General features: G+C 36.7%; 1 protein-coding gene, 2 long non-coding RNA genes and 1 pseudogene across 4 annotated transcripts; 2 read left to right on the forward strand and 2 right to left on the reverse strand.

Moving 5' to 3' along the window:
- The first annotated feature begins 33,164 nt into the window (after positions 1 to 33,164).
- LOC113358188 (probable serine/threonine-protein kinase kinX) lies at positions 33,165 to 36,720 on the forward strand. The gene is made up of 3 exons (XM_026601719.1): positions 33,165 to 34,984; positions 35,190 to 36,121; positions 36,260 to 36,720. Exons 1-2 carry the CDS (start codon positions 33,380 to 33,382, stop codon positions 36,072 to 36,074), a joined length of 2,490 nt encoding a protein of 829 aa, XP_026457504.1. The 5' UTR covers positions 33,165 to 33,379; the 3' UTR covers positions 36,075 to 36,121; positions 36,260 to 36,720.
- Positions 36,721 to 39,376: 2,656 nt separating this feature from the next.
- Positions 39,377 to 42,803, reverse strand: LOC113358189. Of its 2 annotated transcripts, XR_003364249.1 has the most exons (6): positions 42,421 to 42,803; positions 42,123 to 42,272; positions 40,809 to 41,098; positions 40,108 to 40,235; positions 39,810 to 39,954; positions 39,377 to 39,659 (listed from the first exon to the last, which is right to left on the reverse strand). It is a non-coding gene; the product is annotated as an uncharacterized LOC113358189 (long non-coding RNA). The 2 variants fall into 2 exon arrangements; XR_003364248.1 differs by having other exon boundaries at positions 40,809 to 42,272.
- A 266-nt stretch (positions 42,804 to 43,069) lies between these two features.
- LOC113361940 lies at positions 43,070 to 45,934 on the forward strand. Its single transcript, XR_003365424.1, has 4 exons — positions 43,070 to 43,361; positions 44,922 to 44,995; positions 45,198 to 45,536; positions 45,889 to 45,934. It is a non-coding gene; the product is annotated as an uncharacterized LOC113361940 (long non-coding RNA).
- Positions 45,935 to 47,390: 1,456 nt separating this feature from the next.
- On the reverse strand, positions 47,391 to 48,713 carry LOC113360396 (annotated as a pseudogene).
- Between the last annotated feature and the right edge of the window lie 23,376 nt (positions 48,714 to 72,089).

The raw sequence follows: 72,089 nt of genomic DNA on the forward strand, positions 1-72,089 counted from the left end.
TGGAAAATTGATATGCACTCTTTTATTCAAGCGCGAGATTTCCAATCATGGGTTCGTATTGTTAATGGATATAATCCTCCATTAGTTACAGTAGACGGTGTAATTGTTGCAAAGGATATTGGTGATTACGATGATCTTGAGATTCTTGCTGCAAAGCAAAATTCTGATGGATTAAATGCTATCATCCATGCCATTACCCCAGATCTTCAGCACCACATGACTAGTGTAATAAGTCTAAAGATGCTTGGGATATCTTAGAAACCGTATTCGAAGGGAATGCCACAGAGAAAGAAGCAAGACTTCAAAATCTAGCTTCTAACTGGGAAAAACTTCGCATGCCTGATGACGAAACCTTTGATGAGTTTAATCACAAAGTGTCTGAAATTGTTAATGCACCTTTTGCATTGGGTAAGACTATTCGTAAGAAGGACATTGTGATGAAAATTCTCAGGTCTCTACCATCAAGATACGAGTCTAAGAAACATACCATTGAAGAAGCAAACGATATTTCTACACTCTCCATAAATACTCTTGTTGGAAAGTTAAAGATCTTTGACAATGAACACACATATAGAAAAGAAGTGATTTCTCATAAAGCTGCAAACAATTCTGAATCCTCTAAGGATAAATCTGGTTCGCCAGATACTAAGGATGTTACTCCACGACAATTTAGAAAATTCTTGAGAGATAGGAAAAAGAGTTTTTCTAAAGTTACAACATATCCTAACGATGATGTACAATGCTATAACTGTCGTGGTTTCGGGCATTTGTCTTCAGTATGTCCTAGGTGGAGACGTAGACAATCGACATATGCAACAGCTTTGCCTACTGATTAAAGTTTTTAATTGTGATTGTAGTAAATAGGACTCGTTTCAGACTTGTGAAGGAAATGGAATTTTTAGATTTAATAAAATTATATACAAAATTATTAACAATGGGTGTGAGAGGTAACCAAGACACTAGATTCCACTATTATGCAAAATTGAATGATAAATATTTCAAAACTCTATTCAATTCTTAAGTCCTCTTTTATCTTTAATTCACTATCAATCATACAGATTCTCAAACATTATTTGTAAACCTTAAGCATAGATTATCAGGAGATTAAACCAAGCATAACCTATCAAACTGAATAACAAATAATTAAGACAATCATTCAAACAATTTAAAACTCTGCAAAAGTAGCGATTAGGTGAATTATATAATTAAATGAAATAGTTACCCATTTATGTTGCGTGAATAGCTTCCTCCATTTCCTTGGTTACGAGGGAATTAGCTCATCATAGTATAAATGCTCTCAAAATAATTTATTATGGCTCAAAAGTGGTTTACAAATGATGAGAAGAAGAGAAAATGGTGTAAACAGCTAATGTGCGACCCACAGGAAGCGTCACACAAGAACGATACATATGAAATTCTGTAGTCTTTGGGAAACTACGACCCACACTCCACTGTCGATGTCACTGTTGAAGAACGACAGTCTCTTACAGTCTATTGTTCTTCGTGTTCATCTTCATGCAGCAGCAGAAAAAGAGTTTTGTTAAACTCTGATTTCGTCTTCTCTAGCTCTCCCTAGCACCAAAAACTCTCGACACCCTGGATCACTTCAATTGTACGTGTATTTATAGTGAATTGAGGCCAAAAATACGACCATTGATTGCGTATATACTCTCTTTAATTCGATTATTCCTCGCTGCCAAGAATAGAGAATAATTGCCATTTAAAGAATTTTCTCATGTCAACTTGCTTCCTGCACGCTCCCATTCGACTTATTCACGCCTCAACACTCTTCCAACGCCATCAGAACTCCCTCATGCACACAAGAACTTCAATTTTTCTCGTGTTACAGTACACGTGCTCTGTTTTGGGTGTGTGAATCATACCGAAAATTCCAGCCAAATTTGATCGATCATGTCACCCATACTATGTTCCTTAACCTATATCACATCTCTGTACCAAATTTCAGCCATTGAATCGACCCATAACCCCTTCATTTTAACGATCGAAATTCTGCCAGAACTGTTTAGAAATTTCCCTCCAAAATCGTTTCAAATGAGGAAGAAACTGGTAGTCCCCTATCTAGAGTAGGGGTGCGAATAGCAGCTGCCTTGGGAGTGACCTGTGGGTTCCCCTTAGTAATTAGGTTACCCCTTATCCAAAAGCAAGAGTCCGAATAACACTTGTCCTCCGGGTGCCAAAATCAACTTTTCGAGCCGAATTTTCCAAAAATGTTTATTTCCTAAAAAAACATAAAAACACAATATTAGTACAAAAATAGAGTTCCAACAATACGGACATTGAGGACAAATTAGACACAAAAATGTGTCTATCACCTACTCTTGATGATGGACCTGAATATTATAATCCCCAAGAGTACGCGGGCGAGGTTGCATTAGCTTCTGGAAAAAATTCTTTCGGATACTGATTCTGACTCTGACGAAGAAGTGTTCCATGATGATCCAGTTGCTAATAATCTTCTTAAAGAATGTCATCAGAAACTCTCGGAAGCTGAAAGCACCATTTCCAGTGAGAAAGTTAAATATGACAGACTTCATAGTCAAAACAAAGACTTGCAAGACCAACTTGATTCTAGTAGTGCAAGAGATTATCTCACCGAAATACGAAAACTTAAATAAGAAATTGCCGAAGGTCGTGATTGGGAAATTACTCTTCAAGCAAAGCTAGATAACTTGGAGAACATTGAGATGGACTTGTTATTTGATTCGGAACGAGAAGATCTCAAAGTTCAATATGAGTCTTCCAAGAATGATCTAGTTATTGCGCTTGAAAAAGTCAAAAGGTTGGAAGAAGAAAACTCGAGCTTAAAAGAGAGTTTGTCTAGAAATAGCAGCTCAGAAAAATTAACCTCGATATTGGGAGCATGTAGAATTCATCGTGATACACGAGGATTGGGCTATGAAGGAATAAACGCTCCTGGTATTTGCAAAGAGGTAAAATTTGTCAAAGCTAAAGATTCTTCTAAACCAAAACCTTCCACGGTTGACAAAAGTGAAGTACCTCTACCAACTGCCGATGACGAAAAGAGGAAATTCTGTCAAGCTCCAAAGAAAGCACATACACATTCAGGTAACACTAAACATAAATTTTTCCATTCTACTAAACATTGTTTTTATTGTGGAAAACCAGGTCACTTGCAAAGGAATTGCAGATATCTTAAAAGAGATAAAACCAGATTTGATTATGTTAAGATGACAAGATCTGATGTTCCGAACTGGAGAAAAACTGAGTCTTATAATATCAGTTCTTCTAGTATTCCCTCCAAGAAATTTCATAATTTTATTGGGGATAAAAAGAAATATGTTGCTCCAAAAGTTATTCAGAAATGGGTACCAAAGAAGGTCAATAAAGCAACGAGTATTATTAAGAAGGATCTCCCAGACAAGAGTTCGACAAGGGATAACATCTTAAAAAGGTATGGAACAGTTATTTAAAGTTTCAAGGAAGTTGTTAATTCCTAGATTCCGTGCATGATTTTGTTTCGAATACCTGTGGTGAGCAAAAAATTTTTCACCTCAGCACAACCTGATTGTGTTGGAAGTGCATCCTCACCAAGACTCCCTAGTAAATGTGGTGAGGATTGCAAAAGAATCGGGGTGCACATATTGTGTTGGTAATTTTTGAATATGTGGAAAAATTTATTGTTTCGAGCTGAGTCTAACTCGCTTACATATTTCTCGAAATATGTGTTGGTAAGCTTTCGCTTTAGCCAAGTTCATCTTTACCTAGTGACGAAAGTCATGACAAGTTTCAATCACTTTGAAAATTGCTTACTTTGACGAAAAATAGTTTGTGAATAACAACTATAGAATATCAACGTCCTCTAAGAATGTTTCAATGATTGAAATGAGAGTTTAGATTATATAACCATTGGAGGATATAAGCATTGTTGTGGAAACACATATACGTATAAGTTCTTATTCCTTGAACCGAAGTTTGCGAACTTTTTTGTTCAAGAGAACCTGAATAGTGGCGTGAGCTAAGTCCGCGAACTCAGTCTGCGAACCCAGTCCGCGAACTGGCGGAAGTTCTCGACCTGAGAAATTCTGCTCGAGTTTGTGAACTCCGTCCAGGAACTTAAGTCCGCGAACTTGAGTTGGTTATATCTAAAAACGATTGTTTGTGAACTTATTTATATTAACTAAGGAATGCTAAATGCAAACCTTGGCTATATAGTTCATGAACCGATTCGAGTGAATCAAATCGTTTTTGCTTCAATTGTGTCTTGTGTAGTGACATAAGATTTCCTTGCAATTGAACAACTCTCTAACTAGTTCATTTGAGTCATTTGAACTAGGTATGGTGAAGAAGAATATGGTTAAATACCACGCATATGATTCTTAATTACCTAACTTGATATGTGATTGAAATTCTTATGTATAACATGTTAGAAGCAATAATCAATGCCGTTGGATGTTGGTATTGATTGTCAAAGAATCTTTTTCATACTCTTATGGTAACCATTCTTGGTGTAAATCCTATGGAAAAGGTTATTCTTCCTTCTAAGCATATCAATTCTTGTTTATACAAGTGTGTATCTTAGAAAAGATGATCACAATACATGATCTCCATAATTATATATTGTGTATTGTTACCATGAGATAGTTCGATTATTTCTAGTAACGCGATCTCATGAGAGACTTTCAATGATGGGTTCTTAACTCGTATCTCCTTGTAGGGTTTCTAAATCCAATATATAAATCCTTATCTCTGGAGTAAGGTCACTCTTGTTGTTCTTTCGGGAATGACATCTTATGGGGGAGAGTTCTTAAATGAACTTGTGCTTAATTGCTATATCTTTAAGGGGAGAAGCGGTTGTGGAACAAGTAGGGGTTAACTTGTATCTTAATAGACTCCTTGATGCAGTCACTAAGTTTCGACTTTGTAATATCATCTAAAGTAAAGTTGATATGTTTTTCTTTTGGTCAAGAAGTTCCTCTATGAAAATTTCATAAGAATCCCGCTAGTCTTCGTACCTTTGCCAATTTATATTGACAAAAAGGAGGAGAATTATTTTGTAGTGCATACCACATTTACATATGGTTTACGGATCATTATGTAAGGAGGAGTGGTTTTCATTGTGAGATAAAGTATTGACTAAGGGGGAGTGATATATATCAGCGCAGTATTATTGTCAAAGTTGTGATACAATTGAACTTTGATGCTCTGTGATAATACTATGATGGATCTTCAACAAGTACAGGATGAACGCACGCATAGTTGAAGAACCAAGGAAATCAAGCATGTTGGGTTTTGGAGCTTAATGCTTTTATTTGTTTAAATCCATATGTAAAATGGTTTTGTCACTAAAATTGACAAAGGGAGAGATTGTTAGGGCATTTCTCGGTTTAACCCACTAGCGTTGGTATGTCAAGTTATTTGTCAATCTTAGTTGCCAAAATGCATTCTTGATTTAGTATACTATAGATAGTTTCAGACTAGATTAGATCTAAAAAGAGCTATTCTTGAAGGATGAAAACTGAAGTTTACAAGAAGACATCAACAAGGACTTCATCAACAAAGGTATGTGGTGATTGATTTCATTTGGATTCTTGTTCAATTCTACCTTTCTAATCTATCGAAACAAATGCTCACTCTATGGAACAATTCCTATGACGGTTAATATACATTTATGTATATATACTTGAGGTTATTTGAGCCACGACTTTTGTGACAATAACCTTTATCCTTAGAAAGGTTCTCATGTTATAGGGAATGAGCCTATGAATTCAACTAGCCAAGAATCACTCAAATCCGAGTTATAACGATGAAGTTATGAGTGATTTATTAAAGTAACAATTATAAGCGTTGTTGTAATTGTTATAGTTCGTTAATAAGAAACAATCCATGGACTGTTTGCAACGATTCACGGACTTGGGCCCAATTACGTGACTAAAAGATATTTTTGGTCAAATTGGTGATGTTTCCTTATCTAAGCAAGTTAGCTATTACTCCAAACATCTTTGATTACCTTATTAAAGTGTTTGTGATTCCTTCCTAATTTATTTTGTGAATTATTCACATAAATGCAATATTTTCCTAATTAATTATTTATTTAATTTTGGCAAGAGTTGTAACTTAGCAAAGACTCCCAAAATTAGGAGAGTCTTGAAAAAGGAAAATAGTTATGCTTAGCTTTCAAGCTACCTTTCACTATAAATAAAGGGTTCGTGATTGCTACACGTTTTTATCCCCTTTGGAAAATTGGTGTAAAGCTCATAAGGTTGTTTTCCATGTTTCTGTTCTTCGTGAACAAGAGTGAGATAAAAGTCTTTGTATTGGGTATCACAAAGCCGAGTTGGATTAATCTTCGTGATTGATTATACAACTTGTAATCTAGGTTTTTCACCTCTTGTCTATTCTAAGGTTTTCTATTCTGATATAAAACCATTCAAGAGTTGTCGATCATAAACCCTAGGTTTTGATAGATTTCAGTTTCCGATCGTATACCAACACTTGTTAGTCGAAATCGGAAGCTAGAAAGAAAACTTCGATTAAGGTATCTCGTAATAATCCTTAAGAAGTTTTAAACAAGATATCTCTAGATTTATTCTAGTTGTTCTTGTTGTAGGATTATTAGGGTTTTCTTAACTTGGAAATTGATCTTTGGAGTCGCCCAAGTTCACTTACGAAAATCAAGTTCACGGACTCCTTGTGTGTACATATACTGATTGTAAGTTAAAACCCTAATCTACAAGTTTGTTTTGATATTACTTTTACCTAGTAATTGTTTTTATCAAAATAAACACAAGATTTCCAAATCCTTGATTCACATCTAAAGGGAAATCAAACCGGTGTTTTGTGCAAACAAAAATATCAAATCGTATCAATCGTGTTGTTGTATTTTTCTAAAGAGAGCCTTGGGTTCTGCTAGAAGATTTACGAGAAGAATTCCTAAAGACAATCGGTGTTGTGCTAGGAGTTCTATTAGTGCTGAAGCAGGTATTACATCTAGTCCGAATAGGTAGTTGTAATTTGGTGTAACAACTTATAATCAGTGTGTGTTTATTCTGGACTAGGTCTCGGGGTTTTTCTGCATTTGCGGTTTTCTCGTTAACAAAATTTTGGTGTCTGTGTTATTTCTATTTCCGCATTATATTGTTTATCTTTATAATTGAAATATCACAGGTTGTAATCAATTGGGAATCTGAACTTTGGTTGTTGATTAAATTGATTGACACTTGGATATTGGTTTTTGATACCGTCCAAGTTTTTTCTTATATTCAATCGGGCTCGCAAATTTCTATTTGTTTGATTGCGGATTGAATTGAGAAATAGAGATATAACTCCTTGATATACTTTTCTTAAGATTGAGTCTGACTGTCTAGTCGATTCTCTTGAAAGTATATTAGAGTAAGTCCTATCATATTGCCAAACGAATTTTTGGGTGTGGTTGTTAGACCCCCGCATTTTCAGCTGGTGTCTGTAGCGGCTTAATACAGTGTGTGTTCAATCTGGACTAGGTCTCGGGGTTTTTCTGCATTTGCGGTTTCCTCGTTAACAAAACTTCTGGTGTCTGTGTTATTTTTTTCCGCATTATATTTTGTTATATAATTGAAATATCACAGGTTTTGCGTTGAGTCGATCAATTGGTAAATCCAACCTTTGGTTGTTGATTGATACTTGAATATTGGTCCTTGGTACCGTTCAAGCTAATTTCTCTTGTATTCAATTAGACTCGCAGATTGCTATTTGCTTGAGTAAGAATTGAATTGAGAAATTAAAATATAACTCCTTGATATATTTTTCTTAAGATTGAGTCTGACTGTCTAGTTGTTTCTCTTGAAAATATATTGGAGTTAATCCATACATATTGCTAAGAGAATTATTGGGTGGGGTTGTTAGACCCTCAGTTTTTCACCTCTTGTGTGATACTAGTTGCGACTAGAGTCGATTCTCCTTTAACCTAGATTTTTCCCAAAACCATTATAGGTTAACGACTTAAAGACTTCATTGGGATTCTGAAGCCAGACCCAACTATTTTCTCTGTAGTTGCTTGTTCTGATCTTACTTTGTTCTATCGTATTGAGTACTATCTTCTCTAAGATTTGATCGAGATTTATCTCCTATAGGTAAGATATAAAAGTAATCACAAAGTTCTTCGTCACATTCTTTGTGATTTTCACGCCCCAAATACTAAACCTGCTTAGCTAATAATATTATAGCCTAAACCTGAAGTAACATAATCTAGAACTTCGAACTTAAGGAACATAATCGCATAAAGTAAAACAAAACTAATTCCCAAACACTCTGACACTTAATAGATGAAATCTCAAATGATATGAATATATTAATGTGTTTTTTTACAGATAAACAAAGAATACATATATATTAAAGATCCATAAACGTTCTTAATCTGCTAAAGTTTCAAACTACGAAATGAATATCTTCGTACGCGCCATCTATTCAGAAAACTGAAACTGAAGTAGGAACAAGTGAGTACATCCTCCCAAATGGGGGCTCAGTGGTTATCATTATAACATTCAAGTAATCATTAACATGCATCACAGTTCTACTAAAGAAAAACGATAAACATCTTTTACACGCAACATAGAGCATAAGATTGCTTCAATTCATATCCCCAGATATTACATCCATAGTGGTAATATCCGTGAAAGATCCACCTCCGGATGGATTTACGAGAAAAGAATTAAACAACCTAAACATATGTTATCCCAACCTCGTCCCACTCAATGGAGGAGAAGATGCTACAATAAGATATTATCGTGGAATGCGTACCCTCATAAAACCCAATGCCACCATCTAAGTCTAGAATATAATAAGATTTTGATTACTATGATCTGACCCCACACAGCAGGTTCACAAAAGTTCCAATCATTATTCGTAGAACGAAGTCACCGAATAATAACCATATCCAGTCATGAACCTAGAATTTCTTCCTAAGTCAAGATCATAGTAACCCAGTCATACTACTAAGACTGCACAAACAAGTATAATATGCACATAAGTGACTTCCCCAAATAAAATAGTATATATAATAATCAACCGGGGTAAAGCCGGACTAGTATCTTAAGACAATAAAATGTAATAATAATCATCTGGGGTAAAGCCGGACTACTAGGTAGTATTCAAACAACGTAGCATTGCCCTACTAAATTTAGCCAAGAGCTATGGGGAAACACAAACACTCTTCGCGGGGAAACCACCCAACGCATACACAACATACCCATTGAATTACAAATAATATGCTTATAGAAATTAAAGACTCATCATGCTAGCAGATAAAGTAAACTAAATGATTACAAGAAGGTTACAAAGTTCCCACCTGATTTGATGACAAGCCATGCCTACCTCGAGATTCCCAATCCACTGGTTCGTTGTATGAATCGATCGTTGTTAATAAAGATCAATTGTTCATCATACAAGCACTCTAAGAGTTTAGCCAAAAGTCTCACACAAGGCTCATAACATAATGTCATACAATGCTCTAGTTATAGACTAAGTGAACTATCTAATGGTTCTAAACCCATTTATGGTTCAACACCTTTTCATTAACTATCTTTAGTATGTCTAAAGGTTTACTAATTCAATTAGGTTTGTTCTATAGTCCATCTAATATGTCTAATTAATAACTACGACCTTGTAAAAGGAACCGAAAGCTAATTCGGACCATAAGTGTCCAATTCATCAAACTAGGAATGCATGGTACTAAGCCCAATCCCATTGGGTCTAAACTGACACGGCCCAGTAATCTAAGTCTGGTCCATTTGGTCTATTAACGGTCACTAACGGTCAATGTCTAGTCAGAGGGAGTCAATTAACGGTCCACGTCAAGTCAAAGGAGTTAACTCGGTCAAATGAGTCAACTCAAGTGAAGACAGGAAACTCGGTGAGTTAACACCGATTCAACTCAGTCAGATAAACTGACAGGGATGACTAACAGGTTTGAATCACAAGGCCTGAGCCACTGCACAACCAAACTTCTAATGCACAATCAAGAAATACTGCAAAGCAGAAACAAAACCAAAAGATGCATTTCTAGTTCAACTTGCAAAAACACACAGTCTAATCATTCCTTTCTTCTCTTGGGCTCAAACAACCACAATACTATCACTGTACATTCATACGAACACCACTCTAACCTATCTTCATTTTGCCAATTCTAAATACTCAAAAGCAGTCACTTATCTCAACCACCACTACTAAAATACAATTGTAATCCAGGACCACCATACCCATTTATAACCAAGGCATCACTGGTAGAGGTTCATTGCATCTCCAATAACTTTGTACCTCAATTTCATTACCATCAGCTCATTAAAACCAACACTATTAAACCTTAACTTGAACCACCTCCATTACAGACACATATAAACTTCGATTAAAACAACACAAAGTCTTCAGCTAATCTGAAACTCTTATTTCAGCATCATCATCTCATACTCCCAACTGCCCCTACAACCACCAATACTAGTTATACTTTTGTTCCATGAACAATGACAACTCATTTGTGATCCCCTACCTGCGGCTTGAATTACAGCCGCGATCCAACAATCCTAGCCAACAATCTAAACTTAATCCACCAGTGCCATTCCCTTGTTCAATTCCCTTCTATGTAATTCAAAACTACACCCAGACTCCATCTCCACCAGCAACATCCATAATCCACTCTTCTCTGCAATAACACTTAAACCTAACACAACCCTATACTAGAACTACATCTCCACCACATATTCATTTTATCTAACTCAAACTTAAGTTCATGAACAATCACGCAACTCTAAAACATAAATCAAATAACTTTACTAAATTTACAGTTGAAGAACAATTACCTCAAGTTAGTCTTGTTCGAGCGATACAAGCCAGTTCTTCTTTTCCTAGACCCAATTTAGCAACCCATCACAGTTCACCACAAATATCAGTTGAACACACTCAACTGCAATCCAACACAGACTAACCCAATCTCAACTACTCAACATCATCTTATGCATCTAACACTCCAGAGTCCTCATCTCAGATCATCTAACATGAAAATATACCCACGGTTCTTAATTGAGTCATAAATTCTCAATTATTCATGAGTAACTCTATATCATCCAATTAACTCCAACCCTTACCTCAATCAACTGAACCCAGTCTCCAGTTTCTTCTTATTCATCACCTAATTCGAATTCCCATCCAACTAAGGAAACTCTAATTCTAATTTTGGGGAAGAACATGAACCTTAATTATCTCCAATCTCGAATTCAGAATCAATTCATCAGTCAAACTCTTCAAGACAATCAAACCCATCCTTTAATTAAACCCCATAAACCAACAACCTCATCTTATGGTTCATCTTTGAACTTCTTATGAAACCCTAACTCTTGATTCAATCACCAGAACAAATATACCTCTTTAATTAAACATCAACGCCTTCGTTCTTTAACTGTTAACAACTCAGTTACTAATCAACTCTAAACAGTATCAAATCTAAATCTTGAAACCCTAATTCCATCTACATCATCAACTCAATCCTCTTCATCCGTGTTGATGGTGGATTTTCATTTAAGGCTAAAATTGTAAAAGCCAAAATTATGCGTTGATATCCTGCAAAGGATAAAGCCACTGATAAAATGATGAATACTTCTTCACTTCGCTAATTTGCTTAGAATGGAGCATGTAGCAACAATCCCATGTACCCTATGAATTTATGGCATCATGATCGGCCTTGTATTTCCTGTGTTGTTCCCACTGAACTCTCATTTTTGGTGCGGCATGACGACTGAGTGTTACTCTCAGCAGAGTAACACGAATCTCCAAGTGTCACTAATGAGGCATGCACGAAATACCTGTACAGGCTACAACTCTCGGTGTGTTATACTAGCCCGATTAAGCATATTTGAATCTGGACTGACCATATCAGTCTTAGAAACAATCACGACCACGCGAGTTGGCCGTATGATTTAACCAGCCTAGACGATCCTCAGCAGGAGCAGGATACTACATTAATGACCACCAGCGGGCCCACTTATGCCCTGGTCGGTCGAATACCTACCATGCCTCCCAAACTACCACCGAACACCAGCCTGAAGTTGGATGCCCAGACTGGTATGGAGCATCTTGGAGGAATCGTACAAACAAAGGCCACCTATGGCATTCTCAAGTTCATCACGTCCGTCCAACTTCACCGGCGTGGTTGGACGGCGTGGATCAGCCCAAAGCCGGTCGAACAAGCGTCGTGGTGTACACCGGCGGACCTTCTTCCTACCTGCATGACCGACTCTTCCTTAACCTGACCATATTGCAATATACGTTTGTCCAAAGTTGTGTCAGCATGAAGAATTGAGGGTCGCAGGAAATTCCACTGAAGGTCCCAAATTCATCACGACCATCCAATTTCACCGACATGATTGGATGGCTTAGATCGGACCCATAGCCACCAGGAAGGTATTGGCGCGTTCACCACCGGCCCAACATGGGCCCACATGGTCGGCCTCCCCAAAAGAGAAGCGTGGCTTTCCAATTCGTACAGCCAAAGAAGCGTGGACGTGAAACCCTAATTAGGATTTGCGGCACATCACATGTGTCGCAAATCAGTCCCAACCATCCATCTTCGAAGGCATAGATGGAGTGTGTAGATGTAGATTCAAAGGGCCCAGAGCATGTCAACACAATCACTGTGGGACCACCTACATACACGACTAATCGGTCAAGACCAACTATGGTTGGTCGTCTCGATTCATGCGCCCAAACTAAGCATGGCCACGCGTTTTCAACTGCAAATCGATCTCGACCACTTAACTTTTCCGGACAAATTGAGTGGCTTAGATCACATCTTCACGGGACGGTAAGGTACGGACATGTACACTGGCCTGCCGACTGTACGCCTGACTGATCGGCCAAGACCGACAATGGTTGGTCATCTCGAAACGCGCGACCGAAGTAGGCACGACGTGCGGTCTTCAATTCCTTTGCGGCATGGGGTTTATGTCGCAAATCATTCTCAGTCGCTCCTCTTTGCCAGACAAATTGAGTGGCTTAGATCGCATCTCCATGGGACAGTGAGGTACATACACCTACACGAGCATGCCGTCTACACGCATGCCCAATCGGCCCTGCCAAAAACGTGTCCCATGCTTGGATTCGACCAAGCTAAAGGTTGGTGTTCGAGCACCTCCTAAACCCTAATCCGACGGTCGCAAATGTGGGTCGCAAGCCATCTCGTCTGTCCAGCTTCACCATCTTGGACGGACAGCCTAAGACAGGAGTTAGGCGACCAGTGAGGCATCACCACGATCACCGTCCACCACTCTTCCACACAAAGCGATCGGCCAAGTCAGGACTTACCTGTACAACCTCCAAACAATCACTCGAAGATGGCTGGACGTGATGCTATTTTAAGATGCTTAATCCGCGACTTACTCCGTTAAGCCTTAAAACAACGATGCTTCACACATGCTGAATATATTCGACGCATTACCTGCATAAAATACACACGATACTTCACAAGTATCGACTTCCTAAATAACTTAGTTATTTAATCTAGCATCACATGCTACTTTTTGTGGGTCCCACGATCCACACATTCGAGACATCAAACATGTCACAAACTGGGGGATACTTACTGGGGTATTGGTCTGGCGGTTTACAGCGTGCAGCGCACAACGCGCCATCACAAGAACGTGTCAGGAAGACATTGACAGTTAGTGATGATGGGAGAAGTGGGCAAGACTGATCGTGTGACACTAACACACGCAACTCCACTACTCCATCACTCCACTTTCTCCACTTCCCATGAGAGACGTGGGTTAGGCTCAATGACTTGTATAAATAGGTTTTCCTCCCTATTTCCAAGACAGAACGAGACAACAGAAACCAAGTGTTGATACAACTGTATCCAAACACCAGAACTGATAGCTTACACTCTGCAAGCCAGTTCAGCTTTCTGATACAAGTCATACACAGCCAACACCTCCACAATGTCAACACCTTCTTCGCTTCCCTCCCTAAGATCAACCCCATCTCCTTCATTTTGTGACCGAAGCAAGTCTGGAACGACCATTTCTTGGTTTAGGTCGGAGTTGTATAGATTGATTTATCGAATCACAAGCACTCCCGTGCAGTGCATTTTTTTTAGGGTTTAGATTCATTTCTCATCCACACACCCCAAATTACCAAAACCAGCAGAAATAGTTTTCACCCATAAACAATTGGCGACCACAATGGGAGGTTAATCTCTCGGTTGTAAAGTCAATTCTTTCAAAATCTAATTCAATCTTGTCAATTTCGAAGGGGTAGATCTTAGATTCAATTCAATCATCAATCTGTCTCAAGATGGTAGAACTTAGGTAAGGATCAGCAATCAATTTTGATGGAGCTAGTGCAGATAGCACTCTCGGTGTTGACGTACCTATCAACGGAGCTACTGTGGTCAATACGTCTCGTGGAGTCGTCTCTCCTACCACCAACGCCAGCGGAGCAAGAGATGTTACAGTAAGTGCAACGCCTCCTATCACCAGAGCCAGAGCAGCCGAGAATCCTGGCATCGCCTCAAGTGTAACGCCTCCGGCGATCACCAGAGCAACAACTTCCACTCCTTCATCAGGACGAGGATCCGGAGGAGCAAGAGGAGGACCATCTCTTATTACCATCGCAGACTTGATGGAGAGGCAGTAAGCTCTTGCTAAGACTCAAACGGATATGGCTGCAACTCAGAAAGAGGTACTCACTTTTCTTAAAACGTTAACTGAACGATTGCCACAAGACTCACGGCAACCCCTGGAGCCAGCAAGGGATGCCTTCAATACATCCAGAGCAGGCGTTTCCACTCATAACCACATGAATGAAGAAGCTCGTGTTACTCCTGAACACCCAAGGGAGATGGACCGGCCATCCAACTTCATCACGCGTGAAGACCTGGAACGACTTCTCCAAAACCGAGGAAAAGGAAACATGATGGAGGCGCACCAACATTATCCGCCGTACCCTCAAGATGTGCAACGAATTCCTCTTCCAAGAGGATACACCTCTCCTCAGTTCTCCCTCTACGATGGTACTGGTAACGCTCATGAACACATCTCTCGATTCTTGGAATCCTTGGGAGAGCATGAATACAATCGTGTTCTCCGTCTGAAAGAATTCTCGAAATCACTTACGGGGAGGGCGTACACCTGGTACAACAACATCACGCCTAACAACATATCCAATTGGGACGAGATGGTCAGCGCTTTCTATAAAAAATACTTCTTCGTGTCCGAGAAAATCACCTTTTCAGATCTGGGGAGAGTCTCTCAGCGGAACAACGAACATCCGAACGACTTCGTCAAGAGGTTCAGAACTCAAGCACTAGATTGTCATGATCCGAACATTACTGAACGTCAGTTGGTAGAGTTGTGCATCAACGGGATGATACCCATATACCGCGCCTTACTGGAGAATCTGGGCTTTCAAATGTTCTCCGAACTCCATGAAGCTGCCAAGCATTCAGCCATAACTGCCCCGGCGTTGCTAGAGAGAACCAGGGTTGTTCGAAACGAAGATCCACGTGAGAGTCGAGGAAGCAGGCGTCTCAAAAACAAGCAATACAATACTGGTCCTTCTGTGAGCGTGGTAGGCGAAGGAGGAAAAAGGAAATCTCCAGCAACGGAACGACAACCCAAGCGTGCGGCTCCGGCACACACGACCTCGTCTCAAAAAGGAGCGGACAAGACTCCTGCACAAGACGCTGAAGATGCAGGATTCTCATTCCCCATGAGTGAAGTAACTGAACTCTTGGAAGCATGGATTCAAGACGATGCTATCAAGCTGCCTCCTATCAGACGCCCACCAACTGAGAAAGACATGGCGGACCCAAAGTATTGCCGCTAGCATAGGTTTGTCCATCATCCGACCAAAGGATGTAACAGGCTGAAACAAATATTCAGATAAAAGATAGAGGCAGGAGAACTCCAGCTTGGAAACGAAGGTGTTAATAGAGATCCTCTCCCTATCAGGAACTGCATGATTTCCGGGGATTCTGTTTGCAAGACTGTACAATCTATGATAGAACGTTTGTGCGAGATTTTATATTTCTCCAAGGCGCAACGTCAGGACATATTTGCAGCCCTCAACCGCGTTGTCTCAGGCAGGCGTTTGTATCTGGAAAAGGAAGCGGTCTCGAAACCCCAGTCTTTACTGGAAGATGCAAGCAAAGGAAACTGGGGACTCCTAACCGTCGCTCGTTTGAAGGATGTTGATTTCGATAGCACATTGATTGATACAGTCTCCGAATTCAACATCATCACTGTCAAGACCTTGAAGGAAGCAAGGATTTCAAAGCAAGAAGCCACTCGCAGCCCAACTATGATTAAGAATCCAGAGGGAGAACTTGGAGATGCATATGGATACATCGATCTTGAAGTAAAATTGGGTGACTCCTCGACGCAAGAAAGATTCTACATATTCAAAGAGCATCCCAATTACTACATGGTCCTGGGACGCTCTTGGATACATGACAACAAGGCAACGCTGGGAGCTTGTCCTTTACCAGCTACGATACCTGAAAGAATCTCCAACAAGCCGTCCGGACCTGAAGACTGTCTGTTACCGCACCTGCAGCTTTCCAACGTGACACAACTTCCTGGAGAGAGCCTATCATCATATATTAAGATGTTCCGATCTCAAGTAAGTCTCACCACACAACCCTTTTTGCAACCAATCACTCCTCACTCTGACAAGTCCTGGGGAATGGTTCCAACCAAAAAACCAACCCCGGCTAGGAGATGTGAATGGGAGGCCGGCCCCTTCAAACGTTTTATCAAGAGCTTAGAGGTTATCTCGATCAAAGACGATAAGGCCAAGGTCCAAGTATCTGCACGCCCAAACCCATTTGGAATTGGAGATCTGGTGACGAAGATGACTACATTCAAGGTTGGGAGCATGATGGTGAAAATGACCACTCCACCCGACTCACCCACCGAAAGAGAGGATGAACCGTACCTGGTAGCAGATGTTATCCTAGGCGGCTACTGCAAGCTCATCAACGCTGACAAACTGGAAGGTGTAACAATTCACTCACGATGGCTCAAACCCTACCGTACTTAAGACGTTGTGCTGCCACTTTCCAGCGTCCTCCACACTTTAAAAACGCTGTGCTATTTCCTCCAGCATGTTTCTTTTACAATTACCTTTTCATACCATATTTGTAATTCCTCCATAAAATGATTGCAATACTTGCATTCATAATTAGGGTTTCAACGTTCAATTTTCAAGTGAATTGAAATATTATTTTCATCGCCTCTGAATCCCAGCAGGACTCTATGCACTTGATTCCCTTAGCTGATCTCACCTACAACTAAGAGTTGCCACGACCCAAAGTCGAAGACTTGATAAACAAATGTGTCTCACATACAAAAGTCTATTTAATAGATAAATCTGCCTCCCACAGAAATACCTACAAAGTTTTGTTCTGTCTTTTGATAAATCAAGGTGAACAGGAACCAATTGATAATCTGGTCTTATATTCCCGAAGTACAGCCTAGAAATATCAATCATAAAAAGTTATTGTGGAATCACTGTAAGGACCCTCAAGCTCGTCAAAGCTATTTGACTGGTCTAGAGATGATCAAGAGACGATTTAACCGCTAATAACTCGATTAGTTTAATGCGAACGTTAATTTATAGGAATTAATCTAACGACGCTCTATATACAAAACTAGTACTGTTAGATAGATCTCGAAAAGTTGTGCGAGAAGCAATGCTCGATCGTGTCAATCGGATATCGGGCGAAGAAGATTTTATCCGATTAGTTAAAAGGGCAAAATAATCTTTTTTGCCTTAAACCGCCTTGGCTTCCCATATCCAGAGTGCTGGGTTCCATAGTAAAACTATTTGGTTTTATCTCCAAATCGTGTGAGAAGAGTTTCATTTTATTTTCTTTCTTCTTCTTCGTTCTTCTTTTCTTCCTTCTTCTCTGTTCTTCTTCTTCTACGAGTGTTTCAGAGTAAAATTAGAGAATTCGATTGAGAGAATCGTTCTATGATGAAGATCAGATGCAGTAAAAGTTTTTGTTGATGTTAACTGATCACCAGATTGTTTATGGGTGAAAACTATTTCTGCTGGTTTTCGTAATTTGGGGTGTGTGGATGAGAAATGAATCTAAACCCTAAACAAATGCACTGCACGGGAGTGCTTGTGAATTACATTGAGAAACATAAATATAAATCTTACATATATTTTCCTTGATTGAGTTTGACTGTTGATGTAGTTTTTAAGTGGTAGTAAAGTTCGTTCAACTCAGACTTGTGTAGACTCGATTTTAGACTCAAATTAAAATAGAAAACTTAAAAAGAAATTGTTATCAAGATTATAAAAAGCACTGAGACTCAGGATTCCACCAATCTCCAATTCTTATGTGATTTAATCTAGTCAATATTTATGCAACTCTTTACGTTTAAAGTGATTCTAATATTTTCGCCTAGACAAATAGATTCTCAAAACAATAGTTGTAAATCGAAAGCATGGATCATCAAAAGACTTAACCTAAGCATGACCCATCAATTGAGAACACAACCACTTAATCAGAACCATATATTCAATTTCAGTTCAGTGCAAATAATCATAAAATAATTGCAAAAATTAAATTAAATAGAATTTACCACATAATAATTGGAAAAATGGCTTTCTCCGTCGCCTCAGCAATGGGGTTTAGCTCCTCATGTTATTCACGTGCTCGAAATAGGTGTTCATAGCTCAAAAGTGTGAAAAATAAGAGAAAACTAATAAAGCAGCGAGTTTGTAATAGATTTAATTGTTACAGAACTCGCTGTTACAGAGGCTGTTGTTGCAAAGAAAACCCTTACTAAAATAATTGTTACAAAACTGTTACAATATATGAAAGATTAGCCGATGGTTTTCCTATCTTCTTCTTCCTCGTTCTGCTGGTGATGTAGAACTTCTCTGCAACTTTTGTTTTTCTTCTGCAACTACTCCAAACGACCCCCAAAGTGTTCGATACCCTTTTTTCAGACTCCCACCGCTTCTTTTATACACCACATCCGAATAAATCTCGAGAATCTTTCCCTGCCTTTCAACCAAAGTTTCGGCTTTTGTTTCTCTCCTACACGTCTCTGCCTTGTTCAATTCTTTCCTAAACTCCGTCCAAACTTGATAGAAATAATTCTTGGGGAATATCTTCTCCATACGTTCACGTAACTTCCATATATATCCAAAAGGCCGAGAATATTTGTTCTTTCCTTGTTTTGAGAATAATTGGATAAACTTATCCTTTTTACGTATCCAACTCATTACCAACCATATTTTTTCATCACAGGCCCAAACCAAGTCATTCCCACTGAAACTGCGACAAAAATTCCGATAGAATCTCGTCCAACTCTTTCCATGTTCAAACCGAAAACTAACCTTCCCTGTTTAACGAAATCCGGATTATCCAGCCCAAGTTATTCGATCAAAAACATCATACCAGACCTGTTTAGTTAATTCAAGTCCATCCCATTAAAATCTGGTGATTGAATCTCGTTAATACCCGTTCAATAATCCAACCCTAATTATGTGTTCTCGCTGCAAATTTTCCCGCCAATTTCAGTTTTTCAAAAGCTATGGGATGACCTCCCCCTATCCAGTTCGGGTATCCCTTTAGCAGCTGCCTGGAAATGGATGCCCCTTAGTAATTAGGTTACCCCTTAGTAATTGGTTACCCCTTATCCAAAGTGAGAGTCTGTATTGTAATTTTCTCCCACGAGCGCAAAAACCACGTTTTTAGCCAATTTCGCCGCAAAAGCTTATTTCTCCAAAAATACCTACAGGGACATAAAAAGCCATAATAAATATAAAATCGAGCACTAATAATATATACAATTGAGATTATATAAGACACAAAAATGTTCCTATCAAATGCCCCCAAACTTATTATTTGCCAGACCCTAACTATCTACGCAGAACCTTGGAAGGCACTAAAGAATCTCCTTGGTTGGCATACTTATTGACTATAAGAGGAAGTACCCTGATGCGAAATTCCAATTGATGCACACGAGTTTGCACTCAAGCATACTAAAATTCATATAAAGTGACAGAGCTCTACTCAGATAGTCGCACTATGGACATCAATATCCGGAGTCAAAACTAATCACATGGATAGATCAAGAAGATGGTAATAGAGAAAAACATATATGGTTTTGATGTTTACTAAGTGAACGGCGTTTCCCATATCTGTCTGAAGGCCTCCGCCAAAATGAGCCTATCCTAATGGATTGAGATACTAGTCTGACTAATATCAACACACTGGCATATACAAGGGAGCCAGTGATCGATAATCCTAATTCTAGTTCAACACAACTGGCATATACAAGGGAACCAGTGGTCGACTTTATTCACTGATTTTTTATTTTTATTTTTTGATCCGTTTGGTCTAATTGGTCTGGTCTTTTTTTTTCTTTTTCTTTTTTTTTTTCTTTGTAACTCAATCACTCTAATTCACCCTAGCATTGGTAACAACTTGAATCATGGGCCCCACCTATCACTTAGACAAATAAAGTTTAAAAACCAAATAAAATAAAAATAGAAGTGAAAAGGACTCAACGAGATATGGTGAAACTATCATGTTATTTCTAACACCTGAGCTCTGTGCTTTTATGAATAGACTCTTCTAGATGTTTTCATCTAATCAGATTGGTTCCTCAACTCCTACGATCAAAATGCTTCCATCCACTTAGATTAGTTAGTGCAATCCTCAATAGGCATAAATTTCTAAGCTTTGGAGTTTATTTATTCATATTGCAACTAAAAAGTTTCTCCCATACCCCCAAACTTAAATCTAACATTGTCCTCAATGTTCTAAAGATAAAATTAAAAGCATGAACAAGGAGAAACTGTTACCATTTGAAGCAAAGAGATAAGGAAAGATATTACCGTGTTGCATGAGATTGGGTTACCTCCCAAGAAGTGCTAAATTTAAAGTCTTCAGCCAGACGTCAAATACCACAAAATGGCTAATTACCTATCAAATCATATATCAATAGTCGAAACAAATGTGGGTCAACAAAAGCAAATAAAATTGCCACAATTATCAGACAACTGCACCAAATCATAAAAATGAACAGACATAGCACATCCTCATCCAAGGTTTCCTGCAAGACAAATGGGTTTTTCTGTTGTGCCCATTTGGGCTTCATATGAGTGTCTTGACAAATTGACTCATTCGAACAACAAGTTTTTAGAATTTCCTCCTGGACAATATCAGGAGGATCCGGTTGCGGAGTCGGAAGTGAATCAAGTAATACCTCAGGTACACTAGGCTCGAATCCCAAGTTAGGGACTTCTAATGGGGATAATTGACCATTACTACCCCCAAACTTAGGGTAGTCAGTATTCTCGGACAAACCTCTAACTATTGCTTGAATTTCTGGATCCTCAGAGTCTTTAAAATACTCAAGAGCTTCTTCTAGTTCATTACCCCCAAACTTAGGGTCAACACTACTCTCCGTAAGGCCTAGCACTATGGCTTGAATCTCAGGGTCCGTAGAGTCTTTAAAGTACTCAAGAGCTTCTTCTAGTTCAAAAGTTTGGTCACCTAACTGACTTAAGAGAATTTCCTCATCAAGTTCATCTAAGGAATCACCAAATAAAGTGTCGTCCCAATTATCCTGAGTTAGATCCTGAACTAAAGTGCTAATCATATTCACTTCTCTAAATCGTCAAGGTTGTCTATTAACATTAAAGACATTTAGTTCAGTGGTCATATTACCAAAGGAGATGTTCATAAGTCCGGTCCTACAGTTGATGACAGCGTTAGCTGTGGCTAAAAATGGGCGACCTAAAATCACCGGTATTTGAGCACTAGGATCCTGAACAGGCTGAGTATCTAGAACAACGAAATCCACTGGATAAATAAATTTATCAACCTCAATCAGAACATCCTCTATGACACCACGAGGTATTTGACAGACCTATCAGCTAATTGCAATGTCATTTTAGTCGGTTTCAACTTACCAAGACTAGCTGGTTGTATACATGATAAGGGAGTAAGTTCACACTAGCTCCTAAGTCAAGCAATGCCTTATCTACTGAATAATTACCGATCACACAAGATATGGTGGGGCATCCAGGGTCTTTATACTTAGGGGGTTTGGTTCAGAAGGATTGAACTTACCTGACCAGCTAAAAAGGCTTTCTTATGGACATTAAGCTTACGCTTTCGTGTACAAAGGTCCTTAAGGAACTTGGCATAAGCAGGCATTTGCCTAATTGCTTCTAATAAAGGGATGTTAATGTTTACCTGCTTAAATATCTCTAGTATTTCGTTGAAAGTCGACTCTCTCTTTGTTGGAGCTAACAACTGTGGATATGGGGCTTTGGGTACAAAATGAGACCTGTCGGGAACCACATTGGCATCACTAGAAATTTTATCGGTTTCTTCAGTTAGTGGCTCCTTCTGGGGCTCATCTTGGGAACTAGAAGGTGGATCTACAGTATGTCCACTATTAGGCATGGCTACCTTATTGTCTACCGTTTTACCACTCCTAAGGGTTGTGACAGAATTCACTTGATTAAATGGTTTTATCTCTAGGGTTGGGTATCGGTTGACTAGGGAATTACCTTTTTCTCTTAGAGACTCATTGATCAGACTAACCTGGTCTTTCAATTCAGAAATGGCCTGACTATGTTCTTGTCCTATCCTATTACTAGCTTCTATGCTTTGTGAAAGCAATTGACGCATATTTTCAGTATTTTGAATAAACGAGGTGAGAGTTTCCTCTAGACTTAAGATTTTCTTATCAGACTGATTCTGAAACTGAGTGATCCTGAAGTATTCTTAGTATAGCCAAAACCTGGGGGAACATTAGAATTACTAAACTGACCTTGGTCCTTAGACCATGAAAGGTTCGGATGGTTTCTCCAACCAGGATTATAGGTTTCTGAATATGGGTCAAACTTTGACGGTGATCAAGTCTAGTGTTTATTATAAGAGCATTGGCTCGCTCTTCAATAGTCTAGCCTTCCCAAAAAGGCTCTACTCTACCACTAGTGTGACCCAATTCTAAGGCTTCTAACCTTTTTGCTATAGAAGCAATTTTGGCATCTGATTCATAGCCTCCTTCTACCCTATTAACGTTTCCTCTACCTAGAAGTATTGTTCTCTTGGGGTCCCTACAATATTCCCATTGCTGGGTCTTTTCGGCGATTTCATTCAAAAATTTCATCGCCGCATCAACAGTTTGGTTTTCAAAACCACCAGTGCGTAGAGACTCAACCATGGTTGTTGTCGAATAATCTAAACCCTCATAAAGGATTTGAACTAGCCTAACCTTTTCTAAACCATGATGAGGACATTGGGATAATAAGTCATTGAACCTTTCCAAATACCTATATAACGATTCTCCCTCCTGTTGAGAAAATGTGCAGATTTGCGTCCTAATAGACGATGTTTTGTGCCTAGGGAAAAACTTGTTCAAAAAGGCAGATGTAAGTTGTTCATATGTTTCTATTGAACCGGAAGCCAAACTATATAGCCATGATTTGGCTTTATCTTTCAGGGAAAAAGGAAATAACCTAAGTTTCAAAGCATCATCATCAAGGTCTCTAATATTTAGGGTACTACAAATTTCCTCAAAGTCCCTAACATGGAAGTATGGGTTTTCATTTTCTTTCCCTAAAAAGATTGGGATCATCTGTACGGTTCCAGGCCTAAGCTCATAATTTGCTTCAGTTTCAGCTAACCTGATACAAGAGGGACGAGTATTCCTAGTAGGATTCAACAAATCCTTTAAAGTTGCCATTTTTGGCTCTATCGGGATATTTGGGATTTTATGCAATCACAAATCAAGGCTGACTCAACCAAATCAAACCTAATTTTCTAGCAAACAAAAAGCATGATGGTTCCACTTAGATTGTTTCTAGACCATCTTCTATTCTTTCGAAAAGGAACTCGTTACAATCTGAGCAAACCCCTCTGGAATCAATCCGAGTCAAAGTAAGTTGAATCGAGGCGAGGGAAGCTCAGTGGAGCTTTGATACCCAAGGCCTCACCGGTTACAAGGCGGCATAGTCACGCATTCAACTTACAGAAACCATCATGAACTTCGAAGTATGCTCAAAAGAGTAACCAATATTTTTCGAACGACTTTCCTATTAATCTCGTTACCCTATAGGTCTCGTTCTAGTCAAAATTTTAGGCTTAGGTTCGCGTTTGGTTTTGTTTTCCTAAGTCGGGCAAGAAGAGAACGGTGATGAAATCCGAACCCTTATCTTGTATGGCCAGTCCTTTCCCTTTACTAGGAAATTAAAGCAGGCGTTTTCAAGTCCTCAGCATATATGCAAACGAAGGAATACAGTAAACCCGCTGACAGGAGATTCGAGGGTGTTTAGAATATTACCTCCCGTTCCAGACGGGCGAAGAACCGCTGAAATCGACTCGGGCCACAACTCCTATGTCATGTACGAACCCGAGGGGCCGAGGCGATATCGTAATCCCCGTCCTTCTCTGCACACAGTTTTTATTTAAACCAACCCTTCCGTAGAGTTTAAAAATAATAATGTCCCAGTCCAAAAATAAAGTCCAAAAAGTGTCCAAAAATAAAAAGAAAAATTACAAAAAATAAAACCCTATTTACAGTTTCTAAAAATAAAACAAAATAACTATATACAAAATCTTCTTCTTCACTCCTTTTGGATTCCTCTTTTCTTTCCTTCTTTGGCGATGCTTTCCTTTTATAGTACTTTTTCTTACCTTGTAGCTTCGCTCCAATCTGAAATGAATCGAAAAATACCAAAGGCGTAAAATGGAACAAAAATTCTAAAAGAAATAAAATAAATCTAAAATCTAATACAAATCCGCGTCGGCGGCGCCAAAAATTGATGTAGCTTTTAAGTGGTAGTAAAGTTCGTTCAACTCAGACTTGTGTAGACTCGATTTTAGACTCAAATTAAAATAGAAAACTTAAAAAGAAATTGTTATCAAGATTATAAAAAAGCACTGAGACTCAGGATTCCACCAATCTCCAATTTTTATGTGATTTAATCTAGTCAATATTTATGCAACTCTTTACGTTTAAAGTGATTCTAATATTTTCGCCTAGACAAATAGATTCTCAAAACAATAGTTATAAATCGAAATCATGGACCGTCAAAATACTTAACCTAAGCATGACCCGTCAATTGAGAACATAACCACTTAATCAGAACCATATATTCAATTTCAGTTCAGTGCAAATAATCATAAAAGAATTGCAAAAATTAAATTAAATAGAATTTACCACATAATAATTGGAAAATGGCTTCCTCCGTCGCCTCAGCAATGGGGTTTAGCTCCTCATGTTATTCACGTGCTCGAAATAGGTGTTCATAGCTCAAAAGTGTGAAAAATAAGAGAAAACTAATAAAGCAGCGAGTTTGTAACAGATTTAATTGTTACAGAACTCGCTGTTACAGAGGCTGTTGTTGCAAAGAAAACCCTTACTGAAATAATTGTTACAAAACTGTTATATATGAAAGATTAACCGATGGTTTGCTATCTTCTTCTTCCTCGTTCTGCTGGTGATGTAGAACTTCTCTGCAACTTTTGTTTCTCTTCTGCAACTACTCCAAACGACCCCCAAAGTGTTCGATACCCTTTTTCAGACTCCCACCGCTTCTTTTTATACACCACAGCCGAATAAATCCCGAGAATCTTTCCATGCCTTTCAACCAAAGTTTCGACTTTTGTTTCTCTCCTACACGTCTCTGCCTTGTTCAATTCTTTCCTAAACTCCGTCCAAACTTGATAGAAATAATTCTTGGGGAATATCTTCTCCATACCTTCACGTAACTTCCATATATATCCAAAAAGCCGAGAATATTTGTTTTTTCCCTGTTTTGAGAATAATTGAGATAAACTTATCCTTTTTACGTATCCAACTCATTACCAACCATGTTTTGTCATCACAGGCCCAAACCAAGTCCTTCCCACTGAAACTGCGACAAAAATTCCGATAGAATCTCGTCCAACTCTTTCCATGTTCAAACCGAAAACTAACCTTCCCTGTTTAACGAAATTCGGATTATCCAGCCCAAGTTATTCGATCAAAAACATCATACCAGGCCTGTTTAGTTAATTAAAGTCCATCCCATTAAAATCTGGTGATTGAATCTCGTTAATACCTGTTCAATTATCCAACCCTAATTCTGTGTTCTCGCTGCAAATTTTCCCGCCAATTTCAGTTTTTCAAAAGCTAGGGGATGACCTCCCCCTATCCAGTTCGGGTGTCCCTTTAGCAGCTGCCTGGAAATGGATGCCCCTTAGTAATTAGGTTACCCCTTAGTAATTGGTTACCCCTTATCCAAAGTGAGAGTCCGTATAGTAATTTTCTCCCACGAGCGCAAAAACCACGTTTTTAGCCAATTTCGCCGCAAAAGCTTATTTCTCCAAAAATACCTACAAGGACATAAAAAGCCATAATAAATATAAAATCGAGCACTAATAATATATATAATTGAGATTATATAAGACACAAAATGTGTCTATCAACTGTCTAGTTGATTCTCTTGGAAGTATATTGGAGTTAGTCCATATAGATTTCCTAAATAAAATATTGGGTGTGGTTGTTAGACCCCCGCTTTTTCAAAAATAGACATCTCTTAAGCTAAATTATGACATTCAGGGTCCTTAACATGCGAATAATCAAGTACGCATGTTATATCTTGTTCTCTACATCAGTGCATCAGTTAGGCTCATGTCGTACTTGTATTGCATCATCCTTGTGATGCAAGTAGTGGCTTATGTAAAATCCCCTAACTTGCATGCCTTTTTAGATTACTTTCCTTGGAAATGCCTAATTCTCAATTGGCGTATGCCATATTAAACAACTTGAAAGGAAGGATGAGCATCCAAGAAATGGATTGCAACTTACCTCATCAAGTATGAGAAAAATCATTTATTTCATCGCATCACCGAGCCAGATGATGTGAGTTACCATAATGTTGTAATCACCTCACAATTAGATGATATGAGCAACAACATGTTGGACCATCAATATTGCAAATCATTGCGGATGCCTACGTACACTCCTCCTTACCTTGAAGGGATCAAACACTGACCATAGTTCATCCATGTCAAGAAAAGAAACCAAAGCCAACTCGTGATGCAAGGCCAAAGCCAAGTAAATCCTAGTTCGTATAAGCCCAAAGGACTTCCGCAAGGTATGCGCAAGTTCATGCATAACTGATGTTTCCTTGAGGAAACTCAACAAGACAACCAATCTTCCTGGAGTAAACTTCCTTAGGTAAACTTCATCGAGTAACCTCCTCGGTAAAATTTCCTCGAGTAAACTCGTCGAGTAAATTTTTTTGAGTAAGCACGCGTTATAATGATGTTTTTGCATCATATATGCTCTACCGGCTAAGCTATAAATTTATTGGCGCATTCCTCCTTAATGCACTTTCAACCAACTACCCCTTCTTATATACGTCTTATTGACATTTTTACAACTTTAAATTATGAATTACTTTGACATTCACCGAGTACAGTTTCCTCGAGGTATTCGGCTTTCTCGAGAAACATTTACTCCGCTTCCTCGAGGAATATTTCCTTCACATCATTATTGCTCCCACTAACTAAAGATGAAGCTTCATCTTTTTCAATGACGTATCTTTGAGCACGCGTCATGCGAAAAGTGCGGATGTTACACTGGCAGTTTCAAGAAAACCAACTAAGCAAATCAACAAAATTTTGTCATTTAATCAATGGATTGAGCAGACTGTGGTGAAAAGTGTCGTAAATAAATATCAAGCTAAGCCACCTGGAAATGATAATGTGGAAAGTGGGTTAGCTACATCGCTACTTTAGTGGACCATTGTATTGGCAACCTAATTCAAGTCATTTGTCTACTGAAAAGAATATAGTATACCAAATCCCCTTTCAGGTAAATTTCAACCTAATTCAAAGGCAGTTTCCTCTAAAGTAGAATTTTTATCGTCTTTCATGTCTTCATCTCAAAATTCTGCAAAGAAGAAGTAATGTAAGAGATCCCTTGGAAAGATAACAAGGCTAATCAAGATAAAACCAATGAGGATGCTCAGTGAATCGTAGAGAGTTGCTTTCCCTATGAATATTGACATTCCAGTTAAGAATATTCACTAATTACGTTCCTCTCAAATGGGTGTGGTTTCTTCCCAAAACTAACCACATGATCTGTGTTAATGTTCTCTTGGAACTGTCGAGGATTGAGAAACATCTCGACAGTTCGTATTTTGAAGGCGTTTATCAGGGTACAATCCCCAACTTTCCTTTCTAGCTGAGACTTTAACTGATGAGTTTAATTCTCAAAATATATTTCATTCTCTTGGATTTGATAATTATTAAAGTATTCTTGCTATTGGTAAAAGTGATGGTAAAGTAGCACTGCGGAACAATGATATTGATCTTGAAATTATTAATGCGGATACAAATGTGATATATTGTCGGATTCATCATGTTATTGACAAGAACTGGGATCATCTTTGTGTGTATAGGCCACCTCAACTTCACCTCAAAAAAACAATTTTCTGGTTTTCAACTCACTGCTCACATAACCAATCCTTACGGGTGATTTAAATGTCATTTTCTAAATCAATGTGAAACGAGGAAGTAGCCATACCATGAATCCTGTGAATTCTGAATTCAATATTTTCATACAAAATAGTAGTTTAATTGATATGGGATTTGTATGGCCTGCTTTAGAAGTACAATGATAAAGGAGACCATATATGAAAGACTGAACAAAGCTATGTGTACTCCTGAGTGATACTTTATGCTTCAAAATAATGGCGTCCTTCATCTGCCAAGGATCAATAGTGTCCATGCTCCAATTTTTGTCAATACTCATAGAACTAACAAGAGGAGGATAAAAAATTCAAAAAAAATTGAATACTTTTGGGTGGAACATCCTTCCGATGTGGTGTAATATTCTTATATCTCTAGAGAGGACCATATTATAAATAAGATAAGTAAGGTGGGTAAGGATCTCAATACATCGAGCAAAAAGGTGTGTGGTAATTTTCTTAGAGCAGTGAAGGACACCAAGAAGGAGTTGTTGTAGGTTCAAACGGAGGCTCACATAAGAGATATTTGAGCTGAATAAAAATACTCGCTGCAAGAAGATTGAGGACTTAAATACTATGCAACATAAATATTATGAACATAGAAGCAAGGTAGATTGGATACCTAATACAAACATAAATACTCATGTTTTTCATATCTCTGTGCAGCAAAGGAGGAAGAAAAAAAAAATCTTCTCTCAAATTTCCATATGTGAAGTGGGTTGCCAGTCGTAATGATGAAGTGAATTATTTAGTGAGTCACTTTACCAATCTTTTCAAAAGGACATTCAGTTTCAGGCCCCTTCGAATATCGACACCTCCAGCAACAACATTATCTATATGACCCCCTGTTGACGAAATATGGTCCAGTTTCAGAAGAATAAAGTGTTTAAAATCTCTAGTGCCAGATGGAATGCATACACTTTTATGTTGGGAGTTTGTTGGGGGAAGATGTAACTAAATTCGTAAAATCTCTTCTACCTCCATCCCATCAGTCCTACCATACTAACATAATGTTGATACTTAAGGTAATGATTCCCATTTTCCATTTGATTTTAAACCCCTCACATTGACTAACATCTTATATAAAGTGATCACTAAAATTCTTGCTCAAAGATTGAAAATCCACCTCAGTGGGTTGGTGGATAGAGCTCATTCTATATTCATACCAGGTAGACTTATAATTGATAATATTGTGGTTGCTAAAGAGATTATTCACTCTATGTCTAGATCTAGTTCCATAACAAGTGCATTTTCTCTGTAAATTGATATTAATAAGGCATATGACAAAAATAGTTAGAGATTTTTGAGTCATTGCCTTCAAACTTTTGGGATTTTAGGCAAAACTCGTGAATTAAGCATGAAATATATTTCAACTGCTATGTTTTTTTACCGATGAATTGGAAAGCTAAGGATTATTTTTTTGGCGAGATATGGTTGTATCAAGGGTGTCTATTATCCCCTTATATATTCATATTATTCCTAAGGATTATCCTGGTTTTTGAGAACTATGGAAAACAATGATCTGTATAATGGATGTAAGGTGTGCAAAAATGGTCTTGCTATCATCTCATGTTTGCATATGACCTTCTCCTTTTTAGTATATTGGATAACAATACTATGCAGACTCTCCTGAAGATCCAAAACACTTATGCAGCTTGGTCTGGCCAAAAAATTAACAAGAAAAAATTCATTGTGATTTTCAGTAAGGAGTCAAAGGAGAAAGAAGGATGGAGGTGGATAACATATTAGGTGTTCAAAAGATGGAGATAAATGATATGTACCAGGACATAACTTACCTAAAACTCTTCTTGCGATTTTTTGATTGATAACTTTGATGGCAAGATAGTTGGTTGGAAGAGAAGTTTCTTAAATCACGTTGGTTTTTGATCAAAACTGAGCTAGGATTGATACCACTTCATGTAGCCATTTCAATGATTCTTAAGACGAATTTGAATTAAAACCAAGAGGAATTTTTAGTGGGACATGCTAGGGATAAAGATGCATTTTACTAAACGAGATCAGTTGGATCTTGCAAAGGAGCGGGTTGGGTCGGGGATAAAATCACTGCAGAATTTTAATAAATATACAATAGATAAGTTGATGTGGAAGTTTTCTGATGACCCTAATTGTATATGGAGTTAAAGAAACCTCCAAGTTGTTCATCCACTTAGAATGCTATGCTCAAATGCAAAGAATATATGAAAGGTATGTGATGCTGGTTTTTGGTGAATGGAGAAATCTAAATGTTGTTATTAAATCACATAAACCAAGAAAGTCCTAATACTTTCACTACTATAACAAAGATGATGGATACAATTGTGCACGATGAACATATGTGGGATGAAGTCAAGCTGTAACAGCTCTTCAACCAATATGGGATTAACAAGATATTGGAGATTCATATTCCTGTCGAAGGTGATACTCTTTCCATGGATAAGATGATCGGGACCCATCATCCAAATAGGATTTTTCTCGGCTAAGTCTTTTCTTAAAATCCCCTATGATAGAATGCCTTTTACTTCTACTAGTTTTGACTTTCGATGGATTTTTTTTTTGGAAAGTAAGTAATATTACACCTAAAATTCAAATGTTTATGTGGAGATTGCTAAAGACTAAACTGGCAGTAGCGAGTAGTATTACAAGATAGAAGAAGGGTATATATGTGGAGTGTAAACTATGTCATAGAGAGGTTGAGACAGTTGAGCACCTAATTCTTTATTGCCATGCTACTCAAGTTGTTATATTCGCTTTCCCACTGAATTACAGAACTGGTGAAATGACCGAGACTACTGTGCAAGACCATGTCCATATTAAAATTAAAACAAGGACTTGCTAAGGACAATTTGGAAATTTAGGAACAACATCATCTTTAACAACGACAAGCTAAGTAACCAGTCTATCATAAAAGAAGCAATGTACTGATACAATTTTGAAGTCAATCCTGCTGAAAATGAGGCTATCCCTACTGAAAATGGTGTTATAGTCATAAAAGTTATTGTGATGCTCGCAGTGATGACGAAATCAAAATCAGCAGCAGGGCCAAAAGGATATGCATGTAATGCAATTGCCAGATATAATGTTGCTGAGTTCAATGGTTGTCAAAATAAATTGATTAGTTTCCAGCTTGTAGTAGAGGCAAAGGCCTATGGAGGCCTTACTGACAGTAGAAGCGGCTAACAAACATGAGCTTAAGGACATTGTTATATAAAGAAAGGATTCTTTGATTATCATAAATACTCTCAAGTGTTGATTTCACTGTAGTTCGGTGGTAAAATTATTAGGTGATAATACAGTAACCTGAATCGAAAAATCGTGAACACCACATTGATCAAAATAAATAAATATACTCTCCAACACAATCATAGTCCTTTCCTTTGAATATCAAAAATTACGTCTTCTTTACCGATTAAAATAAACAAAGAATACTTTCAAGCACCTTTAGTCTTTTTTCTTTGGCGTATCAAGAACGACATCAACAAACTTCTTTACCGATAAAAATAAATAAATAAATACTTTCAAGCATACTCGATCCATGTTTGTTTGCATCTGACTCGCTATCTGAATATGAGTTAACCCCTGACTCATCGCGAGTCAGATGTCAGACCGTTTGTCATCTATTTCAAGTCAGATATGACTCGACCTCTGACTCATACCTAATTCCTGACTCAAACACGTTTGAATCAGGTATGGAAATAACCCTGACTCATGGGACTAAACCAGTGACTTACATATTTATGAGTTTGACTATAAAAACAAACATATTGAGTCAGATCCAGATGAGTCAAGGGATTTGGGTATACTGTATTCTTTTCAGTAGACAAATGGCTCGGTTCCAGATGATTAAGATAAGTCAGATGGAAACAATCAAGTTGTCAGTTGTGTATCAAGAACTACATCAGCGAAACGAGAGTGGAGCTCGGCGGAAAGAAAAAGTATTTTTTACACTTGATAGCAAAAAAAGCAGTCCGGCTCAATGTAGTCAATATCGGCCATATCGGTCGATATATCGGCGAAATATCGGATATCGCTCTGGAGCGATACGAGAAGCAGTATATCGGCGATACGATATCTTCCCGATAGTATCGCCCGATATGAGCCAATACAAAAATTTTACGGTAATCCGGCATCGGTAAATTAGTCGTTTTAGGTAAAGATTAAGGGTATTTTTCGATAATATCGGCCGATATCTATAATGACTCGTATGATTTTGATTAAAACTGTAATATCCTTGTTTAATTACCATTTTAGGTAGTAAACTTTAAAGTTGTTGAAGTTACTCTCCTGTTTCAAGTTTGAACTTGTTTAGTAATCATTTTAGGTAGTGAATTTTAAAGTTATTGAAGTTATTTTTTTGTGTTTTTGATAAAATTAATGGTATCTATTATATCTTAACAGAAATTGTTTTCTACAAAATTATGGTCTTAAAATTCGGAACCGATATTATACTGATATTTTAACGATAATATCCCCGATATAAAGTCGTACCAGTATATCGGTCCCGGCCGAGATAAACCGATATCCGATATTAACTACATTGGTCGGGCAATCTACTTTCTTGGTGATGGTTGACTCTCAAGGACTTTGACATAAAGAACCTCCAAACAGACAGACACAGTAGCTCCATTCTAAAAAAACTGAAAATGTCATTTTCGTAAATTAATTAAAGGTATATAACTCAGTTACTAAAAATAAAATTACGTTCTTCCGTAATCTTCAACGTTGATTTCTCCAGCACATCCCGTTTTAGCTTCAGACACACCAAAGGTAATCCTTAATCTATCCATCTTTGATCAATTGATATAGGGTGTGAGAAATTGATGCCCAAATTAATCTAAGGTTTCTTGTAGAATTTTGAATTGATTGGCTTAACATGAAGAAAGGAGAAAAATCTGATAACAATAATAAGCAGAAGAAGAGAAAAACTAGTTATAGTGATGATTCAGATGATGATTATGTATTAGAGGACGATGATGATGTAGAATCTAATGGTTCTGAAGGATTTATTGATCATAATAACCCATCGGAGGATGAAGAGGTGGGATTTGATGATTCCGAGGAAAAGGAGGGATATGTGATTGGTTCCGATTCTGATGATGATGATGATGATTTTATTAGTAGTCGTAAGAGGAAAAGGAAACAAAAGGTAATTGTTAGATCGAAGGATTCAAAATCGGGTGGAAAAAGAACTAGGGTTAAACCACAAAGGAGGAAAAAAACTTCGGATTCTAATGATGATGATAGTGATGGTGATGATGACGATGAAGATTATTGTGTCTTCGATGATGAATTTGCGATTGAAAAGGTTGCTACCGGTTCGAAATCGAGTGGGAAAAAAACTAGAAGGAGAAGTAGACAGTCGAGTAATAGAAGCACTTGGGTACGGAAGGTGGAGGAGGAGGATTGTGAATTTGAGGATGAATCTGTTGGGAAAACAACTAGGGGTAGACAGTTGAGTAGTAGAAACACTAGGGTATCAAATGAGGTGGAGGAGGAGGAGTATTGTGAATCTGAGGATGCATTGGGTGGGAAGAAGAATAGGGGTAGAATACAATCGAGTAATAGGGACACTAGGGTTTCAGATGAGGATGTGGAGTATTGTGAATTTGAGGATGAATTAGTTGCGAAAAAGACCAAGGGGAGACGGCAGTCGACTAGTAAAAGAAGTAAGGCATCAGATGATGATGATGAAGAGTATGATCTTGAGGATGAAAATGACGAGGATGAAGAATTTGAGCCAGATGGGATTGATTTTGTTGATGAAGAGGATGAAGATTTGGAAGAGGTGGAGTATATGAAAGCGGTGAAGCGTAGAAAGATCTCGGTAAAAGGACGGAATAGAAAGAGGAAAACGAAGGTTTCAAAGAAGAGAAAGAGAGAGAGGGGGATATTAGGAGTGACGAAGCCAGCTGAAAGTTCTGATGAAGATTTTGTGGATACTGTTAGTGTTGCTAGGGAGAAATGTAAGAAAACAACGAGGAGTAGAACTAAAAGAGTTGTGACAGAATGGGATTCAGATTCAGCTAGCTCAAAGTCTTCGGATTTGGAGTACACCATCTCTGAGGAAGAAAAAGAGTCTTTGGAAGAAGCTAAGAAATTCTGTGGGGAGTTGAAAACTTGTACTAGGAGTTCGGTTCCAGCGAAAAAGTCGCAGGTGGATGTTGAAGCTTTGGATCTCCAGGAAGAGAAACCATTGAGGAGGTTAAGAAAGGGAAAAGCAACGGTTAAAGATTTAATAAATGATTCAGGAAAGCAAGTATGTGGAATATGTTTATCGGAAGAAGGGAATGCTATAGTCAAGGGGACGTTAGATTGTTGCAGTCATTATTTTTGTTTTGGTTGCATAATGGAGTGGTCAAAGGTAGAATCTCGTTGCCCTCTTTGTAAACAACGTTTCTCGAGTATTACGAGGGCTCCAAGGTCAAGCATAGGGATTGACTTGAGGACTACGGTGGTTCAGGTGCCAATGCGTGATCAGGTAACTACTTTCTGTACTTTTTACTGTCTGTTGTCAAAATTAATTAAAGTTTTAGTTACATGATAATGTCTAATTGGGTCCTTCCTAGAATGACCAGAATGTACTTACAAGTAGGAACCATTTAAGACATAAACTTTAGTTGAATATATTTTTGAAGTGTTACCTCAACGGCATTTGGACTGATATTAGCTAGTGTGTTTAAAAGGTTTATAGGCCGTCGGAGGAAGAAGTGAGGGGCTACTTTGATCCGTATGAAAATGTGCTTTGTATGGAATGCCACCAAGGTGGAGATGATAGCCTTATGTTATTATGCGATATCTGTGATTCCCCTGCACATACATATTGTGTTGGTCTGCAGAGAGAAGTACCTGAAGGCAATTGGTACTGTGAAGGTTGTAGGATATCTGAAGCTGGTTCGTCAAATATACAACTTCAAATCCCAGTAGTTAATCGTGGTTTATCAGGCAATGTTAGCATCTCCACTTCTGTATCAGCCTATAGAACCGACACCGAAGGTCTCTTTCCACCTCCCCTGCATTTTCCAATACAGCAACCATCATATTCTCAAGGATATAGGAATCTTCAGTCTCCTAGATATCATGTTCATGCTACCTCTCCATCTGGAGCAGGGGTGTCAACTCTCTCAGGGAGACGCAGGGTACACCGTCAAGTACACGATCGGTTTTCAATCAATAGAGAGAACCAAATGACTGATTACCTTGGTCGAACTTCTGCGATCCCTGAAATCGACTTGAATCGTGAAGTTGTTGAAGCAGAGCTGTGTGAAGATCTAATAGACCAACGTTCTCGAGATGTATTAATTAGTGGTAGTATCAGTACTGAATTCGATCACTGGGTACGAGAGGGAGGATCCCATTCTGCAAGATTATGTCCATCAAGGCAGGTGGCAGGTCTGGGAACAAGTACTACCGTGACCGATGGTTCTGAACTTGCAACTTTGCGTTCTGAACATGACATGACTAACTTATTATTGGGTTCCGAGCAATTCAATCACTGCAGCAGCGTCAGGTCAGATGATAGTATTTCTCCCCATACAAAGTCATATATCCACAGAGAAAGTGCAAGTTAATGTGCATTACTGAAGCATTTTAAGATTCTTAGTCAAAAAAAGTACTGGTATGTATATCTTCACAGCTACATTTTTTATCTTTGTATCAGCAACTGATAGTTCCACATTTTTATTACAACGTTAGTGGGAAGCCAAATATTTGCATTAAATAGACTTAACTTTTCTTTCTGGTTTCTTTATTTCAGAAACTGCTTTCCAAGACGTTTCACCTGGCTTACCTTCGATTTACGAGTTTGACAACTCGAGCGTGTCAAGAATCTGGTTATTCTGTTGATGCGGCCCTCAAACTGTTGTTTGTTTTGCTATGGAGGATGAAACAGTCGATATTGGTTGATATTCATCTTGGCTTGATTTTTTATACACAACGAGGATGGTGTTGATAAAAACGGCTACATTCAATTTTTTTAGATGCATGACTATTCATTCTTGATATCTCGATATCTTAAAATGTTTTAGATGCATGACTGTATTCATTCTTGATATCTCAATATCTTAAAATGTTGTAGACCACATTGTTAGTGATTTAAGGAATTCCTTTGTGAAAAGCAGAAAGAATAAAGACTAATTTGGAACGAGAATGTATTGGACCCTGTCATTCTCATTGGCACCAGCAGCATTAAAATTAAATATACTGTCGAGCAGAAAATTGATCCCAGTTTTATAGAAATACTTTTACGAAGGTGCGCAATTAGACTATTTTGTTTCGGTGTTCTAGCAGGTTTTCGATTAATCACTTCCACCACATTGTTGTACCTCTTCCTGAAGTTTGTTGTGTACCGAACACAACTGATGCAACTGCAACCGAACATAAAAATTGCAAAATCGTGTCTCATGTTCATATGGCACCAAATCCCTATCAATGTGTACTTGATAAAGTCAATATTGAGTTTTATCATAATGATGATGTTGATTAGTTTCCCACCATGATAGTCGAGGCCAATGAGTGACAATGTTCGACCACCAACAGAAAGAATGTTATTGGGCTGGGTCGGACCTTTATATGACCACTTTTTTGTAAAATCTAAGTGATCAATTGACATAAAAAGATTAGAAATGGTTAGGGCCGAAAAATCAAAATTGTGCCTTCCTTTTAGTCCAATTACTATAACTTCTTATGTATCCCATCTTTTTAAGGGTATAATTGGAAAGCAAACGTTAATATAACATATCTAAAAATCCGTGCCTTGAAATTTTACAAATTTTATCTCGTTGGAAAGGTTATAAAAAAGGTTTTCCCTATTTCCTATTTCCTACCCTCTTCACAATTTCTAAAGTCTATCTATTTTTCATTTCTGATTTTTCCTAAGTACCACCTAAAAAGTCAAAATACTACGAATACTAGCATTTTTTATTTATCTTATTCATTAACCTCACATCTTCCTTTCCATTAAACCTTAACTAATCTCTCCTTAAACAAAACCATTAAAAACAATCAAACCAGAAACAATATACGAATTGATCGGCAATTGATTAGTAAATCATTATTATGGAAGATTTCATTATTCAAAGTCTAGAGAAAAATATCCAAACCCTAACCCTAACTGAATCTAACATCTGAAGGATTATGTTAATTTTATTAAAAACTCATTTTGTGAATGAAATTTGGATGTTGGTAACCTAATTTATGACCGACCTAGCTATCAAGCAATCCTTTGAACGAGCTTAATATCGTGCCTACACAACACTTCCAAGCTCTCCCTAATTTCGATATGCATACCCCGTCTGTTCCAAACTCTCCACAACTACCAGGTACAAAGTTTTAACTTTATTATTAGTGGCCATAAAATGTACTGCACATCATCATCCAATGTGAGCTTGCATCAGGAATGAGTAAGACGAGTTTAACTCAAGTCCATTGATACTTTCCATGTATTTTAATGGACATTGGTCATGAACTTTATCATGCATTATAATCGTCGAAAGATTTTCGGTGCGGTGTTAATTTTTGAATTTTATACCATTATAACCACAACCATGATTAGAAGTTAACTTTATCATGCATTATAAATCCAGTTTAAGACGAAAACAACTACCATGAGTTGGCCAAAATTGGACGTCTACAGGTACCTAGCAAATATATACAGTTGATGAAGGACTACAAATGTTAGCAGTCTCGATAAACGACTAGTTCTCTAGAAAATAGTTTAATAAAATTAGAATGGTTGTTCAAAATAGAACAAATCGATGCAAAACAAGATGACTAAAATCTAAAGCAACTAGAAACGACAATCAAAAAAAGTGATTGAAGGTGGCGGTGTATCGTGGAGATAGAGTAGAAGATGTTGTTGTCAGAGGCGGAGAAGAATGAACAAGTGATTCGTGATTTGGTTTCGTTTTCTTCACTTTTGATTAGTAGTTGGATTGTGTATTTATTTATTTTTGCTAATTTTGTTATTGGGTGTAAATAAAATGTCAAAAGATGGTATTTAGGATATTTGAAAATTTATGTGGGTGGTATTTAGGAAAATTGGGGATGGGAATTTAGCTGGATGGAAAATAGGAAAAATGGGGATGGGAAATAGGGAAAACCATAAGAAACTCTACGCAACAAATACAAACAACAATATCAAATTTAGAATTTTTACAAAAAAAATTCAGAGGTATTCATCATTTTAGGCACAGTTTTAAAAAATAAATGTATATCCATTATACAAACCACCACAAAGGATACATAATACTTTATGTAGCAAAATTTTGGTTTATGCATCAACTAATTTTCCGTTGCAACTAATAAAACGATGTACTCCCTCAGTTTCAAGAAAAATGATACTTTCATTTTAGGCACAATTCTCGAAAATTCAAACCACCACAAAGGATGCATAACACATCATGCAACCATATTTTGGTTTATGGATCGACTAATTTTCCGTTTCAGAAAAGTGATACTTTCACATCCCGTTTCAGGAAAAGTGATACTTTCACTCCGTTTCGGGAAAAGTGATACTTTCGCTCCGTTTCAGAAAAAGTGATACTTTCGCCCCGTTTCAGAAAAGTATCATTTTTTCCGAAACGGGGCTAAAGTATCATTTTTTCCGAAACGGGGAGAAATTATCACTTTTCCCGAAACGATTTCTGAAACGGGGCGAAAGTATCACTTTTTCCGAAACGGGGAGAAAGTATCACTTTTCTCGGAACGGGCGAAAGTATCACTTTTTCCGAAACGTGGTGAAAGTATCACCTTTTCTGAAACGGGACGAAAGTGGTCGCAAACAAACCCCATCTTCAGATTCTTCTTCGATCAGCCCTCCCACCGTGGCAACGGTCGTACTAGTAAATATTGAAGTTTTTATTATTGAAACTGATGATGAATAATCTTGAATTTACTATTTGAGAAACAATTGTAGTTACGATCTCTAAAAATAAAAATAAAACCGTTGTTCTGGTAAAAACTAATTCGAAATGATTTCTACAAATTTGCGGTGTTTTAAAACACCATCACACCTACAAAGGAATGTAATGGCACTGTCACAACTCATGCCCGAGCGACCTAATCTGGTCTTCAACTCTTTGATGTATATAAGTATCCATTCTACTCCCATGTGAGGTACTTCTATGGTCTTGTCATCTGAATGGCTAAGCTAGTCGCTGCACAAAATGATTAAAAACCATGAGCAATTAACTAATAAAAAGGTTACCTTAAAAGTGTTGGTATTACTCATCATTTTGGTAATGAATTTATGATTCGATACAATTAACACAAAAAGAGTTACTTAAGAGGAAAGTATTCTTTCACACATGTTAAATGCGCAACAGGTTTTCCCAGCTCTGCACCAAGTTCCCAGGGAACTATCGGACAATTCCAATCCAATCCACATTCTGTGCATATTTACTATGCTTAAGCCAGTGTACGATCCCTGCTGGCTTATTAACTGCAGGATACCTACAATAAAAAAAAAAAAAAAATCTTCACCTTAGCTAGGAGCTAAAAGACTAAAACTTCATTGTTAAAATTATTATCCAGAGAAGACTTATATTTAACAATGCAACAAAATTTTCCAACTTGCAAAACATGGAGCAAGGGAAGATGGTAAACCGAATAAAGTTTCTCCGCGGAAATATGTATATAGTTATACTTGAGGTATCAGTCCATGGACCATTTCACAATATTTGAATTTTTAGCATGCCGAGTCTGACACCATCTATCAAAATTGTCTCAAATACCTGCATTTGCAATGGCAATACTGTCATACGTAAAACATATGTTGTTCATGGGCATTGGAAAGCAGTCAATAGAGAAGATACAGGATAAAATATAAATAAATGCAAAGAAAATAAAAAATAAAAAATCATATATAAGAAATGTGAAATGAACATAGATTCAGGCTTCCTCCCAGACCACCAGTGGCGCAAGCGTTGATTCAGGATCCAAGGTCCCAAACAATTAAAACAAAAATGCAAGATTTAATATATACCAATCACCGCTTTTAGGGTGTCTTCATCGAAGGAACCTCAAAAGCAGGTCCATATTCATCCCTTTATTGTTTTTTGTTTGATTTTTGCGTGTTAATACATGATAAGATAGTGTCAAGTCATATTTACTGCTGGAAGAGCAATTTTTAAGATGCCAGATAATTCTAAGTTATATGTGAATGCTCTACGTATAATTTATTATTTATTTTCACAAAGTAGATTAATCATGGATATAAAATGCCAGTCCGAACTCCAGATTTAAAATCAAGAAAACAAATTCAGTAATTATCAAAGTAACTTTTCGTTTGAATAATGTACACTTACTGCGGAAGGAAGAGAGATACCCTCCTCAGAAGATCTGACACTGAGCACAAAGTCTAATTCAGCCCACGCCCATTACATTTCCTTAGCACAATTTTATGAAAACCATAATAGAATTTTTATCAAATGATTGTCTTAGCCTCACACTGATTCGTTTCTTTTTAAGCGGCCTCGTCTTTATGCTGAAGCACTTCATCTTTCCCCCATATCTACTCTGACATCAAATTTCTTGACTATCAAACACTAACCCAGAGGATGGTAAGAACGATACGGATTGAGTAACATATCAACAACTGAAAGACATCGAAATGATCAATTGAGCATAGTAACAATTCAGAATGGTTAATTGTTCACTCGGAAAAATCACTTGTATTTAACTTTACAATTTCAAATAGATCAATCTACTCATTTCCAATTAACATGGAACAACACATAGTAAAGATTAACATTTATAAGCGGATTCATGGAATGGAAAGAGGCACAAATTACTGAACTACAGACCTAAAAATTAAATGAGAAACCACAAAAGAGGGTTCTTTTGATCTTTACCCAAAAAAATAAATAAGAAAATTATATTAGGTCTGAAAACACACAAAGTGTTGATTCCTTTACTGAAAAATTTACTGAAACCTATGGAAATACAAATCAGAAATAAAATAACAGAAGTAGTGTAGAGTCTAGACTGTAGTGGGATTACACACAACAATTTTAAACATACAATTCCTACATTTAGTAAAAGAAACCCGCTATATCCAGCAACCCCAACTATCTACAATATGTCATCAAATTGGTCCCATGATGCATCTTCATTTATAAGCAAGTAGAGGTAAGATATATATACACCTGATTGTTGCCCGGGTGATTCTATATATCAGTACACTGGTGTGGTGATTGGAACCTGCTTCGTGTTTTCAATGGACGCATCAAGTGTTTTATCTCTATAGGGCTAAACTACTAAGTGAGCAAGAATTTAAGACTATCCTAACCTCAGATGACTCTATATATCTAACTATAAAAGGACATCAAAAATTCTGTTGAGTATTTTAATTTTTCAATTCCGTCAATTGAAATACATTGTTTTGAGGGCCTTAATGATCTTCCCATATGAATCACATTCTAAAATAGAATTACATGGTAAATCTCTAAAATATGGGTTTTCATGAACATATATAACAAAGTATATATAACCACTAAAGAGTATTCAAACTTCGGCAATAAGAACTATGAATTTCTTTGAAATAACTCATTTTAATTGAAAATGGGTGCAAATAATTTAACCTAACAGTAGAACAGAAAATGTCATATGCAAGAGTTCACCTTAAACATGCAGACTAACTGGTCGACACATCCCATCACCAAGTTCTGATGTCCCAGAACCTTTCGGCTGTTTATAATCCTGAAAAGAGGTATCAATGATATATTGATCTTAATCAACATCATTGATCGATTTCTTCCTTTCATTCATTTCTGTCAGAGAAAGAAACAAAATCATCAAAAATTCAGCCATATCACCAAAACACCTTGATTGAAAAAAGTCACCTTCAAGAACAAACAACTGAAATATCAGCTACATAAAACCAAACATGCATGATCGAGTTGAAGTTGTAAAAGAAACCTTTCGAATCTCAGTTGATACTGCTCACCATACCAAAAGCTGCAAATTAAACCCTAGCTAGTTTTCTGTCCATTGCCACCAACTTGATTTCCAAATATTGGCTTTGTGAATCATCTTATCTCATTCAATTTCAGATTTTAAAGAGTATCAGAAGTTTTTTAGAAATAAGAAATTCGCATTAGATTTGAAATCGAGTGAAAAACCCCCAAAAAAAAAATTAAGGAAAGAATAGATCTATCTTTCTTTCTTATTTCTCTGGTTTGGTTCATAACTCTTGGGTCTCTTGAATTTTCTCTACACAACTCAGGAGAGAAACTAAAAGAGATTTTTATTTATTTTTTTATCACTAACTAACAGAGATTCTCCTTCCCAAATTTGTTTCATTTGTTAAAAAGCTGAAAGTGCAAACAACAGCTTTTAAGCCACGCGTAGGAACCGAAGCTTGGTTTCAATTGGAAAACTAAGACCTTGTTTGTTTGCGGCTGACTCGGTGTCTGGATCTGAGTCAATCCCTGACTCGCACCGAGTCAGCACTTAGACTGTTTGGTTTGCATTTTTTATAACATCTGACTCGGCATCTGAGTCGTTCCTAACCCCTGACTCGGTCCCTGTAGAGTCAGGCATGGAAATGCTCCTGAGTCGGTGCCTATTACCCCTGAGTCATAGAAATTGACAAAAATGCCCTCGATATTATATCAAAAAATTACATTTCTTCTTTTCTCATTTTCTTCGTTTGTTCCGTCAAGAGGAGAGATGGGAGATAAGCAACCAAACCCGATCTCCATCATCGCCCTCATCTGATATCTCCTTCGTCTTCAACTGATATTCTCCTTCATCACCTCATCTCATCTTTTGATCTGTTTCATATCATCTAAAAGCTTCCTTTTGAATCATCATCATCTTCAGGTATAATATCCTGGTTAGTGCTACCAAATCATCAGGTATAATTCTTCATCATCATTGTTATTGTAATTGCTAATAATTTTGTTTTTCTTTTTCTGCTATCTCAGATTAGGGTTCTTCGTTTTCATTTTAATTTTTTTATTAGGGTTTGTTCTGCTATATTGAATTAGGGATTGAGTATGTTAATTGTAGGTTCTTCTGGTGATAGATCTTGGGTTCTATCAATTAATTTTTCTGGCGTTTCTACTGAATCTTGGGTTCTTGTTTACTGATTTCTCTCTGAAGTGATAGATCTTTTCTGGGTTTCTTATGGTTTCTGTAATTACGTAGTTTGAAGGAGCTCAAATGAATCAGGGGATATAAACCTCTAAACAAAACGTCGCACCAAGTGTTCGATAAAATACATGACTGAAAAAAGAAAAAAAAAGGGTAAAAGATCTTATTGCATTGTTTTCACATTTCAGTAATGGAATGAACGATTTATGGTTGGATTTAGATTTAATTTGATCATTTAGACACGGGTCTACAAATGACTAATAAATGAGTGATTTCTTTGGTTTTTTATAATCTTCCATAGTTTTATTTGATCATTGTATATAAAAATTCTTATTTTTTTAAATATCTTATTTTCCACTTAATTAGTCCATGAAGCAGTATCTGGCCGGGAGATGTTTCTGTTTTACAAGCATGGCTTGATGGAAATGCTAGTAATACTTATAGTCCACAGTTATTAGTTAGTATTGACAACGGGTTGATATGTGTGGTAATACTTATAATTTTTTTTGTTAGTCCTTCATATCACTACGGAAGAAATGAGACCTTGAGATAAATTGTCTGTAAGAATTCCAGTATTAGGCTAACTGTCTTTTGTAATGGCTGTAGACTCGCAGTTCAGAAGATTCGGCTACTTTACATTTTCTATAAATATATATTTATTTTCACATGGGCCTTGTGAATGAGACTAAGGTAATGGTTACAGCCAATGATGATAGTATCACAGTTAAATGTCGGAAGTGAATTGGTTTTGATCCCCATGTGTGTTGCCTAACCTTTGGCTTTTGTTCATCCTATTAGGATAACTTAGCTAAGTTTGTTATGAATGCATTTTATTGAAAATAATGAAAATGGAACTGTTTTAATTGGTTTGTGTTGGTTTAAAGAGGTTTATGAAAGATTTTGAATATTGGGCTCTGTAGCATAGGTATATAAGTGATAAGGCAGTACTTTTCCTTTCCGAGTTTGAACTGAATATTTCTGACTGGCCCTTGACGGGTGGTTGACCTTACTATGCTTTTCTCATTTGTCCAATCAGATTTGCAATTTGTGAAATCAGACCTGTGTTGCTTTAACTGTTTTAATTGGTTTGTGTTGGTTTAAAGAGGTTTATGTACTGTGTACTAGAGTATTTATGAACGTATGTGATAGCACCATCTAATGTGCAACGCGGCTTTTGATGCAGAGACCTCGACATTAGTTTGAAAAAATGATGATGTGCTAGCGCCATCTAAGCCTTTTACCTGCTATGTGTTTTCTCTTATTGTACTCTTCTCTTTTTGAAAAACATTTGCTTATACAAATGTTGTTTGGTTGCATTGTAGGGCTAGTTCGCATATAACCTTATACATTATCTCAGTAGGCAGACATTTGTTTCCATCACTGGATCCTAAAGCAGGTATTTTTTTCTCGGCCTTTCTCCCGTTACATATAAAATAACAATGTAGATTTTTTGAAGTCAAGTTAATCTTTCATCCATAATGAGGACAACAATGCTGATTGCAAAAAAAAGAAAGATACTCTGTTTACTTTCTCAGTAGTTAGCACACTCTCTTATGTTTCAAATTGCCCACGTCTTGTATTGTTTTACTTTATGCTAGTTCTCTATGGAGAAAAAAGAAGATGAAAAAGCAAATAAGATAACTTTTAGGAGCATCCCAGCATTTAGAGGATTATTTATTGACCAATGTTTGGCACAAGCTACTGAGCATGGGTTTTCTGGAACTTCTTTGAAGCAAACTTCGTGGGGAAATTTGTGCAAATACTTTTCTGAGAAGTATGAATGCACTATCACCCAAAAGAAATTGAGAAACCACTGGGATTACTTGCGCACCCAATATGTCACTTGGTCCCGTCTCTTAGCAAGAACCGGGCATGGGTACAACGCGGAGACGAACACTTTTGATTGGAGCGAAGAGCAGTGGATTGAATTAGACAAGGTAAGAGATTGTTTTGGCTTTCTTTGTTGATGTTCTAATCCATGAGGTTTGAGTGACAACAAAGGTGTCTAGTTTCCAGTGCATGCCACTTCTCTATTTTTTTTTAGTGTCTCACTGCACACAGCCATAGTTTTTTTAGTTGCTCTCAATTTGTTTTAACTTAAAGAAGCAACAACATCTATTTTATCTTTGGCATCACCTATCCTTGAACTTTTCAGTTTTGAATTTTTTGTAATCTTATTTTTCTAGGTTGTAATACAGCTCTAGATACAGTCAGATTCGGTGTTTTTTTTTCTGATGTTACATCAATCAGCTGAACATATTTATTGATTTTACTTTCTAATTGATGCAGACAATCAAAAACGCCAGTCAATTCAAGAACAAGGGACTGGAAGATGAAGAGAAGTTGCAGAATTTATTCGATGGGAAGTTCTCTACTGGAGTTAATAGGGATACGCCTGGAAGAACGGAACCACCTTGTTCAGCTGGAACTTCTACAACTAATGGATCTGAATCTCGTACAACTCATGGAAAAGAACAAAATCATGAGGATGACAACGAGGTTGATTCTAGTCTCAATGCAAAGGGGAGTGGCAGGAAAAGGAAGAAGGAAATGGAGGAAGCATCAAGTGATCTATTAACTGAGAAAGTTTGTTCTATTGTAACATCGATGGAGACTCATCTTCAACATAAGAAACTTGCTCTAGAAAAGGATAACGCGGCCGAATTCATGAAAGCTTTGGATAATTTACTTGAGACTGATTGTATCACAATGGATGAGTATTTGAGCATAAGTTTAAAAGCTTCAGAGATGCCTGGTTGGCAGAAATTGTTTGTCAGTTTGAAAAGAAATGAGCTTCGTGTTGCCTTTGTACACAAGCTTTTAAAAGAACGTTGAGAAATCTTACGTGATGAGATAGCTAGTCTCCTTTAGATTTGTTGCTTCTTTTATGTTTGTAGGAATGAAATCTTTAGATTTTATTGTTTTGTAATGTTTAATTCCATCAAAAGAAAGAAGTTGTTTAGAATGGAATGGAACAATTTGTGATGTTTCATTAGTGATAGATATTATGGTTTGAAATGTGCATAAGGGCAATTTATGTCCAAAAAAATCCAGTCAGTTGAGTCAGGTCTGACTCACAAAACAAACATATTTACTGACTCAGACCTTAGTGAGTCAGATCCAGATGAGTCAGGTGATTTGACTCAGATCCAGACGACTCAGATCCAGATGACTCAGATGACTCAGCTGCAAACAAACAAGGTGTAAGACTCTTTGAAACTCTCTGCCTCCCTCTGAATCACGCAAAAGCTGAATTAATGAAGGTTTCGATGAGTTAGATTTATAGATTTCACCTTGGCTGTAGATTTATGTATTGAAGGTGAAATCCTGACCGCCACTTACATATGTAAATTTATCCAAACTATGCTATGTATTCTTGATATACAACCACACCCTTTAAACAACATGGTGGTGCTTGACTATACTCTTTGACCATCTTGATGGTGCTTGATCACTACTTTGCTTGTTGAAGTCGACCAAAATGATTCAGTTTACAATTTAAAGATATTTAACAAAACAGACACAATAGAACACAAAATGAATTAGTCTTTGCAGCAATTTTTTTATATATGAAACCAAAAGGGTGTGCATTGATAGGCACAAGAGAACACAAAATGAATTAGTCTTTGCAGCAAATTTTCTTTATATAAGAAACCAAAAAGGTGTGCATTGATAGGCACAAACAAATTCCGCATTTTCGATTATATGCAATTAGAATTTGGACCATTGAACGCCTCGCAGAACCTATAAAATGCTTGCAGTCACGAGCAATGTCAGTATGGTCCTGCGTCTCATGTCTGTCCAGGTCTGTGCTTTTACAAGAATGCCTTGGACAAATTGCTAAGGCTTACACTTACATCTCCAGCTAAAGCATATCTTTCTAAGACTTCTGCTACTTCAGGCTTCAAGATCACTTCTTTATTCACAGGGTTACAAAGATAACAAAGAGCTCCAAGTGCATAATTCACATGTCCATAAAGTTAATTATCGAGTCACCTTACGGAGAAAAAAAAATCAAAAAATTTGCTTCAAACACAACACTGTTTGATTATGTTTATGCTAATTCAAATCTTCAGCACATGTTCTTTTTTAGTTTAGATGCAACCTGATCTACCAAATATTAAAAGTTAATAAACAAACGATAGTTGAGTCTAGAAACTTACAGTATTTCTAAAAGGGTTAGATAAGCATTATACAACCAAAGGAATTCCATCGTATTGAGAAATAAGAGCAGCATTTGCTGGGTCTGTCGAGAAGAACACATAAGAGCACATACAGGGTGGGGTTATGGTATAGTAAGTATTAACAGATGGGATTGGACTAGTCAACTAACTAATACAAGCATTGCAGATACCACCAACACCAAATTCCACAAGTTTCTCGTTTGGCTCAGTCACACAGTCCAAGAACAGATCCAAAACGTTAAGCTGTTAAAGCCAAAAAAATAAGGTACTCAGTATTACTTCCTTATTCATGCCTACACAAATCCAACTTGATGTTATACCTACCTGGCGCATAAACGTGAAATTGAAGGGATCATAGGCAAAGTTAGTTAAGTGTGCAACTACTTTTTCCTTTGTTTCTACAACACAATAAAGTCATTAAAGCCCGCGACATGTTTATCATCCGAGTCCATTTTTGAAGCTTGCATAAACTCGCTGATTAACTGAAGTAATTAGCTAATGAAATATAATTATGTTCACCCATATGCATTATGGGAAATAATTCAGCCTTAGGTATCATCATAATAAAACCATATTATTCAATCAGGAAAATTATCAAACGCGTATAGTACGATAAGCAGATTATTTGTTTAGATCAATTAATTACCTTCATCAGTAGCATTCTGAAATTCACTCACCAACTCCTACAATAAAGAGAGAAAAGGGGTCACATAGAAATTTCTTCGATTCAAACACTTGAATACCGATATTTAACCATAAGATTCACTATGATCACCATCAAATCAATCAATTTTTACACATACTTTGAAATTTTGAAGAACCATAGATTGATTGAATTACGAAGAAGTAGTACTATCTGAAGGTATATTGTAACCTGGGGCTGCTGTTACGCCCTGTCCATTCTTGCTGCCTTTTGTTGTTTGTAAACATGGGGAAGTATTTACAGAGGTAAGAAAGCGAAAAGAGAACTTATTCAATGTAAACATGTCCATGAGGGTGTTTGGCAAGGAGATTCGCTTTTGCTTCAAACGAGTTAAAGTACTTTTCGGAAGTCGAAAATCAGTTCGGCAACACAAACAACTTTTTTGTCTATGAAATTCCTTTCCTGCCTGGCTAATTTGGGCCTACCCCATTTATTTGGGGCCCTATCATTTTATGGAACGTCTAAAAACGGCAAAAGTACTAACTTATCTCTTACTATCAAAATTTAAAAACTTAAATCAAATCTATTAATAATTCTCCTTTTAGGTAGTTTTAGTTTCCCACTAACGGTACTACTAAAAGCTTCTTAATCCTAAAGAAGACTTTAAACGAACTCAACACAAGATGTTTCACCTAACTAAGTTACTCATATCTCTTAACAATTGTCTTCCCACACTATCAATCAAGATGTATGTCAAGGGATGAGTTTGTAAGAATGTAAGACTGCACTATTTATAGTGTTATGGCCAAAGCTTGCTTGGAAAACAAGATATTACTAATTTCAAAAGTCCTTAATATATGAATATATTTATTTATACAATTAGCAAATACCAATTGTATTCCAACAATTAAACCGATCTTTCTCATAGATTGCAATTAATATTAGCTAGCATACATCCACGTATTTTACTAATATAATTATTAGAGCACTGCTCGGTCGAACTCGCAAGCGTTGCTATCTCAAGCTTGTTGTCAAGTTTAGTTGCCAAAACTATAAGTCTTGATTTCTAGTATACTTATAGCTAAGTCTCGGATTAGGACAGAAAGTGTAGTTGAGCATTAAACTTCACGACGTTCATCGATTGAAGACGAAGAACTACTAAAAGGAGCTTGTGGAACTTCATCAACAAAAGGTATGTGGAGACTTGAACTCATATATCACTCAAAATTCTATCTACTATATCTCTTATTTGAGACAAAAGTCGTATAGCTATATAGACTTCGATTATACACATTTGATATTTCGAGCTGAGGTTAACTTGCTCACATATTTCTCGAAATATGTGTTGGTAAGCTTTCGCTTTAACCAGGTTCATCTTATACTCTTGACGAAAGTCAAAAGATGATCATATGAAAATCTCCTGGTAACATCTTACATGATTTGTGTGATACAGTCATTTGATGTTGACTCGAAATGTTTCATATTGATTATTTCAATAACTTGAAAATCGCTTTGATGCTAATAGTTAGTGAAAACAACTATTGTCATCCTCTAAGAAAGTTTCAATGATTGAAATAGATTTTAGAACAAATGGATTTAAGCATAGTATGCGTACTTTCACATATGTAATCCATGTTCGGGAACCATGGTATGCATACCCGTATGCTTACTTGTTGGTTTTGAGAAAGTCCGGGAACCTGGTATGCAAACCAGTACGCGTACTGGCGTAAGGTTCAGGTCCGGGAATTTCTGCTGAGTTTGGATGCTATGCGTACCAGTTCGCGTACTTGCGAAACCCAAACTTGGTCCGACAACTTAGGTACGCATAGGTGGATGATGTTCTAAAATCGGTTTGTTCATGAACTAATACATTTATATAATAAGGAATGCAATCTTTTGGAAACCGTGGCTATAATGTTCATGACTTGATTCGAGTGAATCAAAATTGATTTTGCTTCAATTGTGTCTTGTATACTTCTATGAGAATATAAACAATTGAACAACTCTAGAACTAGTTTCACTTAAGTCATTTGAACTAGTTATGGTTAAGATGAATAAGGTTGATATGAAAGTGTTCATATGGTTAACTTCGGTTAACTATTGTTGAGCCAACATTGTGTACATGTTTAGGTTTGGTTACTCATATCTAAATGAATGTACATTTCATTTGTGTGTAACAAGCTAAGTTCAATCTAACGGTTGAAAGATATTAGCTTGAGTCTAATCAGGTTTTCATTTAATGGTGAATATTGAATGTTTTGTTACAAAGGTAGCATTGATTGCAAACCCTGATTTGAAGACTATATAAAGGAGAACTCTAGAAACTGGGAAACCTAATCCCCACACCTCATGTGTGATACTAGTTACGACTAGAGTGATTCTCCTTTAACCTTATGTTTTTCACGAAATCCTGTAGGTTAACGACTTAAAGACTTCATTGGGATTGTGAAGCCAGACCCAACTATTTTCTCTGTAGTTGCGTGATCTGATGTTGTTGTTTCTATCGTGATTGAGTACTATCTTCCCTAAGATTGGTTCGAGATTTAGTCTACGATAGGCAAGATAATAAGTAGTCACAAACATCTTCGTCTCATCGTTTGTGATTCCAAAATATCTTGTTTCGCTACCATACGATAAATATTATTGTGAGGTGATTGATATTTTTAGGATATTCTTCGGGAATATAAGTCCGGTATATCAATTGGTTCTTGTTCACCTTGATTTATCAAAAGACGGAAAAAAACCTCATAGGTTTATCTGTGGGAGACAGATTTATCTATACAATAGCCTTTTCTGTGTGAGACAGATTTGTTTATCAAGTCTTCGACTTTGGGTCATAGCAACTCTTAGTTGTGGGTGAGATCAGCTAAGGGAATCAAGTGCGTAGAGTCCTGCTGGGATTCAAAGCCGTAAGGAGCGTAACTATACCTTCATCGGTGTGAGATTGATCAGGGCTCAACTACATTCCAGTATGAAGTTAACTTGGAGTAGGCTAGTGTCTGTAGCGGCTTAATACAGTGTGGTTTTCAAATCTGGACTAGGTCCCGGGGGTTTTTCTGCATTTGCGGTTTCCTTGTTAACAAATTTCTGGTGTCTGTGTTATTTCTTTTCCGCATTATATTTTGTTATATAATAGAAATATCACAGGTTGTGCATAGTTCAATCAATTAGAGAATCCAACCTTTGGTTGTTGATTGACACTTGAACATTGGTCGTTGGTACCGTTCAAGTTGTTTCACATAATAATAAGGCTCGCGGATTTCTGTCTATTTGATTTGTTGATTACATTGTGAAACAGAGATATAACTCTTGGATATATTTTCATTAATTGAGTCTGACTGTCTAGTTGATTCTCTTGGAATTATATTGGAGTTTGTCCATACATATTGCTAAGCGAAATATTGGGTGTGGTTGTTGGACCCACGCTTTTTCAGTAATAACTAAAGATATGCAGACCTTTGGGATATGGTAATCATATAATTCGATATTGAAATAAAATCTAGACTGCCTTAGCAATAAACAAGCTAGCAGACCTCACAAATCCGGAACTTACGACTACCGAAGAGCAGCATAGATTCTTAACCACCTCTCAAGAACAATCATCGAAAGATTAACTAAGATCAGTCTTTAGATATCTATCTTGAGGAATTACGAAGTCTGAGACGAAGAGAACTTTGTGATTACTATCTATCTTTCCTGAAAGAGATTACGAAAACCTCGATAACAGAAAAGCAAGATCAGGATACACGCACTATAAAGGTAAAGATAGTCGGACCTGGCTTCACGAATCCCCAAGCGAAGTGTTTTTAGTCGTACACCTAAAAGGTCAATAGAGGCGGCTCTAGAATCAACTAGGACACAAAGTGTCAGGGATTGAGTTTCCCAGTTGACATAGATACTTTATTTATAATTTTCAAAAACCAGGGTTAGCTTAGAATTCAAGCTAAGATAACTTGAGAATCAAACAAACAAAATAGGTCTTCAAACTACAATAGAAGACTATACACATAGGTTCGGTTACTGAACCGTGTATAATGACTTTTCGGTTTGGAAACTTTGCCAAAGAACTAAAATATATTTGATGTTCATTTAAACACTTAAGAAATTAATCATAGTTCACACACATAAGTGTTTAACTGATCAATGAAGTCTTAGAACTGTTTAAGATAAGAGGGTTCTAGCAATGCTAAACATATTAAAATAATAAGTTCTTAAGCATCTGCTAAACATTATCGGGAAAGTTGGTACAACGGTTCACCAACCGTAGGGATTTTTCACGAGTTAGGGTGCTACGGTTCGTGAAACGGGTTCGCAAACCCTACTAGTCTACCGAACATAGTTCACCACAGTTCATGAACTGGGTTCGCCAACTATTAGACAATTTATCCAACTTATAAAATCAATTCACCACGGTTCGCCAACCGGGTTCGTGAATTGTACCCAACTGAACTTGTGGTTTGCGAACTGGTTCACCAACCTTCTTGTATTTCTAATCTCAAATATCTATGGTTTGCGAACTTGTTCGCAAACCTACCCTGAGTAGAAATTTCATTAAGTTCATATTTCTCTCTTATGATGTTTGAAACATTCCCAAGTGATATAATCATTTGCATGCACAATTTTCAATTGATCCACAAATTAATTCATAAAACTAATATTGTTAAGGACCTTTGAACATCTAATTGCTAAATCATATTTTGAGATTCTTCACAAGACAAGCTTGACTCGAAACATCTTCTTTGTTAATCTACTATAAGCCGTACGACATAGCCTCAATAGATATAATAATGGTATAGTGAGTAAAATAAAATGGTTCAGTATTCACATACCTGATATAGAAGTTCTCCAAATGTCTTCGTCGATCTTCACTCTTCAAGGATGATCTCTAATACTCAACTACAATTCTAACCTATCCAAAACTTGACTCGGTATCAAAATATATTTTTTATCACCTAACTTTGAAAACAAGTTTGAGATAGAAAAACTTGTGGGTTCAACCGAGCAATGCTCTAACAACAACCTTTACCCATACATTGTAATTACGAGCTTGTAAGAAGTAAAGCATAACTATTTTTCACCATACGTATTTTTGCCAACGAAGCTTGGTGGTAACAAAGATAAAAACTCTTGTCCATAGATTCCAGATTGATAATAACACAAACTTATTAGGTATTTTCAGTGCTTGGCTACTGCGACACCAATTGAAAAGGAGAAGATACCAATTATGCCACCAACTTTATCGCTGGAAAACTGTATGGACAAAACTTGTTACAATCAATCAATATAGATCAATAGAAAGATTCTCGTACCGGATTGTGAAACAAGTTCCTTGGACCATCTCAAAAATTAATATCCTAGAATCAACCTAGTACGCACCCAAACTGTACACAAACCAGAATCTAATAATAAAAAAGTTTTGTAATCTATATTTCAAGACACCAATTCACAAAATCAAGTCTTACAGGTTCTATATAGTTGGATCTTAAAAATATCTGGGTTGTTTAACATACTATCTGTGATATTTAAATATAAACAATATAATGCAAAAATAAATAACACAAGACACCAGAAGCTTTAACGAAGAAAAACAACAATATACAGAAAAACCCCGCAACCTAGTCCAATTTGAAAGCCCGTTTTATTAAGCATCTACAAATACTTCAGTTGTGCTCCTTACGTCTATGGATCCAACGTGATCCTACACACTTGAGTTTTCAAGTTAACTTCCTTTATAGCCCTAGGAGTTGCTTCACCCTAATTGAAGACTTTTAACTAAGCTTCCTCTAACATATAGCCTATTGATATCTTTTAAAAATATATACAATCAAGTTAATAAAAACATGTTTGCGTGTGAGGGATCTTCTAGGTAAAGAGTATATCAAGCAAACCTCAACAATTAGGATAACTTTTTTTGTTTTTGTTTGTTTTTTTGTTAAAATTATTTATTATTGGATAAAGGGTATTACATTAACTAGTTGGAAGCCTAACAAGCTAAGCTCCAGCAACATACTACTACATTAATTGAATAGGTTGTTGTGCTAGCCTACCAGCGAGCCTCATGGGTAACCTATCCAAGGGAGCCGAAGTGGATTGGGGGGGGGGGGGGAGATTGTGTCACAACGGGGGCAAACTAACTCTACCTTTTATGTTAATTTCTGCAATATTACGCCATTGGGGGCTCGAACCTATGACCTCCTGGAACGCATGAAACTTTGGGGAACGGGGATGACCAGCTGAGCTAGGTACCCTTTTTTTTTTTGTTGCAGAGAGTAATTTATCCCTCCTTATCCAATTAGGATAACTTAACTTACTCTCTGCAAAAGATTACAAATATGCCTAATCGATTATATCCCGCAAGATCAATCTAGTTGATGTGAAACTTGTAGAATTACATTATCCAAGACAAAGATTACGTTGTAATTTCTATCAATCTTATTCCCTGATCGACAATTTTTGAATGGCCATATAATAGAAGAGACAAACCTTAGAGTGTATGCAAAAATTCTGATGATCAAGATAAGATTATAGACTATCAGGTAAAAGATAGTCTGACCTGGCTTCACGAATCCACTAGTGGAGATTATAAGTTTCGTAACGTAATACAATCACGAAGAAACCTAGGTTTTTACTTGACGACTCTAGCCTCAACTATGACATATAGGTGGAGGGATTGGGATTCTAATTTGCAGAGAGTCCTTTATATGTAATGATGAACAAGGAAAGGTAGCTTACAATCAAAGCTAAGTTCGTGAACTAGTTTCCACATTTACAAATTACTTTGACACCAGGTAAGCTCAACTTCCAAATATAGATTGATCATGCAAGCATCTGAGAAGTTTTCATTGAATAATAAAAAAGAATATGCTTCCGTGTATCCATTGTTATAAGCTCTGCGCACCAAATAGTTAGCTGAAGAACAATGGTCAAGTTGTACGTGAACCATCAAAGCAATCATGAAGTTCAATAACTCATAAAGACTAAAGCAGTTCGTGAACTGTTCAAAATAGTTTGTGAAAAGATTTTTGTCTCATAGTTATGAAACTTTTCATATCCGTAAGTTCGCATACTGACCAAATCATTTCGTGTACTTGAGGATTCAAAAATATCCAGGAACATCTCAAAATCAACCAGTTCGCGAATTGACCAAATCATCTCGTGTACGCGAGTTAGTAAGAGAATAATTCATAAAGTCTTATTATGTATAAGTTCCAACTTCGTGTACTGACTAAATCAGAACATATAAAACTGACTTGATGACTCAACTGAAATCTCTGAGCAATTACGATATGTTGAACAATAAATTGCTCTCAATCTATTGCGATAAGTTTTTCATTGTTTGAATTTAATCATTCGAGATTTATCAAGTACTAGATTGAACTCGAGATTTCTTCTTTGAAATATTCATCATAGTACTAAAGTCATACGACATTGTCTCAGTAGATAGAATGGTAGAAAACATAAGTAAATAGGATAGTTAATCTTCAAATTCCTTTGTTAATGAAGTTCTCGTAGATGTCTTTGTTTTTCTTCATTCTTGTATCTTTAATGTCAATGGGTGAATTTCATTACCCAACTACCATGCTCAATTCCTAATACGATACTGACCTTAGTAGATTATAACTCAAGATATATATTTGATTAACTAAATTTGATAACAAGCTTGACATACCAAAACTTTTGAGTCTGATCGAGCGATGCTCTAACAACCTTCATACACTTGATCTAAGTTTTAACATCAATTTTTTCCTGCAAATATTTAAAAATAAATATGTTAGTGCATTTGAATATGAAAAACTCTACTCCCCCAAAAACAGAGCTATGCTATTAGTATTACTTGGGGCCTAGATTTCTTGGCCGTTTGTTATAGATGAAGCAATTTATCTAAATACTGTGCATATGCTTAATAATGATAAGCAGTAACTTGTGATAGGATGAATGGTTGTAAATGGATGGTAAATTTAAAAAGCAACTATCTGCTCCCCATCAACCCAATGTGCACACTGCTCCATTAATTGAGAGGACTTTTACTGTTATTAGAATCATGCAGCAATTCTCTAAATGGCTTAGGAAAAGGAAGTTAAAAAAAATAAAGCAAAATACACAAACATTAACTCCGATATACTTGATAGTGATCCTATAGAGTTTGGTTAAGTCCAAACCTATTATCAAGCATCACACTTTAGTAGTCGTATTGTCTCGATCTCGTATCCATAGACAATCACACAAAAAGACGATCACTTTCGGTAAGAGGAATTATAGGTTGAAACAAAAAGATTGTGGTGTATTTGGGTACCCTCGTCTTTTCAATTGGTATCAGAGCGGGAAAACACAAAAATATCTAGAAATCTATGTTTGGTGCGATCCAACCTATAAGGATTGAATCTAATGCCTGAATCAGTTAACGTAGTAGCAGGATTTGACTACTTCAAAGACTCGTGGTGGAAGACACGAATGAAGTATATGATACTCTTGTTCCCAAATTTGTTAGGAATTTGGATTAGGTCTATGTATGTCTTGAACGACTTACATAATCCCTCGGCTGTCATAGAATTGTATCTCATGATATTAAATACTAACCAGTTTAGTAACAATGATACAATACTCTATGTGACATGTTTTATCTCGAAAATGCATAATATTTCACATAAGATTTTTCTATGTATGAACCATGACTATTTTGTTCTTTAAAAAATTGGGATCTTAAATATATTTTTTGGATTGGTTACCAAAATATGTATGCGCACATTTTCATATCTAAACCTGTCAATGTATCGCCAATTAGGATGCAACTTTGGGATCTTTGTAATATTACAAGGAATGATATTTCAGTTAATAATTGTATTAACAATGGATTGCTTCATACACCCCACAACTGTTTTAATGAAGCAAGTGATCTTTTAAAGTATTATTGGATTTGTGATTCTAAAGATATTTTTTGCAAATATATTTTTATGTTCAATTGTATTCTTGTATACCCTGTTGGAAAATTCTTAAATGAATTTCAAAAATTATCAAGTTCTAGTAAATTTAGAGTTGACAAATACTTGGACATAAATATAGAATTGATCCATAATATAGATTCAGTCCAAGAAAAATAGGTTTTCCAAAAGAAAGACCTAGTTGCAAAATCGGATTTGTCTCCCCACAAATTAAGATTTCCGATTTTGAAAGGTTTTCCTAAAACTAGTTATTTCTGAAAATTGTTGTCTTCACTCCCTATAAAAGAAGATTATTGTGTGTTGTTTTCACAAACATCCTGGGAGAAGTTGTTCGGAACAGAAACTAGGGTTTTCTAGATTTCTACAAAACTTGAAAATATGAGAAAGAGGAAATCAAGAAATAACAAATCTTCTAACAATCTTGTTAGATATGATGAGATTGAAAGGATTAGATTTCCTTAAAAAATAGAAGATAAACATGAATTCATCTCCTTTGTTGATAGTTGATGTTTTGAGAAATACAAAACTCTCAAAAGAATAGAGTTTATCGCTGAAAAGAGATTTGATCCAGAAGTCCGATATAATGATTATGTGAAGTTTGTTCAAGATCGAAATTGGAGGAAATTTTTTGATTTTGAAAAATATTCATCTGATTTGGTAAGTATTTTTTATACTAATATTCACAATATTGATCATGAAAAAATTACCTTTGTTACTCTTGTAGGTTGTGGTATTTACTATGTCGATCGTAAGATGATTTCAAACATCATCAAGTACAATGTGGAATGTAATCACATGATTACCGGAGTTGAAATTGAACATGATACCATTTCAACACGTCTCATTAGAAAAAAGATTGACTGGGAAGATGGTAGATTACCAACCAAAGATATATTTTTTTACTTAAGGGTTTTCAGAAAACTTGTTATATCAACTCTATTTGCAAGTATAAGAGATAAGTCTGTTTAAAATAAGGATTTCCAAGAACTTATCTACTTTCTGATGAAAGAAGATTCGTAAATCGATCTATGTGGAATCATTATCAGTCAAATGATCAAGATATCGGATTCTATTTCATCTCCAGGAACCATGAGGCATCTCGGTTTTCCACGTATAATTACCAAAACCTGTGAAGCAATCATGAGAGATGACTTTAATGACATGAGAAACACTAATGTTGTCTCTAAAAAGACCATAAGTTAGATGGTTTGAGGTCAAACCAGAAAGAAAATCGTTGAAGGAAAATCATAGATTTCTAACAACAAGTCTGGTTCATCTTAAAAAACTTTGTAGACAATTAGACTGTATTCAGAAACAGCTAGCCTTTGCTACTCGAAAAGATCCAAAAATTCTGAAAGGTATTCTGAACATTGATGCAGAGTTTTGGAAGGGCGAAGGTAACCAAGAATCAGAAATAGAAAAAGAGTGTTAAAAAGGACTTGAAGACAAGGAGTGTTCTACTTCTTAAAATCTCAAACAGAAAATAAACATCAGTGTTTTGATTTACTTCAAGTATTGTATAAGGTCTATTATGAATAAATCTATCATTACCCATGAATAAAATTATTATTTTATAATTTTTCTCGTGATAGTTACTGATTACATAGTCCGTGAATGAATGTTTATATTTTTACTATGTGTACTCGGTTTATGGGATATCTGATTTCGGTTTTCATCAACCTTAATATCCGATCTCATATGATGTGACCCTTATGGTTTGTGTGGCTTTTTAATTTAGCGGGATTAAGTTCTATCCCATGTTGGTAGGTTTTATAAAAGGATCATAAGGTGTTCCGATTGAAAGTCATATGTGATAAGTCACAATATGTTGAATCAATTTATGTTTACATGAGTTGTGTTTAACCTAACATATGTGTTTCGGGTTTTCAAATTTTTCTATTGGCACGCATTAGTTAAAAGCGTTTCAACTTTTCTCTAGTAAAGGTTTCTTTTGTTGTTGTTCTTTTGTTCTTGCGAGATGATGACAATACACTGGGGAAGAGTTCTTATTTGAACTTGCGCTTAATGATATATCTTTCTGGGGAAAAGAGGCTGTGAAATATGAGGTAACGAAATTGTTAGTTAATCGTTTTCCTGTTTAAGAAAAGCCTGTTTATATTGCATATATTTTGCTTTTGCTTAACAAAATTTCAGTACAATTGATATGTTCCACTATTATGTATGTATGATTCAATTGTTTCCGGTTAAGAAAAATTGTGTCAATTTAGTTGGCTTATTGTTTGGTATCTTCTTTATTGTTGGTATCAAGTGTTTTTGCTTAACGAAATTCGGTGCAATTGCGGTACTATAATGTCCATGTTTGTTTTAATTTCTTCCGGTTAAGAAAATAATTGTGCAAGTCAATTTATTTTGGTTTGTATGTATTGTTTATGGTTTAACGAAATACGTGATCATTTGTTTAGTCCAAATCGATTCCGGATAAGAGAAACTAAGTTAATTTCGATCTTAGTTAGACTTATCAAATTGGAGGATTCGGTTATTCAAGCCTAATCGAGTGCCTTGACAAGAAAAACTAGTTAACTAACCTAGTGTTTGTCTTGTCTAAAGAGAAAGGTCTAAGTTATTGTCTAAATAAATAGAGACTGATGAGATAAATAAAGTTAATTTTGATCTTTATTTTGGTCTTATCGAAATAAGTGATTGGGCATACGCAATCGGTTTAACAAGGGAATTAAGTTTCTTAGTCGATTTGTTAAACTATTAGGGAAAATTGCTTCGGGCAATTGTTTCCTTGATATGATATTAAAACTAAATTACTTGTATTTTCGGTTTTAATATTTGTTATCTAAAGTAGTATGTGGAACCTTCGTGCTTAACTTTTATAGGTTGTTTGCAAGTCTTTTACATTTGTAAGATCCTTTCGGTTTGTCCTTTATTTTCTCTAACATTTGTTATTTTGTGACAAAAATGGGGAGAAACATATGGAGTAAACAAGTGATTTGCAGTCACTAAGGAAAGGACAATTGTGCCTAAACGTTATATCTGACGAAAGAGTAAAGCATTGACTAAGGGGGAGAAATATATCATATTGTTGTTGTAGTATTCTGACAACAAAAAGGGGAATAACAAAGATGTTCGGATCGAATATTTACCTAGCTTACCTTTAGGTGGAGTAAAAGCTTTTGTTATTCAAATGTCAACAACGACATTTATTGATTGAATATATGCAAAATGAATCAAGCGTATGTAAAATGAATTCTTATGTAATTTGTTTATCCATATGTAATAAGAGTTTTGTCACTAAAATTGACAAAGGGGGAGATTGTTAGAGCATATCTCGGTTGAATTCACCAAGCTTTGGTATGTCAAGTTTGGTTGTCATATTTTAGTGTGTCAAAACTCATCTAAAGTCGCTTGATTATATACTAGAATCAACTTTGTTTTGGTTAGACTAGAAAGTCTAGGAATGTTGAGACATTCAAGTATTACTCTGAAGACTTGAAGAATGTGAAGAAGTAGCGAACAACAACGACGACATCATCCTTCCACTTGAGGTTACTAACATTGACATGAACTGTTTCATTCCTAACGTATATTTCAGGTCGTGCTATATTGAAAACATAACTGCGAAGCTGTATATACTGTACATATTGTATAATACTCCAGGGATGTGACATGTCATATTTGTATGATCATAGTATTAGGGAATTAGACTACGAAGTATAATGCTTATCTTTTGAACTTCGTAGATATTAACATTAAAATAATCTTGTATATACTGTTATGATTATGTGAATGAGTTATGGTGAAGATTACATCCTAGGAAACAATGTTTTACATTAGGCTTATTGGTTCGTCTATTCATTGCAAATCTTTGGATGACCAATATGTGTGAGATGGTAGAACCAATCATAACTATGTTATGTATCTTGGTATAACTAATCACAATGCCTGACTTATGCTTTGATATGACTGGTTTTTATTAATTGGTGTAACCGATCCTAAGTAATCACCATGAGATGGTATAATCGATATTTGTAATTCGTGTGACCGATCCTAGTAATTGTTGTAACCGATCCTAATAATTGGTGTGAACGATCATAGACTGTTGAGTAATCGTTCCTTGTAATTGGTAACCGGTCCTGGTAACTGGTGTGACCGATCACAAGCAATACTATGGGAATATGGAACCTATCCTGGTAACTGATGTAACCGGTCCTGGTAACTTGTGTGACTGATCACAAGTATTTCCATATTAAGGTATAACCGGTCCTAGTGATTGGTAGAACAGATTGAACCCACGTATGTGATTTGATATTTGATCAATCACATAGTTATCTTGGAATGCAGGTCAACCAATTCTAAACTTGTTTGGAAGTGTGGTATAACCTATTCCAAGAATGTAAATCCATGTAAATATGAATAAGGATTTACAGTGAAGAGATGTCAACATACTTTGAACACATACAATAACTCTTATCATTTATTGTTCAAAGATATTCCTTAGTACTCAAGGAGATCCTGTGCCGAAATAAATTGAGAATCTTTTAATTAAGGTTTTTGGTTTTGTATGCTTTAATTACCATCAATTAAATGCATATCTCTAAAGAATAAAAATTATTATGTGCATTTACTAATTGGAAATTTTCTATTGAGAGATTTCGGAAATTTTGGACAAGCATTTATTGGAATTAGGAAAACCGAATTTTTCCATTCATTGCATATCTTGAGAATATTTTCGATTTTGGAAATTCCTTGATGTCCAAACATCCTTGGTCTATAAGTACCTAAGTTTACATTTCTAGAAAAATATCCTAAGAGCCAGTCAAACTTCATTTCTTGTTGTTTCTGGTGGAGCTGTCTATTCGGAGAGGAAAGTACCCTAATTAGGTGAAATCTCTTACGACCGCTCGTTTAAAGACTTATGTGAGATCAAGAAGCTCTACGAGTACCGTTGGTGGGAAACTAGATAATTGCAGTGTTATTAGTTTTCGATTGATTTGATTGACTAACGGTTGTTGAAACTTTGATTGTACCTAGCTTGTTTATTCTTGAGAATCTTCTCTTCTGATATAAGATTTACTCAAACTAGATCGAAGTATCGACGGGATATTTAGAACTGTTGTTAGATCTAAAGACATCTTGTGATAATCCATTGTTAAAGACTCCGTTGAGTGTGTGATTGATCGCAAGATATTCAAGTGGTGTTGTTGTGCAGGTTTTTATTGAAGATTAAAGAAGATTTGAAGATGAAAAAGATTTCTTATTAGTTCTCATATCTTTGTGTGTGCACAAACCTTGATCAGCTGGTATCCAACTTGAATATGATTTATTCAATTGATTAGTTGCGTGAGATCGACATCGCTTTATAGTTTCTCGTTGATATCTATACTGATTGATTGCGAATTTAAACTTAACTGCTTTGGTAATTATTGGATATATTGATCTAACCAGGCAAAGGAGTTTATTAGATTAAACGGAAGAGCCTTTGCGTATGACTTGAGATATCTTTATCCTGAAAGAATCAAAAGAGTTGTTACCAAACAGATTTGTTATTCCTTACTGTTTGGAATACGATCCAAAGGAATTGTACCAGTGCATGACCTTCGATGTCGGAAACGCATGGATACTGAGGAAACTGAGTGAACTAGGGGTAATTGCTTGGTCTCAACTATACGAAGTTGGTGTAGATTTTGTATAGCGGCTTAATTCTGAGAGTATTCAATTATGGGCTAGGTCCCGGGGTTTTTCTACACTTGCAGTTTTTCTCGTTAACAAAATTTTGTTGTGTCTTTTACTTTGATTTCCGTATTATAATTATTTTATTATAATAAAATAAAATACACAAACATTAACTCCGATATACTTGATAGTGATCCTATAGAGTTTAGTTAAGTCCGAACCTATTATCAAGTATCACACTTTGGTAGTCGTATTGTCTCGATCTCATATCCATAGACAATCACACAAAGTGTGAACCGATTAGATGTATTGTCTCGACTCTGTCCATAAACGATCACTTTCGGTAAGAGGACTTATAGGTTGAAACAAAAAGATTGTGGTGTATTTGGGTACCCTCGTCTTTTCAACCGGTTTGGTAATATACACTTCATACTTCAACATGCTAAAAAAGAGTTTGAAAACTTTAGTAACAACATGTCTGCTGCAGATAAGTCTGAAACTTTGAGAAAATTGAGTCTGAAGGTGGAAAAATGGTATAATATAAATGAATATTTTTTGAAAATCAAATGTGGTGATAAACTAATCAAATTAGGAGATAAAAACACTGGTTATTCATGGTATTGTGATAACTAGAGCGTTGAGAAACATAATTCATGCTATCAAAAATGAAAATGATATTTGGGTTGAAAGTAGATCTCAGATTAAGGAAGTGTTACTAATATGACTTATAATACTAAACTTGTTATTAATGAAGATCTAATCTCTGAGATACCGTGTTTGGTTACTGATGACGATAACACTATTCTTATGCATATGCCATATTATGAGGAGATAAAAGGTATTGTTAGAGCATTGCTCGGTCGAACTCGCAAGCATTGCTATCTCGAGCTTGTTTGTCAAGTTTAGTTGATCAAAACTATAAGTCTTTATTTCTAGTCTACTTATAGCTATGTCTCGGGTTAGGATAGAATGTGTATTTGAGCTTTAGACTTCACGGCGTTCATCGATTGAAGACGAAGATCTACTGAGGAGAGCTTGGAGGAACTTCATCAACAAAAGGTATGTGGAGACTAAAACTTATCTATCACTCAGAAGTCTATTCTATTCTATCTCCTAATCATACTAAGTCGTATAACTATATAGACTTTTATAGTATACACATTTGATATTTCGAGCCGAGTTTATCTCGCTTATCTATTTCTAGAAACATGTGTTGGAATCTTTTTTTGCTTTAGCTACGTTCATCATATTCTTGACGAGTTTAGTTGGAAACAATTTATTTGTTGGAAGCTAAATAATAATTCAAAAGATGATCATATGAAAAATTATCTTGAAACATCTTACATGATTTGTATGAGACAATCATTTAATGTCAACTCGGAAAGTTTCGTATTGATCATTCGATCACTTGAAAATTACTTATAAGTTAATAGTTTGTGTGAGACGGCTATTGTCGTCTTCTAAGGATGTTTCAACGATTGAAGTGGGAGTTTATAACAAAAACCTTTGGCTGGATACAATACATTATGCGTATCTAGTATGCAAACTGTTTTGGTATGATTCAGGTCCGGGAACCTTGTTTGCATACCTAATATGCGAACGGTTTTAACTGTAAAGTCCGGGAACCTTGTTTGCATACCAGTATGCGAACGGTTCTACCCGAGTTAGGTCAGGGACTGCTGTTCGAATACCCCTTTGGAAACGGCTGGACAAGACCAAAGTCCGAAAGCTATAGTTTGCGTACATGTTTGCAAACTTAGTGGTTAAAGTTCTAAAATCGGTTAAGTATGTCTTTCATACTCATGGAAAAATACATTTATGAATTAAGGAATGCAATTTTTTTTTTGACAAAAAGGAATGCAATCTTTGCAAACGTGCTTTAATGTTATAAATTGATTCTTATATAAGTACTTTGTACGATTACGAATCAATCCGTTTTTTTTCAATTGGTTCATATATTTCTATGATATAGTGAACAATTGAACAAATATATGTGAAACACAATTAGATTCATTTGATTATCTTTCATGATTGATTGATCATCATAGTTGATCTAGATGTGTTAGATGAATGTGGTTAAGACAAAAGTGTTCATATGGCTAACGTCGGTTAACTGTTATTGAGCCAACTCAATATACACGTTTAGGTACGGTTACCCATATATAAATGAAGGTATATTTCATTTGTGTGTAACAAGCTAAGACCAGCTAACGATGGAGAGATATTGCTTTGGTTTTAAGCAGACTTAGCTTGAATCTTAAATCAGGTTTTCATCCAACGGTGAATATTGAATGCTTTGTTACTAAGCTATCTTAGCTTTGATTTAAAGCAAACCCTGATTTAAAAGACTATATAAGGGAGAACTCTAGCAACTGGAAAACCTAATCCCGACACTTTCCTGTGTCCTAGTTGCAACTAGAGTCTATTCTCCTTTAACCTAGGTTTTTCCAAAACCATTATAGATTAACGACTTAAAAGACTTCATTTGGGATTCGTGAAGCCAAATCCAACTATTTTCTCTGTAGTTGTTGTAGTTACCTAAAATCTGAGAGAGGCTAGAAGTGGGATTCTAGTGTTTCTGAAAGTGAGTTACGGGAGGTTGAGCAAGAACAGTCTTCGCCTAAACCATGCACAATGGCCGTTCAAAGGCTGCTTCAGTCACATGGAAGAATGATTAGGGCTGGTCTTAGGGAGGGAAGCAAATGAAGAGAGAGAGAGATCATAGAACAAGTTATTGCTCTGAGAGGTTATGAGAAAGATGATCGTATCTTGGAAAATAGATGACCTATTTATAGCTAAATTCTCTAATCTCAAGTCGGTGAAGATAAGTATTGCTTTCCGTGCCGTGCGGAGAAATTCTCCCGTCTCTTCAGGAATAGGGATAAACTAGGTTGAGTTTATCTCATTATTCCACCGCCTTTACTCTCTTCTGCGGTGATAAATAAGCCGAGTATTCCTCACATGTGCCGTAGACCGTCAGACCAAAACCCTAATTGATATCCCCCCATTCGTGTGAAGCTAAGTCAGCCTTTGTGATGATGTATTGAGAGATAAATATTCTCTTTAGCCGAGTTGGCCAAGATAGAGAGATATTCTTTGGTTTGCGAGAATGACTAGAATGAGTCACGTGAAAAGGCATGTAATTCCTCAGGAATCGTGTGCAGAGTGTGAGAGGAGCTGAGGTTGATATCCCTTTCTCCATGGCCGGTCACATATGTCATGTGAAGACCGTAGTATTGTTTGTGGGTCCCTTTGTTGAGCATGCGGAGCTCAAGAGAGCCTATCCACGTTTTTGGATAGACATGTATAGTTCAGGCTCAATTTACTAGTCGTGAGTGTGTTTAAGAGGATGAGAAATAGGCTTGAGCACTAGGTAAGGCGTGTGCCTATCATGTGAATCTCTCTGAGATTTTGAGGAGAGATTTTGCAGAGAGATTTGAATCTCTCCGAGATTTTGCGAAGAGATTTGAATCTCTCCGAGATTTTGCAGACGGAACAAAATCTCTCTGCGATTTTGCAGAGAGATTTGAACCTCTCCGAGATTTTGCAGATAGATCAAAATCTCTCCGTAATTTTGCAGAGAGATTTGAATCTCTCCGAGATTTTTCAGATGGATCAAAATATCTCCGTGATTTTGCAGAGAGATTTGAATCTCTCCAAAATTTTGGGAAGAGATTTGAATCTCTCCGAGATTTTGCAGACGGATCAAAATCTCTTCGAAGTTTTTCTTAACGGATCTGAATCGCTCTATAGTCAGCCGAGACTCGTCTTGAGAGAGAAAAAGACTTTGTACGCCCAATTAATGCCTCTGCGAGACTTTGGCTCACTTGTCTTTGACCAACGTATCTTACAGAGATGTGCTAGGAATCAACTGTGTGTCCATATGATGGGCCAACAAGACCAGTGAATCCTGAAAGGATGTTCTAGGAGTCTGTCGAAAGGGCCCGGAGGCAGAATAACCAGTGTATTGATGAGTGCCAAATATTGTATATATTTATCCCTTTTTGTTGGCAATTTAACTCATCTTTTATGCATTAATTCTACATTTTATCCCATATTCTGTATTTTCATTGTTTTCAAGAATAAATATTTTTCTTACTTAATTTTGCATTTTTAGGTAATAAATAAAGTTCGGATGAGTCGCGGAGCGAAAAGAGCAGAAAAGTAGTGAAAAGCCGGGAGAAATTACGCAAGGAAGCCGCGAAGAATGGTGCGCACAACCTCATTTTCTACACACAAAAGCGCCTCCGTTCTCAGCCGTCAGATCAGTTCTCAGAAGCATCCGACGGTCGCTCCTTCATAGAGCATCAAAATCTGAAGTCTCTGCCAAGCACCACAGCGCTGAAATTCCAAGCCTTCAGATTAGATGGTAGTTGAATCCAACGGTCGCTCCCTTGCTGTTCATCAACGTTTGATATCTCCGCCTTACACTACAACACCTAACCTCATCTAGAGCCGTTAACTTCGTTGTATCAAAAAATCTGACGGTCGCTACAAGCTTCACTTCACATCACCGTCCGATCTACCTACCAGCTTCGCATCCAGTGACTCAGAGTCACAGAACATCAAGACTCGGTAGATCCGCCTAACACCCTAGCGACCGAACCCATCCACCTAACCAAACACCCCCTTCTCTCCCAAACCATCGAGCCCCTCTTCCATCACCTCCCCTCTGCAACTGAACACCACCTGCTCCGCCACCCACTCCATCTGCCACCACCACCAGCTCAATACGAGCTCTCAAATCACTCAACAACCCTAACCCACATCATTACTTCCCATTTCACCAACTCTATGTCCTCCTAATCACTCAATTTCACGCCTCTCCCATGTCAGGAACCCTAGAGGTGAAATTGACAAATTAGGTGAAATAGAGTTGCAATTGGAGGCGTGGATAACATCAGGAGAGTCAGAGGAAGGATGGGTCGACGTCAATTTGACGATTAGGTGAGCTAATTTCACTGTTGGAATTTGGGGATTTTTCTATAAACCCTAATTGTATAATTTAGGGATTTGGGGGTATAAATAGACTGTGGGGGTTGTGTTAGAAACTATGCTTGGAATAGCCAGCATCCAGGACTTTCATGTCCTGTTAATTGTTATGTTTGTGTTTATTGTTAATGTTTGTGTTAATTGTTATGTATGTTTGGATTAGCCTACATCCAGAACTTCCAAGTTCTGTTAATTTTCAATTTTCAGTTACAGCTCAATTTCAGTTCATGTTGTGTTTAATTCCTGTTATGCTTATGTCCTGTCATGTTAGTATCCTGTTAAATGTATCTTGTTATGTGCTTGTTTAATTTCATGTTTTGATTCCCATTTCATTCCTGTTGATGTTTGTTACATGTTCACTGTTGTGTTTAATGTGCTGTTACATTTGAAGGAATGCTAGGCTAGATACATCTGTGAAGCTTTGAACTAATTGTGCAATGGAAGAAATCAGTGCTTATAGCAAGCTGATTTTCTTGCCATTCCTTGTGTATGCTTGTATGCAATGTGCTGATTGAGCATTGGGAGAAACTAGTGCTCATAGCAAGCTAGTTTTCTTCCCATTCTATTTGTGATTGCCTGTATTCTTGCCTTAGCCTAGCCTTGCTTCATTTCAGTTTCTTTATCACCCCTGCCCTTGGCCTTAGGCCTTGGTTCATCTTGTTTTGTTCTTTGCTTTTACTGTTGCCCTGTTGTATCTTTCATTTTGTTTGCTGTTTTCTTCCTTGCTTGTGCATTCTGTCACTGCTGTTGTGCACTTGCCTTGCTGCATTGCACTGCTGCATTACTATTTGCTTCCCCTGCTGCTACATTACCTTCTCTGTCACTTGTGCTGCTGCTGCTGTTGCTGCTGCCAAGCTGCTGCTGCTGCTGATGCTGATGCCAAGCTGCTGCTGCCTTGTCTGTTGCTGCCAAGCCTGCTGCCAGGCTGCTGCTGCCCTGCCACTTCTTCTGCTGCCAAGCCAAGTCCAGTTCCTGCAGCCAAGCTCAGATCCAATCCAACTGAGCCCAATTCACTTCAGTGAAGCCTAAGGCCCAGTCCTCATTAACCAAGCCCAGTTTCTAAAACCAAAAGCCCAGAGCACAACTTGGGCTCATCAGAAGACCAAAACCAAAGCCCAATTTCATTAAGGCCAAAGCCTAGTGTATTGATAGGTTAGAGCTAAAGCCCAATTCAATTAATTGTGGGCTTAACCCAAAAACCTGAACTCACTGTAAGGCCAAAGCCCAATTTGCATTTCAAAGACCAACTGAGCCCAAGCTCAGTTCCTTTTATTGTGAACAAACCCATTAGTACTTTAAGCCCAAAAGGCTTCAAAACCCAACAACAATTTAGGAACCCAAATAGCTAGAAAACTCCAAAACACACCCGATCTCTGTGGATCGACCCGTACTTGCACATTTGCCACTTTCGACACCGTGCACTTGCGGTTATAATTTTTTAGGACCTTTTAGAAGCCTACCAAGTTTTTGGCGCCGTTGCCGGGGATTGGTGCTGTGTTTTATCTGTGTTTTTCTTAGCTATTTTGCATTTCATTTCATAGCATTTGCATCTGCATCTGCTTCATTTCATTTGCTATTGGACCTGCTGTTCTGAACCTGTTTTTCCTCTGCTGGGACGCCACCAAGGAAAAGAACCAAAACCCAACTGGGTTTTTGCAACAATATCAGAGCAGCTGGGCTGTGCTAAAAAGGTAAGCCTAAACCCATTTCATTAAGAGAACCCAACCTGTGGGCTTCCAATTTTTTATTTGTGGGCTTGTAATAATTAACCCAATTTTTTTGGGCTTTTTATTTTTCTATTTTGGGTTTGTAATAATTTATTTGTGGGCTTGTATTTATTTTTTGTGGGCTTGTTTAAATTCTTTCATTGGACTTGTATTTTGAACTCTGGGTTTAAACCCAGCTGAGCTTGTAAGCATCAATTGGACTTGTATTCCACTCGAAAGTGGACCTCGAAACCAAAGTTTTAAAACAAACGTCGGGCCTTAACCAACTGGGCCAAATTAAACTTTCAAAATTAAAACTTAGTGTTTCGTGGGCCGCAGCCTTCCATCCATTTCATTAGAGGCTTGCACAGTGGGCTTGCTCCCATACAAAAACCAAATTTTATTTTATTTATTTAAAAAAAAAAAAAAAAAAAAAAAAATTTCCTTTGCTCCCATTCAAAAACCAAATTTTATTTTCTTTTTCTAAAAAAAAAAAAAAAAAAAAAAAAAAAAAAAAAAAAAAAGTTTTATTTTTCTCCCATTTAAGTCCAATTTTAGTGTTTTGAAACTTTCCATGTCTCTACACTTTTTCTTTTGGGTTGATCCTCAACTCTTTAGATTGTTAGTGTATGGTGAATTTTTGTATATAATCCAGTAGATAAAATTTCTTAAAAACCCTTTTGTTCCTTTTGTATATATTTTGCTAATCCAATATGATCTCGGCTGAAATATGTTGGATTTTTGCCTTGAATAACGGAGTTTTAATTCTGCTTTCGCCGAAATCGGGTATTCTCTCTCCTTTTACTCTACTCAGCATGTCCCTTTCCATATGATGCATTTTAATTCTTTCCATATTTTGAAACATTGAGGACAATGTTTAGTTTAGGTTTGGGGGTATAGAGTAGATACCACGATAATTTGCCATAATTGAAAACGAACTCCTTCTTCTTTTTGAAAAAATTGAAAAATTCCAAAAAAAATTGAAAAATCAAAATTCAAAAAAATTAAAAAAATGAAAAATCATAAAAAATGGAGCTCATTTACCTTGAAATGTTGACTCTTGTGCAAATATGTATTTTTATTAGGAGTCTTAGTCTAGATATTTAGGCACCCTGATTCTAGCACAATTCACATAGTGATAAGAAATTTGCACGCGCACGATCTACCAATACATGTATGGCCTCGATCTTCAAGGTGTTTGATAGGAAGTTACGATTGCCAATCACTTTAGAATACTGAACGAAACTTGACTAGCTTGTTCTTTGGTTGGTTGGGATAGAAGGTGGAGGTTGCATTAAGAAAAACAACCATCGAATTTAACTGGGTGCATCAAAAAGGGCTACCTCTTGCAAAGTGTCATGTAATCTTTTGTTTCTTTTTGTTATGTATCAAAAGTGTTTCTATGTTAAAAAAAAAAAAAAAAAAAAAAAAAAATCGATGTATATATTCAAAAAAAAAAATATCAGAAAAATACAAAAAAAATCAAGTATTCCATCATCTCTTGTTCCAAAAATAAAAAGAGAATTGTCAATGTAAATAAGAGTCATGTAAATAGTTATCTTTTTTGTTTTATGGTAATAAGCAAGGAGGGTGTATGCCATTGATGTACAACGCGAGAAATTGTGAAATACCTCCAACTCATTCACAGTTCTCGTAAAGTCCGGACAGCTAGCTAGATTTCGACCTCAGTTCTTAGCCTGAGAAACTATCTCTTGGTGATTAGTAGTCATAACTTCAGATCTTTCTTTACACATGTGTAGATACACTTTACACTCTTATCACATGTCTTTTTTTGTTATCAGTGCTAGGATTGTGCCTTCGATAGCTAGATTGACATCTCCATTTTGCTGTGAGCTTAACTGTTTTGCACATGTCACATTTGATGGAATATGAGCTTATATTTTGTCCTTAGGTTTTGTAGGCACACCTCTGGTAAACCTTCACGAGACTTCACTCGTCCACTAGGGACACTTAGTGGTTTAAAAGGCTTAGTGCATACGCTAAATGCATTCGAGAGACCAGCGACAGTGGTATAGTTAGGATTTCCTTAGTTTTGTTTTACTTGAGGACAAGTAAAATTCAGGTTTGGGGGTATTTGATGAGTGCCAAATATTGTATATTTTATCCCTTTTTGTTGGCATTTAACTCATCTTTTATGCATTAATTCTACATTTTATCCCATATTCTGTATTTTCATTGTTTTCAAGAATAAATATTTTTCTTACTTAATTTTGCATTTTTAGGTAATAAATAAAGTTCGGATGAGTCGCGGAGCGAAAAGAGCAGAAAAGTAGTGAAAAGCCGGGAGAAATTACGCAAGGAAGCCGCGAAGAATGGTGCGCACAACCTCATTTTCTACACACAAAAGCGCCTCCGTTCTCAG

This window comes from Papaver somniferum, chromosome 3, assembly GCF_003573695.1.
Source record: "Papaver somniferum cultivar HN1 chromosome 3, ASM357369v1, whole genome shotgun sequence".
Taxonomy (NCBI): Eukaryota; Viridiplantae; Streptophyta; class Magnoliopsida; order Ranunculales; family Papaveraceae; genus Papaver; species Papaver somniferum.

What these genes read in the sequence shown, in the direction of transcription:
- LOC113358188 (XM_026601719.1), top strand. Translation starts at nt 33,380, where the DNA reads ATGAAGAAAGGAGAAAAATCTGATAACAATAATAAGCAGAAGAAGAGA. An exon ending in AGGTGCCAATGCGTGATCAG is followed by an intron (nt 34,985 to 35,189) that starts GTAACTACTTTC and finishes TGTGTTTAAAAG; the next exon opens with GTTTATAGGCCGTCGGAGGA.